Genomic DNA, 72,089 nt, shown 5'->3' with positions numbered 1-72,089 from the left:
TATTTAAAATTCATTTCAAATACTGTATCTATAAAGAATATTTATGGAAAAGTAAAATACTCAAATTATTTAGTTTTTCTCTTATAACCGGAAGTTGTCGTTTCTGTTTCCGGTGGGAACAGCATCTTTCGAATCTGTGAAAAAGATGTAATAAAGTGATGCAATTTTAGATTAAAAAAAGAAAAGTTGAAATTTTCTATTTTTTTGATCACTTCCTGTGACGATCGGAAGTGACGGCTGACGCTCTTATCCCAAATGGTTTTGCCTACAAATTAAGGTCTGTTGCTCATATAAGTTAAGTGTCTTAATCTCTTACCGTTTCCGAGATCTTGCTCAGACAACTTCTCATTTTGAGGACAGAAAAACACGCGACCGGAAGTGAATTTTACAAAGATATTTGACGTTACTCTAGACATTTGCAGTCTGAATAACATATTTAAAATTCATTTCAAATACTTTATCTACAAAAGACATTAATGGGAAAGAAAAATACTCAAATTATGTAGTTTTTCTCTTATAACCGGAAGTTGACGTTTTTGTTTCCGGTGGGACAAACATATTTCGAAACTACAAAACAGATGCAATAATTTGATGTAAGTATTGATTTAAAAAAGGAGAGTTGAAATTTTACGATTTCTTTGATCACTTCCGTATGCGACCGGAAGTGCATACGACGAACGGAAAGGAGCGACCAGGCTAGTACCTATCACGATCTATAATCCCTGAAAGTTTCACATTGATATCTTTTACCGTTCCTGAGATTATCCGCGGACAAAATGCCTTTTTAAATTCAGAAAATGGTCCGTAACTTGGCACCGGAAGTGAATTTCGAAATTTTTTCTCAGATAGATCAAGTTCATGTTACGACACATCTTTCCTGAAAATTTCATGTAAATCCATCGAATAGTTTTCGAGAAATCGCGTGCACAAAATTAGAAAGTCAAAAAAATAATAAAAATAATGATAAGAAGAAGAAGAAGAAGAAGAAACAGTAGAATCACTATAGGTCTTCCGTTGAAAACGGAAGACCTAATAATAAGAAACAGTAGAATCACTATAGGTCTTCCGTTGAAAACGGAAGACCTAATAAGAAACAGTAGAATCACTATAAGGTCTTCCGTGAAGACGGAAGACCTTAATTAATACCATATTTCAAAATTTTTCCACCAGGCGAGTATCTTTAAATATTATCTCCAGGCAGGTATTTCGGAATATCTCCAGCAGACAAGTATCTCTAAATATCTTCAGCAGACAAGTATTTCTGAATATCTCAACCAGGCAAGTGTTTCTAAATTTCTCCTGGAGCTAAATAATGATAAGTATCTCCAATTAGCATGAATTAGCGATACACACGACTGACCCGTGTATTGTATTTATTAATGATTTATTCATGGTATTCATGAATTAGCGCCAAAGCCGCTAAAACATGAAGACTGCTTTTTTAAGTACACATATTGTAATGCGAATTATCTAGAATGCATACATGCAAACATAGCAGCTTTCACTATTCTAATAATCAAAGATATTAAAGAAGGCTCTTGAACACTTTTTAATTGGTCAAAAACCACCTTGTACATGTATCAGATATGATCAGAATATATATCATATCTTAGTGGGAGGTATTGCAGATTTGCAGGTAATCTACAGAGAACTTGAATATAAGAAAGTAGCTCAAATGAGTGCTGTCTTATTACAAGTATCTGTGTCATGATTTTTCAGGTATCCAGATAAATGCTTCACACATCGATAAACACTTGAAACCTTTAGAAATGTAATTCATTCGATGATATTGTAAATAACTTTGATTCAGAAATGCTTATCATACTTGTATGTTTACTCAATTCTATTAAAATCAGATCCTTTGATCTGCACACATGGATGGCTACACAAAGATCTGAGGAAACCGCATTAAAGGTCCTTTCAAATAAGTATAATTATACTTAAAAGTAAATGAAGTTTATATAATGTATTATCAAATAGACGTATATATCAAATACATTATAAATATATTTATAACCTTTTCCAAACAGAAGAGAAGTTATGCTGGAACAGAATCCTAATTTCCTGGAGGAGATTGACAGTGAAAAGGAAGAAAAGAAGAAAGAAAAGGAGAGAAAGAAAGAAGAGAAAAGGAAAAAGAAGGAAGAAGAGAAACTGAAAAAAAAAACAGGAAGCAAAAGCAGCATCAAATAGACGGGGGATTAAAGGATTCTTTAGGAGGAAGTAAACTGTGTACTATGGAGCATTACTAATCTGGAAGCTTTTCTTCAGCTTGAGTAAATCAACTGGATCAATTAAGAGTCTTTATTTGGAATACCTAAGTCGCCAAAACTGAAACATAAATTTTATATTTAATAATTAAAGAGTAAAATCGGTTCTCATCAATTTTTGATGGGGGGTTGGGGGAGGGGTGAAACATCTAGATTATAGACTTCTGAAGTTTGATTGTAATTATGTCATTAATGTGCTTAAGGTCATCTAGGGTATTTCTTACCAAGTTTGTAGAATCCTTTGTCTCGAGAGGGCATCAAAAAATGGCTGTTGATGCTTTATTATTGAGAAATTATTGACCAATGATCATTTATAAAAGGGTAAGATATTTCATAGTGTTTTCAAAAGAATATATCTTGAATATGAAAAGAAAAAGAGAATATTGTTATGTAAAGTCTTCTAAGGATTTTGTTTCGATTGTCATTTTCTACATGTTCAGAGTTTCATACTGTTAGAGAAAGAGAGGAAAAGAAACTGGGGGCTGGCTCTGTGTGTTAGCCCCTTTTATATGTATTGTAAAGAAGATTTTGTCTCACCTGCATATAATCATCTTGTTCATACCGGTTATTGGTTGACTTTAATTAATTCTGCTTCTTCCTATATAAAGCACCCTCCATTTTGCTATTTGTGCTTTGTTTAAGCAGACATTTGTTTTAATTATCTATATATTTTGTTCCTGTTAACATTCTATTTTGTACTAGATATGAATTTCTTATTCTATGTAATTTTGTGATTTATTTTATTTTTCGTTATCTATCTAATTCAAGCAATATGAGCCGCATTTTTGGAAATTATATTTTGCAGTTAAAATGTGCTTTTGTGATAAATCTGCAAGTATTAACTTAAACCTTTATGATCAATTAGATGAAAATAAAGTATTAAATTATTTCAGAAGAAAGATTTCTGAACAATGGAATATATAGTACTACATGTATATAAGAAATCAATATTGTACAGGACGATAATAATATAATTTTGCTTCAAGTAAAGCTTATAAATAGTTCTTCCATCACAAATATGAACAAAGGAAAATTATAAACATTCTTTTTTCTGTCATTGCATTTATTAACTAGCTCTAACAAATCATAAGTTTTGGACAAGCTTAAAGTTTTATATGTAAAATCAATAGCGTCAAAATGTACGACTTTTCAACACTTTATACAAACATTCCCCACGATAAGTTGAAGTTCATGCATTTTTGCATCATAGACAGCTGCTTTTCAATAAAAATGGAACTCGTAAATTTACTTACCTTGTCATTTGTCATTAGCAAAATTATTTTGTTAAAAAACATTCTGATTGTACAACAAAAGTAGATATTAAAAAGATGCTTGGGATTCTGATTGACAATATCTATGTAGTTTTTGGAGATCAGGTCTTCCAACAATCTGTTGGAATTCCGATGGGTACCAATTGTGCCCCTTATTAGCAGACCTTTTTTTGTATTCATAAGAAGCAGACTTTATTCAAAAACTTCTACATGAGAAGAAGAAAACACATGCTATGGCCTTCAACTCGACATTTATCGATATATCGACGACGTATTATCATTTAACAATTGTTACTTTCATTCATATGTCGACTCGAAATATCCCAGCTTGAAATAAAAGATACCATAGATTCTGACACTTCTGTTTCATATTTAGATATTTACTTGAAAAAGACGTTACTGGCAACCTAACATTAAAGCTTTATGATAAACGTGTTTTCAACCGTCAACTTCCCTTACTTATGTAGTAATATACCCTTATCACCTGCATATGGGGTTTATGTCTCTCAGTTGATTCGATACACAATAGCGTGCTCTACGTATGAAAATTTTTAAAACGAGGCAAGCTATTGACAAACAAGTTGATTAAACAAGGATATCAAAAGGCTCGTTTGAAGTCATCTATACGCAAGTTTTACGGTCGATGCAATGACCTTGTCAGCAAATACAACCTATCATTGACTCAAATGCTGAGTGACGTTTTTTATACTAATTGTTAGGCCATTACATTGTATTTATACACTGAACTTTCTACGGATTCTTCCGGGTTTTTTTTTTCGATCATGACAAGGAGACACGGCGGATGTGACCGGTCAGCAGGGGATGCTCACTCCCCCATGGCACCTGATCCCACCTCTAAATTTTAAGGTCCGTGTTTGCTCAGCTCCAATTTTGTATCGTTTCATTGGACTTTTGAGATTGAATACTGTTCGTATCTTCATATTTCATATTTGGATGTTTTGTAACTATTGACTATAGACGATAAGGGACCAACTATAACAACTGTATGACAAACGAGATGACTTTATAAAATGTATAGCTTTTTAAGAAAAGTGTATTTATAAGGTAGAATGGATCCTTGCTCCATGTTTTTGTTAAACAAAAATTATTTCTTTTAACATTCTTTAAAGATACAGTTCAGAACAAAATGGAGAGAAGACTTACTTATATAGATAATTAATGTTTTCTTTGATATGTACAGTCATGTTATTTCATATACGAATTATTTTGACATTTATAATATTGTTGAAAATTGTGGTCATTTAAATAAAGTATAAATTTATATTAAGGATGACGTTTACTTTGGGTTTTAATAGTTGACAGAAAGGGATTGCTTTAAAATACAAAATCTGGAATTAAGAACTATTTGCGTGATGGCAATAGAAAATGATTATAGTGAATCATTATCAAAACAATATATGTTATGGTTCCACCCGACAAGGCTTGTAACAATATCGCCTTTGTTTGCAAGGCTCTTCATTTTAACTTTATTTTAGAAGAACTTTTAATTTTAATTCTATACTTTTCGAAATCCAACTTTGATTCACAGGTCACTTACCAAAGATGAAATTCTTCAAAATCACATTTCAGTATTTTTTACAGTCAACCATGGTGAGTTCAATCTACCCTATCTTTATTGGGTTCCTAAACTTCATAAAAATCTTTACAAACAGAGATACATTGCTGGGTCCAGAAAATGCTCTACTAGGCCCCTATCCTTACGCCTTACATTGAAAAACAGACGTACTGTTCTACAGCAATAAACATATGATATATATTTATAAGTACTGTACTTCTGCATATTCAATAACTGATGTAAATCAGATGCAGATTTTCGAAATCTCTAAAGAACTTTTAAAAAACGCGGCTAGGATAAGGCTGTCCGTAGAATACCAAACTGTTCCCACTGTAGTAACTTCTCTGAACTACCTAGATATGACGTCATAATAGCATATGACGTCAAGTCACTGCATACTTGAGCTGACATGACGGGGAAAGTGTCATAACTTTTACATTCCTTTCACATGACATGTAAAGTTTTTTTTAGCGTTACTGTTTGATTCAAATATCTGGATTGTTCTTTAAGCTTAAGTGTGCTGTTATGACGTTGAACATTTGCAATTTTATATCGTTATTCTTTTAACTTGTCCGATATACATATATTCAAACAATAACAAAAAATTGACTGTGGAACACTCCCCCTTACACGTCCTTGGACAGAGTTAGAATTTATAAATCGTCTATATATTTGACTGGCTTAAGTGATTAATAAGGATAAATTGAAGATATTCGCTGTGAATCTACTATAGAAGTATGTCCTCTAACTGAATTTTGCTGGGGGATTGTATTTAATTTATCCTATTTTGTATAAATTGCGATAAAGAAGGGAAAATGCCCCCCTTGTATGTGGGTAAGTTGAATTTCTCGTGGAATATTTTCTCAAGAAATATTCAGACCTGCCCCCAGCACTTTATATGTACCAAAGATCACGATGAATTGACTTATGCGACAAATTTTTCTCAATAATGTTGTTTTGCACTTGTGCCGATGCGATTTTTATGCAACATTTAGGAATTTATAAGTGTCCGTCACGTGACCAACAAAGTCATGTGACATCACAAAAATGCATTATTACAATATTTGATTACACTCTCATCACAAGTTGACTGCAAATTCATACATAAATTACAAATTGAAATTAAAATCTAGCTCAAAATAAACTGTATATTTTAATGCATATTAAGCCTTCGGACAACCTTAACATAGCTGCGAATTTAAAATCGCCAATTTTTTTCAAGATCAGTAACATCAAAACGTATAACTTTTCTACACTTTATACAGCAATTCCTCAGATGAATTAAAAACTAGGCCTTTGTTTATTGTAAGTCAATGAGTCAAATAGTCTTTTTCAAGAAGTTTATTTACAGAAAGTGATAGGTCGTCCAGATGATCGTATAGTGGCTCTTAGTGTCTCTCTCTTAGAGCGTCTCTCCGAAGAGGCCCGCTCAGATGAGTGCGGCCCAGATGAAAGCGCTTGGTAACGTTTGAATCTTATTTTTATAATGTACAATGCATAATACTCATTTACATATGGAATAAATAAGTTAAATTTTAGTACACAAGATATAGAATAAATTGTGACAAAATCCTGGAGTTTTATAAAATAAATTTTAATTGAAATATAAACTTTAATAAGCTTCAGTTCAACGTCCTAGTATTGTGCAAAAGTTAGTGTAATGTTAAGATAATTTTTAGCAATGTTCCGTTACTGTTCCTGCATTGTCGTCCCAAGATAGATAAAGATCCTGGTAGCTTACATTGTCCTTAATCCCATCACCAGGTTTGTTTATTATTACTCTAATGAGTACATTTTATATGTAATTAGTTTAACTTTATTTTCATGATTAAAATAATTGTCTCAAACCCTATAGGTTTACAATATCATGGAAACTGATTTTTGAATAAAAATGGAAGTCGGAAATTTGATTGGTAATCAATAGAATTACTTTGTTAAAGATTACTCTGATTCTACACTCAAGTACTCTGAAGTTAATATTAAAAGGATGCTGGAATTCCTCATTGACAACATTTATGTGGTCTTCGGAGACTAGGACTTCCAACATACTGTTGGAATTTCGATGGACACTAACTGTGCTCCTTTATTAGCGGACCTGTTTTTATATTCCTTTGAAGCAGAATTTATTCAAAAACTTCTACATGAGAAGAAGAAAACACTTGCTGTGGCTTTCAACTAGAATCAGTTAGATGTATCGACGATGTATTATCAATTAACAATACCTTCTTTCATTCATACGTCGATTCAATATATCCCAGTGAGATTGAAATAAAAGACAACCGTATCTCTTTCATATTTGGATGTTTTACTGACTATAGACGATAAGGGCTAAGTAACAACTTAATTTTATGACAAACGAGATGAAATCAACCATTCCATCGTCAACTTACCTTATTTATGTACATGTAGTAATATTTCGCTATCACCTGCATATGGTACAAAAATCTACGAATTATTCAATCATCAAGAGCATGGTTCGAGTACGATCAGTTAACTGGGGCAGGCTACTGACAGATAAGTTGATGTTACGGGGATTTCAACAACCTCGTTTAAAGTCAGCATTTTGTATTTTTTTTGTCGTTATAAAGACCTTTGTTGGGTCATATTTGGGCTGACTCGTTTCATATCAATCGTTTTTTATATTCAGTTTGACTACGGAATGTTCCGACTATCTAATTAATACATAGGATTCAAGGTGCATGTGACTTGCGATAGTATTTTCTTACTCATCCTAAGCACCTGATCTCACCTCTGAAATTTCTAGCGGTCGATCGTGTTATGCCCTATTCACAATTTTGTATCGTTGATAGATTTTTTTGAGATCGATCATTGTTATCTTCATTCTTTTCATTAAATTTTGGTTGTGTTGTGTTTGGTATTAGATATTGGCTATGTTGTATTTTGTATTAAATACTGTAGATTCCCTATTTTCGCGAGTACTTATTATCGCGAAAGGACTCTTTAACGCCAAAGCGCGATAACAATAATTCGCGAGTGGATGGTTGATCAGGTGATTTTACATTGATTTCAGCAGCATAAAAATAAAAGCGAGTAATTTTATTTCGCGATTGGTGCTTCTCGCGTAATTACGCGATAATTAATTCCTCGCGTGTATTTAGGAATCTACAGTATTTGTTTTGTTCTGTTTTTACTAGATGTTGGTAGTGTTGTGTTTTAAATTAGATATTGCCTGTGTTGTGATTTGTATAGGATAATGGATGTGTTGTGTTTTGTATTAATATTGCCTGTGTTGTGGTTTGTATTAAATGTTGGCTGTGTTGTGTTTTGTATTAGATATTGATTCTTTTGTTTTTGTATTAGATATTGGCTGTGCTGTGAATTGTATAAGATATTGGCTGTGTTGTGTTTTGTATTAGATATTGCCTGTGTTGTGGCTTGTATTTAATATTGGTTATTGTGTTTTTATTAGATATTGAATATTTTGTGGCTAATATTAAATATTGGCTGTGTTGTGTTTTGTTTAAATATTGTCTGTGTTGTGGCTTGTATTTAATATTGGTTATTGTGTTTTTATTAGATAATGACGATGTTGTGTTTTTATTAGATATTGAATATTTTGTGGCTAATATTAAATATTGGCTGTGTTGTGTTTTGTTTAAATATTGTCTGTGTTGTGGCTTGTATTTAATATTTGTTGTTGTGTTTTTATTAGATAATGACGATGTTGTGGTTTGTGTTAGAAATTGGCTGTGTTGTGGTTTGTATTAGATATTGGCTGTGTTGTGTTTTGTATTAGATATTGACTCTGATGTGGTTTGTATTTGATATTGGCTGTGTTGTGATTTGTATAAGATATTGGATGTGTTGTGTTTTGTATTACATATTGCCTGTGTTGTGTTTTGTATTATATCTTGCCTTTGTTGTGGATTGTATAAGACATTGGTTGTGTTGTGTTTTGTATTAGATATTGGCTGTGTTATGGTTTGTATTGGATATTGGCTATGTTGTATTTTGTATTATATATTGACTCTGCTGAGTTTTGTATTAGAGATCGGCTGTATTGTGGTATGTATTAGATATTGCCTGTGTTGTAATTTGTATTAGATATTAGCAGTGTTGTGTTGTGTATTAGAAATTGCCTGTGTTGTTTTTTGTATTAGATATTGCCTGTGTTGTAATTTGTATTAGATATTGCCTGCGTTGTGGTGTGTATTAAATATTGCCTGTGTTGTAATTTGTATTAGATATTGGCTGCGTTTTGTTTTGTATTAGATGTTGTTTGTGTTGTGTGATATTGGCTTTGTTGTGTTTTGCACAATAAAGAATCTTTATGTAAGTTTTCTCATAAATAAAATACAGATAATGGTTTTATATGAATTCCCGGTATGCATTTTTTCTTTTAAACACTCGCGACGTCATGTTAGACGTGAGTATTGCTCTGATATACGGTTCAGAGAAAAGTAAATATTTGATAAAAACAAACAAATAAAAGATATGTGTTTAGATATTTTACAGACTTGTATTTTATTTATTTGTACTTTATGAAAAATATTTGTTTAAAAATTTAAAAAGATTCGGTAAGAAAAGACTGATAACATTGTGTATTCCTTTAATTACAGAGTTCATTGTTTGATAATTTTTCATCATAAGGATATAATTTTTGATATCATACTTTCATGTAAATTAGTTGAATCTGATTCGTCGAGAAACATTTGTTATAAATCACTGTTACCCGCTGAATAATGAAGCCAAGCCCTTATATATTACAGTGCATCAATTCTGCGCAGTCAATATTTTTTTGGAATAACACCCGTCATCAAGAAATGTTGACTGTTGCTACGCTGGAGGGCGTGGCTTCATTATTCAGCGGCTGCGCCTCGGTTGACATTGGTTTTCTTGGGGTGAAAATTTTAAATGTTACACTCAAGTACATGCAGTATTTATATATTGTTTTATTCATGACCTAGATGAATTTATGAAAGAAAGCCTGAAGGGTGGATACAGAAAATTGAACGGCAAGAGGGGGAGGGGGGCATCTGCAGTAATTCAATCCAATAAAAATTTTCTGACAAGTTAAAGAATGAAATTTGATCAGGTTTTCTGACAAATTAAATAGGTGGCAATATATGTGTACCTATAATACTGAACATATATGTATTCATTGTCCTACATCGGTAAATATTGACACAATAATAAGTGCCGAGACAACCCCTTTCCCCTTTTACATGGGTAATGTATGTTTCTCACGATATTGTACATATTAGACCATCTGTCAAAATTGGTTGTCTGCCCTCTCTAACGGGTTAAAAATGACCCGACTCAAAACTCTTTTTAACTGCCAGGACGCGTTTTTATTGCATTTCAGAAAATAGATTTTGAAATTCAGAATTGATATTAAAATTTTCTGGGGAAAAAAATTCTCACAGGTCTACCTACCGACCCAATTTTTTCGTCCTGAGTCGGGAGAGGGCATACAAACATTATTTTAAAGTTGGTCGTATTCCCTGCCGTATATTGGCGTAAATCGTCACAATATTTGCACCGCCTATTTGTACTGTACCGACTTATAAGCGGGTCAATATTCGTATGTCTTGCAGTGAACATGTAGTCTAAAAAAAATGAGAATGAGGATATAATTTTCGTATTGTCATCATATCCTTATACGATCATTATAAGTTCAGAATATATTATGAAGTTTGAAGTTTTTTTTTGTATGTCATATTGATTCATCATGTACCCCCCCCCCCCCTCCTTTTTCGCTAAATTTCGTTTGAAGAAAAAAATTCAAAATCTTAGGCCTACATATTCTTCCATTCATTTGGTTCTCAAAATTTGTGGAAGTATGACCGCTTAGTTTTGGTCTAATAAGATATGTCGTTTATCGGGAAAGAGGGCCGGAATGTTGGCAGTGAAATGAGCGGCGCTGCGGGCCGGAAGTAGTAGTGCTGTATTCTTAGGACTCTTCCCGAAATCACAGAGATCTATTATAAATCCAAAGTAACGAGAAAATCAGTTTCCCTGTTTTTTAAAGCTTTTAACGATGGACAACAATTTTAAACTTCAAGAAATACATTCGAGGACACAGACCGAAGTGGCCAGTAATTCTCGGGCCTCCGGACACATACAATTTAGATACTGATATATAACAGAGTTCTTTGACAACAATTAGCGAATTGAGTGATAAAATGACATATGTTTAGTAAATTACAAAGTCTGTGAAAATCTTTGATAAGATTGACGTGAAAGAAGTTTAAATTAAATAATTACAGTATAATTTGTCCAAACCGAACACCAACGGTTTCATAAAATTTGGCCGGATTAGACAGAATCCGGAGTGCAGGAAAAATGCAGGAATATATTTGAAATTTATATCTGTTGTTTTATTAACAAGTACAAAGCATTTGTTGGGAAAATACAATTAAATGACAAAATCATTTCATATAAGTGTAGTCTCAAATTTTTTAAAAGTAAACCGCATGACTTACTGTCAATTTTTTGTTTTCTTTCACGAAGTTGGAGATTTTCAACATGAAATGTTAAAGGAGTCAAAATCTACAGACATGTATATATCAAGTGCGGGTTTTGCTACTCGGAACTTATTTTAATAACCATAAACATAATTATTTACGATTTGATACTTATTGAATTGACATTTTAATTTTTATGTAAACATTTACGTTGTCCCTTCAATGCTATGGCGCCATTTTGAAATGAGATGTTTGAGTTTCGATCCCGATTTATATTTGGTTTGTAAATCCTGTACCTATATTGTCATTGATTTATGTTATACTGTGTGATATGGAGTTGAAAGCAAGTTAAACATGTAAGCATTTTTAAAAATATACTTGTAATTTAACTTAACATTTCTTCAAGTGGGTTGAGTCACCGTCGCATTTCAGTTCGTCTAAAGACACTTATGTGAACACACGTTAGCACATCTACCACGAAAGGTGTTAATTGCATTGAAGTGACTCAGGTAATTATGCGTGGCCGGATTAGAGGAAATAATTACTGTTACTTATGAGTAGTTGGAACCAATGCGACCGTTCGGAATACAGAATAGACAGTATCCGGACTACACAGATTTTTTTTATAATACATTTGTTGAAGAAGTGCATGGGACTAAAATGTATAGCCAAAATGGACAAAATTCCTGAGTACTCAGAGTCCGGATAAGACAAATTTTACTGTACTTGAATATTTTTATATAGAGCTTTAAAAATGTGGGAAGCAATTTACACTAAATAAAGATTTGTAATTAAAATTGGTAAAAGAATATATGTTTTAAATAATGTTCAAACTAAGATTTATTTCAAAAGTTGATTTTGCACTGTGATAGAAGTATTTATCTCAGATTTAAAAAGAAATCAATTTTTTTTTTCGCTGACACTAACAACTTGTTGTTTCAAGCTCGTAAAATTTTGACATGTTGTACTATTATCTGTGAAACGCCCCTTGACTCGAGGTCTGATAAATTTGTACGCATTGGATATTCTTGTATCTATCTACTGAGTAACCTCTGGTTGTATCGCCGACATTGCTGAGCACTGCCATTTTAGCTCAATTTTCTTTTGTCGAAAAGGGATTAACCCCCTATCGAAGTATATTGTCTTTTTTTCTTTGCTTTGTTTGTTTATTTTTTTTTTTTTTTGGTTTATTTTTAACTTTTCATTTTAAGCCCTTCCCCCTTTCTGAAAAACGTTTATAAAGTACATGCCTAAAGAAATGGCCAAATATGATTCATTTAAAAAAACCCAGTCACTCTTCCCATTTATCAATTCAAAGATTAAACTGAGCTTATTGCAAACCTTCCTACACAAAAATGTATTTATTTTCGCAACCTTTAATTCAGACAAACACTGCATCTTTGGAAGAAATTAAAATAATAATCAGATGCAATGTTACAGGGAAATAAATATGTATTCAATTTTTCAGATTTAATTTCCCCGTATTATGTTTTGTGGTTTTATAAATAATGAAGCATTATTTACTTTGAATTAAATGCAGGCATGTTGTATTTGGGGGAGGGGGGTTCGATACATAATTTTTCACTGGTAATTGATTGATATAGAATGAAGATGTCCACAGCTAATTGCACCCACCTCTAACAACACCCCCCTCCCCCATTTTTTGTAGCAAACTCAAATCTTCCCATATAATGCATAAAAGAATTGGTCAATTTTTTTTCTTTTGCAGCATTTACTTTTTTCTCATTTTTTCCGCCTGGTCCAAGACTTTAACCAAATGATACTAGATTTTATTCTAAAATTTTAAGAAATATATATCGTAGCAAACACATTAGTCTCGTTCAACGAGAAGCCAGGCTGTCTCCGCAAACAGTAAAAACCGGTTCTTTGCTTGAATGAGACAACAAACACATTGACCCGCAAATGACCGAAGGCAGATCGTCATTTATCGCATTTATACACACAGAATAAATGTTTTGAAAAAAAAAATCAGATGTTAGCTTTACAAAGAATCAACCTTTTCAAACTTCATCATTTGCTACATCTAGAGCTGAACAAAATTTTAATCGCATATATAAACCTATATGCTGGGAACGGTTAAAGAATTTTTTTTTTTCATTTTTTTGTTAATTATTTCAGTTCGACTACGATGTGTTTCTGTTAAAAAGGATGTGTACATGCAGACTTATATATCGATTATGTGCATGTACAATCGCTTTCAAAAACTAGCACCTAATTATATCAGCAAACTTTAATATTCAATATTGGAAATGTCCATTTATATGGAATTTAGCTCTGAAAATTCATATTTTCTTTTTTCCCTGATATTTTATTGGCTCTAAATGATACAAACAGCAATGAAAATAAGTTGATGGCGCTCAGGTAAAAATGTTGGAAAAATATATAACATACGCAACTTGCATTTTATGACGTTATCTTTTACCGGCGTTTTTTTCATTATCGTTGTGTTTTGTATTAGATATTGACTCTCGTTTGGTTTTGTGTTTGTTTGTTTGTTTATTGTTTAACGTCCCTCTCGAGAATTTTTCACTTGCATGGAAATGCCACCACTTGCCAGTGGACAGCTACAAAGAGCTAGGCTCACTTTATGCGTAAAATGGCCCTGTAGATATACCAATTTATTGACTAACACCTTATGTTCCATTTTAAACATCAAGATAAAGTAGAGACTTAGTGCTTTCATTTTCTATTAAAATTTTTCTCCTTAAAGTCCAGGTCTTGGAAAACAAGCTTTATGAAATTGCAATGTTCTTGAATTTTAAGGAGAACAGGTATATTTCAGTACTTTCAGAGAAGAAAAATAATATGAGCGCATCCTCTGATCTAAAAAATAAAACATGTTTTGTAATTCTCAGAAACGGTTCTATCAGTAAATAATTGCATATTTTAGATCAGAGATCGCGCTCTATATTAAATATCGAAAAATAGCTTTAAAAATTGGCTGTTTTTGTAGAATTGTTCAGGATATGAGAAAAATGACGCATTTCATGACGTCATAATGCGTTGACGAGCCAGAAAATTACGTCATTTTTGGTAGATTCGCAATCACCAAATGTCTAAATGAAATTTAATGCATTGTCAACTAAAACTAAGCAGTTTCAGTTTTTCAGAAATTCAAAGGGCCAAAAAAGGCCCTAAGTGAACCTTGTTCTTTTGACCTATACTCGGCACTCAGAGCCATTGAGCAGTGAGGGATCTTTTGTGTTTGATATTGGCTGTGTTGTGTTTTGTATTAGATATTTGCAGTGCTGTGTTTTGTATTAGATATTGCCCGTGTTGCGTTTTGCATTTGAAATTGCCTATGTTGTGGTTTGTATTAGAAATTGCCTGTGTTGTGGATTGTATACGATAATGGCTGTGTTGTGTTTTTATACCCGCACTTTCTAAAGAAAGTTCGGGTATATTGTTGTCCGTCCGTCTGTCACACATTCTCCTTAATCTAACTACTCCTATATTTTAAGCAGAATTCAATTAATCTTTTGGAATATGATAGGTGGTGTCCTATAGATTTGAAATAAGATTTTGGAATTTTCAATTTAAAACTCGGGCAAAATGGGAGCCAAGAAATGACTTTTTTTTTCTACAAAAGCATGGTTCCCAGAACTCCTTCTACATTTTACGCAGTAGCCTAATCATCTTTTGGAAGATGATTGGTGGTGTCCTGTAGATGTGCAATAAGGTTTCGGAATTTTAATTTTCACCGTGGGTATCAAATGAGGGTCAAAAAGGATGTTTTTCAACCAACCCTTGGTTCCCAGAACTCCTCTTACATTTTATGCAGTAGCCTAATCATCTTTTGGAAGATGATTGGTGTATCCTGTAAATGTGCAATAAGGTTTTGGAATTTTCATTTTCACCCTGGGGGTCAAATGGGGGTCAAAAAATGACGTGTTTTACACAAAGACACCCTGGTTCCCAGAACTACTCTTACATTTTATGCAGTAGCCCAATTATCTTCTGGAAAATGATATGGTCTGGTTGTCTTTTTTCTTAATTTGACCTTAAAGGGTCAAGGTAAAAAAATGATGCAGTAAATATTGTGTCAAAGTCTTCTATCCAAGTTCCAAATTTGAATCCGTAACGTCAAGGGCTTCTCAGATTAAGCCCTGAATTTTATTGTCATGAAAAATATTGACCTTGACTTTATAAATGGGTCAAGATAAAATAAAATTGTTGGCATGCACCCTTTCTCCATAACACCTCTCTATGTTTCAAGATTGAAGTTTTAATGTCAAAAAGTTCTTAAGTTATGGTTTGGTGGTGTGTTTTTTTTTCAATTTGACCTTGAATGGAGAAAGGAGTCAGGGTCAAAATTATGATGCAGTGCATCTTGTGTAAATGTCTTCTTTCTATGTTACAAGTTTGAATTCCTAATGTCAAAGGGTTTTCAGGTTATACATGTAGCCTAGACTATATTTTGATGTAAAAATTGACCTTGACCTTATCAAAAGGTCAAGGTTAAAAAAGTTTGGTTGCCTCAACCCCACATTCCATACCACTTCTCCATGTTCCAAGTTTGAAATCTTAATGTCAAAGGGTTTTCAAGTTACGGCTCGGACAAAATTTGTTCGAAGAAGAAAATGGACAAAAACAGTATGTAGACTAGTAGAGTCTACTCGTTGCATAAAAACTGTAGGAGGAGTAGAATTTTGAAAGAACAAATTTGTTTCTACATTATGTATTTAAACTTTCACTTAAGATTCTACTATTCTCGCCCAGTGGTTCTTGAGAAGATTTTTTTTCTTATACAGTAAAGCATGCGTATGGCAAAACACGCTTAATATTATGAATTGACGCTTACAGCAAAGCGATTTTCAAATATATTGTAAACTTAATGGATATAAGCAATTACACTTATAACAAAGCAAAATCGTCCATCCCAGGCACTAAGTTATAAGCGTGTTTTACTGTACATTCCCATGTTTACAAAACTTTGATTCCCTATCGTGACCCCACCCTACCCCTGAAGTTCATGATTTGGACAAAGTTGAATCTACAATAAATAATGAACATAGTTTTAAACTTTTTTGGCCCAGTGGTTCTTGAGAAGAAGATTTTTCAAATTTTCACTCATTCTTATTTCCTCTTAAAAGAAGGTTTGACCCTTCATTTTAACAATTGTTTTACACAAGAAAGAATATTTTACATAAGAAATAAAACTCAACATGTCAGGTTCACAGTGAGTACATTTCAAACATAATTGATCGAGTTCTTTTCTACTGATCTTGAGCAAATTAATAGTTCCATGTGAAATTTGTAACAAACTAGATAAAAGACTTCTAGCTGAGTCCATTTGTAATCATAGATATAGATGAAAGACAGGATAGTAAGTAAACTTTTTTTTTTACATTTCTGGGAGGGATATCATTCTTGTTGCAGTATGAATTAGTGTAAAATCCTAAAAAGTCATCAATTAAAAAAAAAATTGTATTATAATTCCATTTTAATTTTGAATCAAGTAAATGTTTTAGAGAAAGAGAGAGAGAGAGAGTGTGAGAGAGATTACCCCAGGTATATAGCCCCATGCAAAACTTTATATATTTGTAATAGCAAATTCTCAGGAGAAATAATATTTGAAAAGCACATTTCTTTCATGCATTGTTTTCAGAAAACTCAAAACTGAAAATTTATATCCATGTCAACATAGTGCACCTTTTATCTGTATTGATAAAAATGTACATTTAAAAAAAGTATGATTAAATAGTTAAATCAAAATGTTTTTAATAGCAAAACTAAGCTATACCAATATAGCTAATTCAACTATAGAGCTTAATAAATTTTGCGAGATTATGCAAGATCTGTTTTAATTCTTAATTATTCTTAAAATATTTATATCATCATTCCTGATTCAAGGGAGAGCTAGGCATATGACCAATTGATCTATTGATTTGATAAAGACACATGTATGTTGTGAGAAGATCAGTAAATAATGATGACGAGTGGGAAACGCCTTTTAACGGCTTGGTTAATATTCACAATTTTTTGGAGTTTTTAACATTTAAGACCTTGCAGACACAACTCCTTCCCCTTTTCCCCCTTCCCAGCCCCCGGCTTGTTTATGTATACAAATTATTGATAGCTCGTTTTGGCATAAAACAAATTGTGAATAATACAAAAATGTACATGTACACAAAGTAGAATGGCAGGTTCCTGAATGATTTTCATTTTCTGATTCTAGGAGGGTGGGCTGACCCTAGGGGGTCCTGAATAAATGCAGATTATCACTGACAAACTTTTGACGCAGGTCATATTGTGATCATTTCAGTTTCAGGATGAGGATGACTTCAAGGGGCCATAACCTTTTTACCATTAAATGCATAATGACTCAAGGGACAATATTATACATGGTTAAGGGGAGACGTTTGATATCATTTTCAGGATATATGATCATTTAAAGTTTTAGGGGTTGGGAATGACTTCCGGGTGGTCATGACCCCATATATCCTATTTAGTGTGTCATAATACAAAGATGACTTAGGGGCTTTTGCTTTAATGAAAGCTATTTTATTGTTTCCGGTTCCAAAGAGTAGGAATAGCCCCCAGGGACTTGCCTCATTGTATAATTTGTATAATTGTTGCATTCCAATGATCTTTGACCCTTTTCCAACTACAGGCCCCTAACCATTTTCTGATTATTTAACCCCGGTTTAGTCGCCCGTGTAGCGCAATGGTTGGTAAGGGCGTCTGCTTTAGAGTTGCGAAGTAAGGAGTTGATCATTACGTCGCGGGTCCGAATCCACTGCGGGACGTGCAGACCGGTCCTTTGGATGAGACTGTATAAATCGAGATCGCAGTAGGTGTTGGCATGAAAAAGATCCCTCACTGCTCAATGGCCCCGAGTGCCGGGCATAGGTTAAAATTTGCAGCCTTCCACCGGCAAGTGGTGGTGTCTCCATATGAGTGAAAAATTCTCATATGACGTTAAACAACAAACAAACAAACCCCTTTCCATACTAAACTTTTAAAATAATATATTCATAATGTACTTACCACCTGTTAAAGGTACTGTTAACTTCATACAATAATAGATCCTATTTGAAACACTCACTAAATATTAATATTCCCATTGATAATAATGATGTACATACGCCATGTACAATCCAATAACGACAACGGTAGAAGAAGTGCTCGCAGTGTGACGTAATTCCATGTATGGGTCTAGAAATTTTGCAAACAGGTGTATATTTGTAAAATTTATATATATTTTTTTATTTTTACATTTATTTATTTTTTTTATTTTTACATACATTGTAAGTTTGTTTTATCTATTCCAAGTATGACAGGAAAACAGATAAATCGTGGATGGAGGTTGACTTTTGACAAAGTTGATCGGGTCAAGGTTTGTAAAGGGGTTCTCCTAAATACTGATAAAAGTTGTCATTTTGGCATCTATTTTTTTAAGTTCATCAAAAAAGGTATGCACTAAAATAATATTTGTTGTTTTGACAATAATATAACAAGACCCAAATATGGGCAAAAAATTAATCCCCCCTCCTTTTTTTTTTACACAAATCTTTCAAAAATTCTCTCTTTAACATAGTCAACATTATTAAACTATGTAATATCCGACTGGTAATGAAATATTTACATAAGAGGACCATTCGTGCTGCAAGTTCACCTGAACATTTTATGCTTGATTTATATTTGTGCTTCGTCCCTGGGGCCCGTTTCATCAAAGGTCGTACACCCAGTCGTGGCGCTACGTCGGCGTAAAGTCGGGACTAGCACAAAGATTTGCGTTTCACTAAACAGCGTATCTTTACACCGGACTAAAGTTAGGCCAAAATTTTACGTCTACTCATCGTTAGGCGTAAGTTCGGGCGAAAACATAAAATAAAGCGACTTTACTGATTTGAAAAGCTTCCTTAAGAAGAATTATGGTTCTAAGAAGTCTTTTTAATACAAACGGTGCATAATTTAATTTCACAAACTACAATGTATGAAGATTTGGGGGAGCGGAAACGGGGTGGTTGGGGGGGGGGGGGGCTACACGCACTCGGGGAGATAGCTGACATGCAGTATTCAAATAAATTATTTAGATAAATTTCTTCATAAAAGATTGCCTTATTAGGGATTCATTTTTACACCATCTCTCTAAGTTTTGACAGTCCTGCATTTATATAGATTTGATTGTTGTATTTTGAGTACGAGGTATTGTAAATCGACTAAACGATATACATTTTATGTCATTCACTGAAAAGAAACCTATTAAAAATGTCTATTTAAAAAAAATCAAAGCATATTTTTTTTTTCACAAAAGACAGTTACATGTGTCTTCTTTAGATTTGGTTATTATCTATATTTAAAAAACTAATTTTTTAACTCATCGTAAAACCAAGTAGGCTTTTAAAAAATTTATCTTGCTCGAAAACTCCATTTCTTATTTACTCCACGTCCACATCGTGGGTGAAGATGGGGGTCAGGGAGGGGGTTCAGTTCCGTTTGTCGCAATTTGCGGAGTTATTTATGTACAAATCTAGAGTGAAGTAATTAGTAAAAAATAAAATGACCTTTGACTCCTGTTAAAGAGTTAACTTTGTAGGTTGGTAGGAAGAACCATATTTATGAAGTTTAAGAATTGAAGGGAATGAACCACCCCACCCCCGCCCCGAAATAAGATTTTCAGGTTTGGAAAATAAATAATGATTTTTAGCTTGTCATCAAGTTTCTCTGATGGAATTTTCATTTACTGGAGACCCTGTCCCCTTTAATCCCTTGAGAAAAAATCACGTCCAGAAAAGGGGAAAAGGGAAAATTTTTGACTTTCAAGTATATTTACATGTACGTAATCAACTGAAATCTTTTTCGTCTTTTGAACGTAAACAATTTTTTTCTGGATGCAGGTGCGGGTTTGTGATTTTTTTTTCAAAGGAGAGAGGGGAGGGGGGCAGAATCATCAGTAAACAAAAATTCCATCTGAGAAACATATTGACAATCTAAAGATCGTAATTTTCTTTCACAAGCCTGAAAATCTTATGTGGAGGGGGTCTTTCCCTTCAATTCCTAATATGGCTCTTCCTACCAACGTAAAACTTAATTCTTTAACAGGGGTCCAGGGTCATTTTCATTTTTTACTTACTTTAGATTTGTACATAAATAACTCCGCAAATTACTGCGAAGAGGACTGGACCCCCTCCCTGACCCCCCTCTAGATCCACACATGTGGACGTGGAGTAAATAAGAGATGGAGTTTCCGAACACGATAATTTTTTTTAAAAAGCCTACTTGGTTTTATGATGAGATAAAAAATTGTTTCTTTTTTTTATATAGCTATTAACCATGCAAAACTAAAGAAGATAACTGTGCTTTTGTGAAACAAAAATACTCCCCCCCCCCCCCAAAAAAAAATGCTTTGAAAAATAGCTTTTATTTTCAAAATAGACATTTTTAATTTTTTTTCAGCGAATGACACAAAATGTATACCGTGTAATCGATTTACAATACCCCATCATACTCAAAATAAAACAATCAAATGAGTACAAATGCAGGATTGTCAAAACTTCATAGATGGTGTTAAATTGAATTCCTAATAAGGCAATATGTTATGAAGAAATTTATTAAAGTAAGTAATGTAAAAACTGCATGTACACTACCTTCCCGAGTGGGTGTAGCCCCCTTCCCCAATTTCCGTTCCCCCAATTCTTCATAGTTTGTGAAATAAAATAATGCATCGTTTGTATTAAAAAGACCTCTTAGAACCGTAATTCTTCTCAAGGAGTGCCTAAATCGTTTTCAAATCAGTAAAGTCGCTTTATTTTATGTTTACATCCGAAAGTACGCCTACCCATGAGTAGACGTAAAATTTTAGCCTAACTTAGTCCAGTGTAAGGATAAGCTATTTAATGAAACGCAAATCTTTGTGTTAGTCCCGACTTTACGCCGGCGTAGCGCTACGACTGGGCGTACGACCTTTGATGAAACGGGCCCCTGGTTACCAGAATTTGAAGGAGAGCGCATTTAGAGGCAAACACCTTAGTGCGGGTATTACTGTCTTATGACAGCATAAAGTTGGGATTTGTTTTGGCTCTAACTGAATCCCTGTCATGAGTCTTACATATGTATTTTTTTTTTTTGCAAAGTGGCTTTTTAACTTCTCGAAGGAAAACAGTTTATTAAAGTTTACAATTTTATTCTGAAGAAAGCGCAACTCTTATAAATAACAATTAAATAACAAATTTACCAAAACGTCATGGAAAGCAAAAACACAATTTACAATATTTTAAATTAAAAAAAATTTTCTCGTTTCATGATTGAGTTGCGTTAACTTTAAAAACAAAATCAAATTAATTGAAGAGTACACAAATATGATTATTATATAAATAATTGAATATACGTACCTTGAAGAAAAACAAGTTATTAAAATTTAAGAATTTATACAGAAGAAACTGCAACTGAGGTTTTCAGAGCGCACAGTTGAGGATGCCAGAGCGCGTTCAGACATTATATTCCCCAGAATGGGTTTCTATGAAAATACCATAACTTGTCGTCTTTCTTGGTACCCATGTGACTTGAGCGCATGTGGTCAGCATGTGATCAGAGTTTTTCAACTCTAATAAAAATTAATTTTTGCAGAATTTTGAATTTCTCACTTTGAAATTTCAATTTGTCTTGCAATCTCAGATTTGCCCAAAGACAGCTAGCTTAACCAAATTCAACATTGTTATCTATGAACAACACTGATCATGTACATGAAATATTTGATCAGTCGATATTGAATTGCTTTTTTGCTCAAGTGCCTGGTTCGAATACAGGATTTATAAACAAGAATTACATAGTTTATTGAAAATCTTTTATTGTTTATTACAAAGTAATAGAAATCTGACTTTGAAATAAATAGGAAAGTCAAACAATTCAAATCAATATTAGATATTATGAAAGTACTATAAAAAAGAAAATTAATTTTAAAAATCTATATCAAATTCAATTTTCAGATATAGAATCAAGTATTAATAGAACAACAGGTCTATGGGCCACAACGCTCGCCTGAGTAACTATGGCCCCTATTAATCTTCAACAGCTAGAAAATGTTTTCCCTATGTAAAACTTTGATCATATAATGTTGCTCCAACCCACCCCCGGGGGTCATGATTTGAACGAATGTGATTCTACACAACACGGGATACCTACTGCTAAATCTAAACAAACCAAGACTTAGCCATTTTTAGGAGAGAATTTTAAAATTTGTTCCTTGTATTTTATTATTTTCTTTATTTACTCTATATAGTGAAGTCTTTGCAAAAGTTTCATCGTATATGGTCCAGTGTTTTTTGGGAAGACGATTTTAAAAAGAAACCATTGAATTTGCATTTATTCTCAATCATCTATTTATATAAGATTTTGGCCCTTCGTTTGAACAAACTTAAATCCTCTTTACCCAAGGATGTTTTGTGGGAAATTTGGTTGATTAATTGTATGTTGTTTCACGTCCCATTCGAGAATTTTTCACTCATATAGAGATGTCACCATATACCATTGAAGGGCTTCAAATTTTGACCTTTACTCGGCACTCAGAGCTATTGAGCAGTGATGGATCTTTATCGTGCCAACGCCTGCCGTGACACGGGGACTCGGTTATCAAGGTCTCATCCGAAGGACCCGCAACTTTCACTTCAAAGTGCCAAGCGCTTGGCGAAGGAACAGTTGCTACCTATTTTTTATCGACTTAGGTCAGCTGCAGCCGAGATTCGAACTCACGATCTTTTGATCACAGAGTGAGCGCTGTACTGATTGAGCTATGAGAATTGGTTGTAATTGTCCCTATGGTTCTCGAAAAAAGGTTGAAAAGTGTGAAAAGGTTACACTCAAATTGACAGGTAACCAGACAGACAACGGACAAATGTGATCAGAAAAGCTTATTTGAGTTTTCAACTCAGGCGAGCTAAAAAAGAAACAACAAAACACCAATCTTTTTACTTAAAGTAATATGTTAAACACCACATCACTTCTACAAATTGCATGAAATAAATTTAACATTATAAGAATTACATAGACAGAGATTTATTCATCGGATTTGAGATAAAAACAAATGCTAGTACATCTAGAGAATTTCAAGAAAAGTAGGAGAGACTTAGGTATGTTCTGTTTCTAGGTACGTTTGTGTCGACCGACGCAGGTTTAACTTCAGTATTATATGATTGCACTGGTATTCATTGGCAAAAGGGATGTCATATACATCTAATAAAATTTGGAACTTTGACTTAATCGTTTCCCTTAGAAAATGTCATTATATTTTTCAAATTTCAAATCCAGCCAGAGGGCTGATATTGGTCGAGGTGATATGGAAATAGGTATGTTGTATTGTGTTTATTACATACTAAGGAATAACATACAGCAGATATCTACTTGAGCAAACACAAATACATCATTACCAACTAGCTTAATGGATCAAATAAAAGTATTCAAAAATTAAAAAAAGCAAAAATTATTACCAGGAATATGACTATTAGAAGAGTTCGCGGTCACATGCAGTGAATTAGAGGAAAATTATAGAGTACTTTGAGGAATGACATATGTGTGATTAAATTATTATCTTCTCCTGATAAGTATAGATTTTAAAAAAAATATACAATGGCTTTTACTTTGCGTTCATAGAATTCATGGAGCAACCAAGTTTTATGACGTAAGATGACATGAAAACATGATTCCAAACCTGTCCTTTAAAAAATTAAGAATCTTTCACTTCTACAGACTTGTCTTTTTTCTCTTATAAAAATGTTTTTTAGCAAGACATGATACTTTTTTCTATTATGTCTTATGTGGTGTGCTCGGATATCATTTTTATGCTAAAGTTGTTTTCATTGCAGTTTAGTATTCAGCTGAAATAGAAGCAATAGAATTCCATAGTGGGAATGCCCATTTGATATGCGTAGTATCGCAGGAGTTGATCATAAAAATGGCAATCTATTGTTAAGTCGAATGCTAACTGAGCTTTTTCATACAAATTGTACCCTAATAATTTTCACACTAAATTGTCTACGGATTTTTCCGTTTGCCCGGTAATCACAAGGAGCACAGAGTGGGTGTGACCAGTCAACCGGGGATGCTTTCTCCTCCAAGGCACCTGATCCCACCTTTGATGTTTCTAGCGGCCCGTGTTTGTTCGGCTCCAAATTTGCATTGTTCAAATGGACTTTTGAGCTTGATTACTGTTCGTTATCTTCATATTTCATTCATTCCTTAAAAAGCTGGCACCAATTAACCAATTTAGTTCCAGGTACATGTAGGCAATCAACAGCAGCATCTTATACCATTCAAGTCTCTTTTGGGTATGGACGATCGACTGTATTTTTATGCATTGATCATCTACGCGGTATAATTAGCAATAAACAGTTAATTGATCTCCAATTTAATTCAAAATTTTACGAAAATACGTTTGATAAATATTAAATCGATAGATGAAAATATTATAAATCTTTACCCGCTAGAACAGTGCAATTTATAGATTCAACAAATTGTCTATATAATGAAAAAGTGCAGAAACGTGACTTGCTCCGTGTGGCTACTTTTTCTTTTACTTATATAGCTGTAGAAACAACGAAAAATATGAAAATTTCGTCATTAAAATAGGCAAATAATAATAATAATACATGTAATAATAATAATAATAATAATAATAATAATAATAGGTAGATGAGATCTCGTTGCGAGCAACGAGTGGGTCTTCCGTCCGATTTTTGATAGGGTGAGATAAGAATCTGAATTAGACTTCCCTAATTAGATTTCATTCTTTAAATAAATTGCTAAAAAGAGCAATCTAGCTTCAGTAATGTGAAACAATATGTTGATCATTAGAGAGGTGTGGATTAAATACTTTCGGTCAGACCCTTTTCCTTGATATCATCTTAAGCTCTCATAATTTTGAACACTTTTTGTTCAACAACTACTCGGGAATTCTTTATTGTTTCCGAGATATATGCACAACAAATAATAGGGGCCGGTCCTTCAACTCCTTAATGGGGACGTTAAGCAAAAATTGAAAGGTTACATATTGTTCAGAACATTATTGTGAACATCTTTTGTTCAATATTTCTCATCAAAAATATTTCCCACTTTTGAGTTATAATGCCTGAAAGATTGAACATTCTGGCCCCTAATGAACCCTTATAACGAAAAATATGATGCCAACAGCATGAGTGTGAAGATGATCTATTTTGCCTCAGTAATATATCACAAAATATTGATCGTTTAAGAGTAAATGATGAAAGATTTCGACCCCTATTGGCCCTTATTTTGAGGGGTCAGCACCTTTTTCTTGATATCACCTTAAAGCTCTTATGATTCTGAACACTTTTTGTACAACAGTTATTCAGAATTTTTTTTGTTTACGAGATATATGCAAAAGAAATATAAAGAGTCCGGCCCTTTAACTCCTTAATGGGACTTTTAGGGCAAATTGAAAGGCTAAATATTGTTCAGAACGTTATTGTGAATATTTTCTATTCAATATTGTTTATCAAAATATTTCCCACTTTCGAGATATAAAGAGTCAAAGTTTTAGCATTTTGGCCCCTTATGACCCCTAATTATGTAACAGATGATGTGAATTACATAATATCAGCTGTAGTTTGCTCAAATAAACATTTTTGCTTCAGTAATATTTTACAAATATTGATTGCTAAAGAGTTATTGATGAAAGCTTTTCGGCCCTTATCACCTTAAAGCTCTTATGATTTTGAACACTTTTTGTTCAACAACTATTCAGAAATTCTTGTTCGTTTCCGAGATATATGCAAAAGAAATAATTAAAGGCTGGCCTTTCAACTCCTTTATGGGGACGTTTAGCAAATATTGAAAGGTTAAATATTAATCAGAACATTATTTTAAAATCATTTGTTCAACATTGCTTATCAAAATATTTCCCACTTTCGAGATATAAAGTGTCAAAGATTTAGTATTCTGGTCCCTTATGGCCCCTAATTATGTAACACATGACGTAAATATAATAATATATAGTTGTAGATTGTTAACATAAATATTTTTGCTTCAGTAATGTATAACAAAATATTGATCGTTAAAGAGTTATGGATTTAAGTCTAAAGTCTTTTGGCCCCTTTTGACCCCTAATGTGATAAGTCAGCCCTTTTTTCTTGATATCATATAAAAGATCATGTAATTCTACACAATTTCTGTTCAATATGTTTTAAGAAAATATTCACAGATTTGAAGATATGATAAAAAATGTCTCCAAAATTCACTCCTCATTCATGTCCTAAATTTCAACCCCTACCGAGCTTCCGTACTAGGCACTTCCAGAAAATTTGAAAACCCATGTGCATAACTACAACATGTCGTCTATCATCACTGAAAAGTTCAGTACTCTACCTTTTGTCATTTATGAGTTTTTGTGCCGACAACATGGTCACTAAAAATCAATGAAAGGGCGATAACTTCCGACCAGAAGTAAATTTCCAAAAATTAAAGAAAAGGTTTAGATCACGATACATGAAAGTCTCTAGTAAATCCGTCCTAGCTTCTCTGAGAAATCGTCTGCACAAAATTTGGACAGAAAAAAATAATAATAATAGTGAAAAAGAGAAAAAGAAACAATAAAATGATAGAAAGGTCTTCCGTTGGAGACGGAAGACCTAATAATAATAATAATAATCAGAGTACAATTTAACGTTAATTTCTCAATTTAAAGATATTAATTTCTTTATTATACTGTCAAAATATTAAAAAATTGTACTAAGGCCGTTCAAAAATCACGACAAAAGCACACAAAAGTCACGCATTTCATAAAAGAATCTTTACTTTAGTGGCCAATAACACATAAGCGTTGCTCCGTCAAATCATACGTTATTTAATTAAAAAATATTTTACTATGTAAAGTCTGTTACTGAATTAGGCATGGCTGTATAAGTCCTTTCCAAGAGGGCCAAGGGGTCAAGAAGGTCAAGAGGTCACGGATGTTAAAAATTGACTATAATGTGTATTATGATTGTCAATAATGAAGTAGTTCTTAATCAGTTATTACTATATTAATTCTAATGTAACTAAATAAGAAAGAATTGAAAAAATGTTAAAATATACACAGGAGTACAACTGTAGCATATATCCATTATATATATATATATATATATATATATATATATATATATATATATATATATATATATATATATATATATATATATATATATATATATATATATATATATATATATATATATATATATATATATATATATATATATCCAATGTTTATCCCTTTATCCCGTGGATATGACTCATTGGATATTTTTTTTCATATCCCACAGTTACGTGCAGTTGTGACGTCACAATGGTTTTTGCGTTAAAGTGATGAACTAAAATATAGTGGAGTACGTGTTATATAAAACAGTGTAAAACATTAGTTGTGAAGTATTAAACACGGGATAAAAAGAATCTCCCATGATTTGTAGTTGGATATGACTTTTATCCAACTCGTTGTGTGTTTTTATCCCCTCGCCAAGGCTCGGGGATAAAAACCACACAACTCGTTGGATAAAAATCATATCCAACTACAAATTATGGGAGATCATATATAGGCAATACACACCATTTAAAGTGTAGAATACGATACTTCGATGTTCATTTATTTAGGATCTGATAATCTTTTGATTACTTATGTTCTTGATTTACTGGAGGCTAACGTCTGAGGCATTTTTTTTTTGGAACGTGACAAAAGTTGTAGTAGAATAACACATACATTTACGCGTTAACAGTATATTTATCAATTGTGAAGTGCTTCTTACACGTCAGAGCAAAGATTTGCCATTGGATTTAACCCCTCTCCCGTTCATTGCAACACATTTTTGCAATGTAAGCTATATCTACGCTAATTGAGACCCTGAAACAAGAACAATAATGCAACATATTTCACAGAACGACACAACAAAAATAATATAATGGTGGTCAATGCATAATGTGCGGATCTAAGATAAAAGGTTGGGCAGCCCTGTTGCACATTTTAGGGAAATGGAATTAGACTCGCGTTGAGTGCATTTAGCACAGGGATGATAGGGGTAACAGCTCTTCTATATTTCCCACACCTCCCGACAAGCATTCCAATACAATCTAATATATGATCCTCCCTAACCTGGAAGACAAATGATCCAGAATCTCCACCCATAGAGAAGTTTTCACCTTCGATAATTAGTTGCTTTTGGTAGTATTTATGTTGAAGGTTTTTCGTACTTTTGCTGAATCTGCAATCTCTGAGTCTTCCTCTGAATAAATCAAGATGAAGATATCCCATTGTCAATCCAGTAGTCGTGCCACATTTCAGATATTTTTTGAGCAGATGAGATTCCCGATCTTCGTCCTCCCTAAGGTCCAGAGGAGTTCCACTTATGTACCGAGGAAACGTAGCTCTTGAAAACCCTTTTATAAAGAGAGATTGGACATTAGAACCTTTTTATTTATCAGAAAATATTAATTCAGGTATAGTGCGTCCGATTTAAATGATAAGGACTAGTAAAGGCGCAAATTTAAGGCGATTTTAATTATCCAGTACTTTATTTCATTGCACGTCTTTTATGTTATACTGCTATGAAATCTTATATTAGTACGTTATAGTATCGTATAGCATAGTATAGTATGGAATAGATAGTAGAGCATAGTATAATATATAGAGGATATTCAATGTTTTGTAGATGAATATGGAATTTATTTCACGAGTGGGACAGGATTTTTTGATATTTTCACGAGTGCGAAGCACGAGTGAAAATATCGAAAAATCCTGTCTCACGAGTGAAATAAATTCCATATTCATCTACAAAACATTGAATTTTCTGTTTATTACATTTTCTTTGATTTTTACTCTGCCTCTGTCTTTTCATAACACAGTGTCATAGGCTTGACGTCATAGTTGAGCGGTTGAGACGTCATAGCTTAGCAGTTGTGTGATTGAAAACATTACATAGCATGGATTTTAGCAACATATTTGGGAGGAAATTTGCAGTTTTAGGTCTATCAAGATGCTTAGTTACTATCTCTATCTTATGACAGGTCAGACTTTATTTTTTACTTACTTTGATATCCTTTCACACTGTGAGAGAATATCATTTTGATATCCTTTCACACTGTGAGAGAATATCACTTTTATTCAATAAATAAATCACAGTATTTCATTGTTGAAAATGTAATAAAAAATAATATAGTGTATTTAGTATAGTGTATAAAGTATGGTATAGTATTGTTAGTAGAGGTATAGTAAACTGTATAGAGCATATAGGCCTATAATGTCTTGTACTTGGATTTGGCATTTATTTCACGAGTGGAACAGGATTTCTTGCTATATTCACGAGTGCGAAGAACGAATAAAAATATTTAAAAAAATCCAGTCTCGCGAGTGAGATAAATTCCATATCCGACTACAAAATACTGTATTCTCTGTTTATTACAATTCTTTGATTTTCCCTTTTGTCTCTGTCATTTTGTAATAAAGATAATAATAAATAATAAATCAAATTTTCATGCAAACATTAATTTTTCAGCTGAAATTGTGTTAAAATTACATCAGTCAATGATAATACCAATTATCAAAAAAGGATCTGAAGTATGGATAACTGACTTTAAATTTGGTTTAATGTCTTTAGACCAATTTTCCTTTTGAAAAAGCACAGCACTAAATATTTAAAGACATACTAGGGTACATAGAAATGCATGAAATCTTGCCGTTTTATGTCAACTGGGTCGTTTTCCTTTGTACTATTTATGGTATGAATATATGTTTAAATATTTTAAGAGACTCAAGGAAATGGAATGCAAATATGATTATAATAATTATTTAGTGATTTAAAGAAGACAACAATCTTGTATCTAGAATATCTTGGCAAAGAAAACTGTCTTCATAACTACAAAAATTAAATATCAATTCTTTGGATATTTCTCACACAACCTTGAAAAACAAATTACAAGAGCATTACCAAAACAAGATACATGAACAACTGAAAAATATAAGCAAATCAGACTCTGGAAAGTTAGCTTTTTATAGCAAAGTTGTGAATCAAAATGAATATAAATTGCAAAGTTATTTAAAGCTGCCTTTGAAAAAAACTTATAGATCTGTATTAACAAAATTAAGGATCAGTGCCCATCCACTTATATTGAAACGGGTAGATACTGTTAACCCCCTACTCCTAGAGAAAAACGTCTATGCTATTCATATAAATGTTTATTGAAGACGAAAAACATTTTCTTCTATACTGTTCAAATTATGACCAATATAGATGCAAGTATACTGATATTTTAAATATAAACACATATACTAGTGATAATCCCATTAGAAAAATTGTCAATCCTACAAATATTACAACTGCTAGAACGGTATGTTGTTTTTTTAAAAAAAGTGCTTTGACACCAGAAAAGAAAGTCAGCAATGAATACTTAGAAATGTGTGATTATACTCTACATTATTTTGTTAAACTCACATATGTCACTTTGTATATGCATGTACAGGTGACTCTCAATGGCTCGAACTCCGATCTCTCGAAGTGAATCTCCGGTCCCGTTTTTTTTACTCTATATAACTAAGCAAATTTACTTCTGCTCTCTCGAACTTCCGATCTCTCGAAGTTCTCTATCTATCGAACCAAGATCTGGGTCCCATTACACATATTTCATAGTTTTTTTTTTACTCTCTATCTCTCGAAGTTTTGATTGAAGTGTGAAATTAATGTAACTTTGACTTATCTGGATAACAGTGAACGTCTGGCGCTGGCATGGAGGTGTTAATTGCGTGTTTATATAGATGACACTACACTTTTGTGTCGTCCGAGTGTTGATATAATTTAATTTATTGGTTATATTTGGTAAATTATAAGCGAATTGCTTCACAACTTATTTTTGACTCCACAGCAAGACGATAATTTTTAGAAAATAATTTAAGAGACGTGTCAATAATTTTCTATAGATTATGAAGTTTTATTATAGTCTACATAATCCCAGTATAACATTGCACAAGAAATCCTATCTCAAGAATTGAATACCGATTTAATACGAGAAATCTGGTGAAGAACCCGATCAAGCCCGGGGGACAGCAACACCGACGATTGCTATTCAGGTTTCATGTAATCATGAAATGAGAACAAATAAATATTGAAACTTAAAGAGATCGTTTTATTTATTCAAAATACGATCATTGTTTTTGAAATCAAGTGAATTACCTGTTAAATACGAATGAAAACGTGCAATGACATTAACGGCATATACTTCCGGTATTTATAATAGTAGAACAACGATTGTCGGGACTGAAAATTCCGGACTTTATTCACTTTCTATCTCTCAAACTCCTCGATCTCTCGAACTTTTCTTGCGGTCCCTAGAAGTTCGAGAGATCGAGACTCACCTGTATTAATCGTGTAATTTGTTTTATGTTATTATTGTTCATGACTGTATGCCGACGCAGCTAGGTTAAGGACTCCCATATCTACGTCATCCTATGCAGAGGTTTGGGAGAGCTATTATGACGTCACGTTAAAACAATACAAATGAATCTCGATGAATAAATACTATAATGTTCTTTTTAAAACACACGAAATACTTTCGTTTCTCATAAATGTTAAAAAAATAAATGGATGTGCAACTTATCTTGGCATAATAGCACTTAGCGTATGCAGAATGAAAGCCAGCTTGATCTCGCTGTACTTACTGAGATGACGTCATTTCTTAGTTTGACACGCAGTTTCTCTGAATTTGAGGCGTGGATCAAACTTTTATCGTGGCTTGTAAAAATAAAAATAAATACGAAACTTGCGTAGTCAGACAAAAACAGAGACACATACTGAAATATATTAATCCACATTTTATTGTCAAACTAAATTGATAATGTGTAGACTTTATATATAGTCGTAAGGAGCACATTTGTACAGTAACGTGCTAGAATGAGGGGTCCAGCCCCTCGAAAATATCAAAAGTTCAACGATATCCGTTTCACTATAAATTCTGAATTTTTAAACACGTGTAGCCATTATTCCTACTGTTCTGAAAAGTGCTGGGAGCTGGTTGTACATTGTTTATTTATTCCGTAATCTAACATTATTCCAATGCGTATTACATTTTTGTCTGGAGTTTATAGAAAGACGGCTAAATTTTAAACAATTCTCAAGCATGAGGAAGTTGCTCCCAGCACTTTTCAGGTTAAGGAATTTGTCTCAAAGAAAACAAAATAAATTTTATAGCGGAAGAATGTCCGTATATCGTTGAACTTTTACGATCTTTGTAGTAGTACATATATGGTCCAATTTTAAACCTGTCACGTGACAAACAGCTGATGTAAGCGATGTCACTTTGGCCGAACTCAGAAGAGACCCGATATATACAAATGCAATCACCACAATTCACATTTATCAAAACTACTGCTGTTAAAAAAATATTAAAATTGTATTCATTTTCCCTGAATATATAAAGGCGTATATTTCATGGGCGTCCTTAACCTAGATGCGGACATGGTCAATAAAGTGAATTGGATTGAATTGTAGTACAGTGTCATAGGCTGTGACGTCATAGTTGAGCGGTTGCGACGTCATACTTAGGGAATGTGAGAATGAAAACATGTAAATTTGCATTTTCACAACATATTTGAAGAATTTTTTGCACTTTATGTGTCTGTCAGGATGGTTTATTTACTCAGCCTTATAATAGGACAGGGAGAATTTTTTTACAGCATTTTTCTTTAATGGAAGGAAAACTTTGAGTTTTATCGCACTTCTGATATTCTGTCACACTGTTACAGAATATCATTTTGAGATCCTTTCACACTGTGGCAGAATATCACTTTTATTCAATAAATAAATTTTACAATTTCACAGTTGAAAATGTCTCCCATGCTAAGTAACTTGAAATAATCTTTATCTACCGAGTTGAGTGTTGGCTATCCCCGTCCTCCAATGAGAGAAAAGAAAACAGGCAAAGAATTGGATAAAAAGTCATCTCAAGTCACAAAACGTGGTAGATTTTTTTTTCAACAAATTCTATCTAAATTTTCCTTCCCCGTCTGCTATCTTATTTACGCTGGTTGTTTTTCAAGTAGGATTTGTCTTTTCAGTGATTAACAGGTTGGGCACAGTTCCTTTTTCGAGGAAGTATTACTATAAAACGGGATTATTCCTCTTTTCAGTAATGAAAAAACATTACTGTATACGGGAATCTTTGTCATATTTTTAAAATAATACCCCAGATCCGTTTATTAAATAAAAAGTGCATGAAAAATACGATGTGATGTGTTTAAACTTTATTAAACCAACCTCGCTGACAAAAGAATTCGGTCCTTTAGTGCTGCAGACAGGAGTAAGATGAGATTTAATAGTACGACATCATGAGTATTCTTCAAACGGATGTGAATATTTCCCTTATAAGTTATATAATTATTTGTTCAAAAAGGGAAACTTTCATAGCTTGGTTTCGTGGAGGTGACATCTACATATATAGGAATTTAAACTCACGTGCAGCAGTAATCCACGACTTTTACTTTAATTTTCCTTGTTGATAAATGATACGAAAAGTATGGAATCTTATAAGGGCATTCATGCTAAAGCCATCTTTGAAAGACTATCTTTTAAAATCTAATATTTTAAATAATTATTTTCATCTGTAAAAGAAGCAGTGGTATAAAAAATTATTTTTACGATGTCTTTGAAAGAAATGATATAAAATTGAATTAGAACGAATACTTTCATGAACGAGTTAGCAAGTGCTGAACGTATTCAATCTCACAGTTTGAACACAGATAAGCTTCTGTAAGAAATTTTTATCGTAGAAATATTTCTTTTTTCTCTTTTTCAGCATTTTGCAGTGATAAATATAATAGTTTTGAGCATACATACACTTAATAGACTATAAATATTTAGAGGATCTAAAAATATTATTGCACTTAATCTTTTATTCTAAGTAAACAGGAGAATAGAGGATAAACGAGTGAAAATTTCCGTATACAGTTACGTTTTAAGACGGTGGCTATTTATAGCCACAGGCTATTGCTGCTGCTTTTGGGCTATAAATAACAACAGCGTAAAATCACGGGGACCCTTGCGGCGATTTCTGCAGAGCCAAATTAATGAAAATAGGGTTGATTCGATATTTGAAAATAAAATGCACATAGTTAACAAATACTTTCAAGTTATTTTAAAGACATTTTGTTGATGGGGACTAAGCTTAATTCCTGATATTTCCCGTTATCAATATTTCTCGCTTCATGAATATTCATTAAATAACGCCGACCTACATCTAATTCGTACACAGACCGACTCGTATATTCGTATGCAAACTACAGAAGTCACACGGCTTTTTTAAACGTTGTGTTAATGTAAAATTTAAATAATATTTATTGATAGTCAGAATATTTCAGGGAAAAAATATTTGAGAATAATGGTTTCACATTTTAACATTGAAATCAAATAATTATAATTGCTAAACACACGCACGGTGGTTTCTTAGTTACATGTATGCGACAAACGGTAATTACGAGACGTTCCCAATTTGACACTCCCTAATTATGAGATACTCCATTCTAGGAAAGTATCGATCTCCAAAATTTTCCAATACCAAAAGTACTATATTTTTCGAGGACTGCACATTCCTTGTTCCGGAATTGCATGTTTTATAAATGTTTTATTTGAGACTTTTGTGGAATTTTTATGGAATAAAACTTTTAAAGCTAACTGTTATTTTACGACGTCTTTTGATTGTTTGAATTTCTAATATCTCTTGACGATAATATATTATATATATCTTATATATATATATATATATATATATATATATATATATATATATATATATATATATATATATATATATATATATATATATACACGAGGGTTGTTCGAAAAGTTCGTGGACAATGTCAATCTTCGTTATACTATCTTCAAAAAATTTAAAATGAGCATAATATAATATGTAAAAATATTTATTTTGCTGATATGAGAAGTTTCATTCCATGTGATTTAATATAAGTCATGGTATTTAATTTTAAAATCTCTATGTTTGGTACCCACGGAGCAAACTCAACAACATTGTAACGTCAAAACATAGCGTCAAGAACTTCTCAAAAATATTCTCCCTATACATTTCACACAGTATGGCCCAATACCAGTGCACTTACTAAAAACGTTTCCTTATCACATGAAATTTAGTTTGCTAACATTTGTTCCAGTAGCATAATTTTGTTTGTAATTGTTATATTTTGTTTACTGCGTAACTGTGTTTTCACAAGATTAGCAGCTGTGAAGTGCCTAACTCTTACCATGATCTTACTAAGTTTTAAAAGTTTTTGAACAGATTTTTTTTTTTTTACAGATAATCCGTTTCCTCACAGATCGTCCTCGTCTGATACAGAGTCTCTATCATTCGAATACCGCCTGTCCCATGTAAACACACATGCATGGCCCTCTTTTGACATATTTCCTACTTCTTCAAGCATTTTCAGATTTTTTCTGGAGTTTTTCAGAGTAAAACACAAAACTGTATCGTTAACTGCTGCTCTAAATAAGTTTGAAATAAATCTCGATATTTTAAATTTTTTTATTCACGTCAGTCGAATTATTTCTTGAAATATTTCTACCAATTTTGGATATAATATGACGTTAAGTAAAAAAGTTATGACATTAGTCCACGAACTTTCCGAACAACCCTCGTATATATATATATATATATATATATATATATATATATATATATATATATATATATATATATATATATATATATATATATATATATATATATATATATATATATATTCAGATAGAAAAAAAAAGATCACGACATCTTATCGATAATCACCTAATAAAAGAGTTGTTGGAGGCAGATACGATGCCATAAAATTTGCAAAGTTTATTACGATTCTATCTAAAAAAAAAAAAAAAAAAAAGAAATAATAATAATAATAATAAGCCTTTGCCTAATTATTTCTGATACAAAAACTACTGAACGAATGCTAATTTATCAAAGTTATAATTAAAAAGGCTGTGACGGAAAAAAGTTACCCATATATTTTATTAGTATTGGAAAATTCTATCGTGCCTCGAATAAAATTTACCCTTTAATAAGTGTCAAAAAAGGTACTCAAATACATGTGCATGAAATATTAGGATTTTCTTGCGAATTCAGTGAGCTTAATTTAGGTCAGTCTTCTCCTGCGTGTGTTCACAAATTAAATTTAGTATTGCGCGATGACTAGCAGCAATAAGCAGGGTCAGTGCATATTAAGATTACGTATGAGAAATAGCATCGTCGCAAACCACGGCCGAAATATACGATCTTCTTCATTTTGAAGAGAACTATATGCGGACTCCGAACCGCGTGGCTTGAGACTTTGAGAAATAGAGGCTGACAAATATTTTGTTTTTCTGTTCTTCTTTTTAGCTCACCTGAGCCAAAGGCTCAAGTGAGCTTTTCTGATAAAAATTTGTCCGTTGTCTGTCGTCGTTGTTGTCGTTGTTGTCGTCGTTGTTGTTGTAAACTTTTCACATTTCATCTTCTTCTCAAGAACCACTGGGCCAAATTCAACCAAACTTGCCACAAAGTATCCTTGGGTGAAGGCAATTCAGGTTTGTTCAAATGAAGGGCCACGCCCTCTTTCAAGGGGAGATAATTAGGAATTAGTGAAAAAATAATGGCATCATTTAAAAATCTTCTTCTCAAGAACCACTGGGCCATGAAAGATGAAACTTATGTGGAAACATCCCAGGTAGTGTAGATTCAAGTTTGTTCAAATCATGACCCCTGGGGGTAGGGTGGGGCCACAATGGGGGATCAAAGTTTTACATAGAAATATATAGGAAAATATCTTTAAAAATCTTCTTAAGAACAGCAAAGCCATGATTGGTCATATTTTTCTGGAAGCATCCTCAGGTAGTGTAGATTCAAGTTTGTTCAAATCATGACCCCCGGGGGTAGGGTGAGGCCACAATGGGGGGTCAAATTTTTACATAGAAATATATAGGAAAATATCTTTAAAAATCTTCTTCTTAAGAACAGCAAAGCCATGATTGGTCATATTTATATGGAAGCATCCTCAGGTAGTGTAGATTCAAGTTTGTTCAAATCATGACCCCTGGGGGTAGGGTGGGGCCACAATGGGGAGGGGGTCAAAGTTTTTCATAAGAGTATATAGAAAAAAACTTTAAAAATCTTCTTCTTAAGAACAGCAAAGCCATGATTGGTCATATTTATATGGAAGCATCCTCAGGTAGTGTAGATTCAAGTTTGTTCAAATCATGACCCTCGGAGGTAGGGTGGGGCCACAATGGGGAGGGGGTCAAAGTTTTTCATAAGAGTATATAGAAAAAAACTTTAAAAATCTTTTTCTCAAGATAAGCAAAGACATGATTGGTCATATTTAAATGGAAGCATCCCTAGGTAGTGTAGATTCAAGTTTGTTCAAATCATGACCCTCGGAGGTAGGGTGGGGCCACAATGGGTGATCAAAGTTTACAGAGGAATATATAGGAAAAAATCTTTCTCTCAGGAACAGAAAAGCCATGATTAGTCAAATTGATATGGAAGCATCATTGGGTAGTAGAAAATGAAATTTGTTGAAATGAGCGCCCCCAGGGGTAGGGTGGGGCCACAATGGGGGATCAAATTTTTACAAATGAATATATGGGAAAAAATCTTCTACTCAAGAACAGCAAAGTCATTTGTTATATTGATATGAAAGCATTGTTAGGTAGTTTAAAATCCCCATCCCCTCCCCCCTCTCCCCCGTTAACTTTTCAATACTGAACCGATTTTTGCTTTTTTTCCTAGCCAATGTGCTCAGGTGAGCGATGTGGCCCATGGGCCTCTTGTTTTCTTTTCGAACAGTATATATATCAAACAAAGAAATAAGACTTCTGTACAATTCCTGATGTCTTTCAAGCTTTTAGAAATAAATTAATTGCAACCAGGGAATTTGGCAAAAATGGGAATCCAAGGATAAAGTCTATATTTCATTATCGTTCAGCATATGATTTATGTCACACAATCTACAGTACATGGCCAAAAATGATTCATCATTTCCCTTTTTACCATATACTTTATGAAAAGTAAGTTTTTGTTAAAAAATATTGTGTTTCAATTCTACTCAAAATTTCAAAAATTTTTCATATTTTTTTTTTGGGGGGGGGGGGGGATGCAAAATTTGATTATTTATCTCTGAGTTAAGATTTGAAATTATAAAGTCAAAACTTCAAAACACTACGATTTCATCACACAGTTTTGTAAAACATGCATCTTAGAATAAAAATGTTCGGTCAATACATGAGTATATTAGGAACCTTGATTTCCTTATGATTTAACAGTAAGGGTAAACTGGTTTTGACACGTTTTAAGCATTAATTTATGGGGAAAAATACTAAAACATCCTAAAATCCATTATTTGAATAAATAATGTCAATCTGTCCACCATCCATAAATATGTTTTCATTTTTAAATTTGCAATTATGACTGTACACCACAATAGTACATAAAGGAAAAAAAAAAACCTGAAATGATCGAAGTTTCGTTTCTGGCATTTCAGTATAGTTTTTTTTTATATTCAGTCCTTATTTTATGATAAACCTAATGTAGAAAAGTTCATGCAATAAATCAACAACTTCAATTAATACATGTCCTCATTATACTACGGAAATATAAATTTACTTATTAAATTTACTTATTTAAAAACATGTATCGTGAAAAATTCTAATAAACTTTCATAATTTCCATCATATCAATTTACAGATTCTTATACTAGTAATATTTTATCTCATTCAATGCCAGTCGCCGTGAGGCGCAGTGGTTAACGTTTGCTCTAGAGTCACGAACATGAAGGAGTCGATTCTTAATTAGGGGGTTCGAATCCCACTGCGGGACGTGGAGACAGTTAAACCGAGGTCAGAAAAAGATCCCCTACTACTCAATGGCATGGAGTGCTGAATATAGATCTAAATTTGCAGCTCACCAACGACAATAGTGATGTCTCAATATGAGTGAAAAATTCTCGAGAGGGACGTTAAACAAGCAAAATCATTCATGCCACGGTCTATCAGTACTTACAGTATTTTGATTTATTACTGAAAAGAAGAAAAATCCCGTTTTATAGTAATACTTCCTCGAAAAAGGAATGTGCCCAACCTGTTTAAGAAATGATGTAATTATACTTTAAACTCCCATTTCTATAAGTATATGGAGGGTAATCGTGTTCAAAAATCCAGACTTGTAAGTTTGTAAATCCAAACTTGCAATAGCATGGCCAGGAACACGTTAAGTTCTTAGACAGTACCGTTGTCAGAAACCTTTAAAGTTAAGCACTAAAACTGGTTCGTTGTCATGAACATACAGGTGAGGTTATGATAAAATCCGTCCGGTGTCATGCAAAAGATACAAGAATTTATACTTGATGCCTAAATTTTAACGTTTTTGACAAATTCCAAGACTAAATTTCTATTTTGGGAAACAGATACAACATTCAGTATTCCATACAAATATTTATGTATTTGATATCTACAATACATTTTGAGGAGTTTGGTTGGCGATCACATGCCCATGTGTGAAGCCATGATTATGAGCTGGAAATTATATATTTTTTATATTTAATTCATCGAAATGGTACCTTTATTTTAAAATATGAAGAGAAACTTCATTTTCAATGTATTAGGCAACTGACAGCCTTTTGTAGCTAACATGTTTTAAGAAATCACAATTTATAAGCAAAAAGTCCGTTGTCAGTACATGTTAAGTTTATCTGGTCCGGTGTCATTTTTCTTAACATGTAAGTTAATCAATAAAATGCAACAGAAATGATCAAATATATGCTTAATTTAAAAGAATACAAAGCATATTACAAATATATTTGAATCTCGGGGTCGTCTTAAAGCAGCTTACACCAACGTGCTAACTATTCTGCGATGTTTTTATTTTCAATTCATTTTCTCTTAGGAACCTGCATCCTAGTTAGTATGCAAACATACACAATTCCTTGTATATCATCAGTATAACAAAATTACAATATTATGCTTAGGGCACATTTAAGCCGATGGTCAGGCGACCAAATTATTTCGTATCGTCAGGTGAAAAAAACATGATCGGCCGACACTCGGGAGACGCAGAGTAATCATATTAATTCCTAGGAACACAGAGACCTTTAAAAGTAAAAATACTTATAAGTTGACCAACCGTCACCCGATCATCGTTCGTTAGGCCGCAGTTTGATTTTCATCTGCGGCCGACAGTTGTACGAAAACCCAATTCCTAAATGTCGACCGACTGACGACCGACTTTAAAAACTGTATGCCGATGGTCGGCTGATGATCGAAGGTTGGTGGACGGACTATTCAATGAGTGCTTCAATTGAATCGGCCACAGACAAAAAAAAATAATAACTTGACCCGACTGACGTGCACAAAATTGGTCGGCCGAAGAAAAAAAAGAGATAAAAATCGGGCAAGACAACGGCCGATAATATGAAACTTCTATGGAAGCATCCTCAGGTAATGTAGATTCAAGTTTGTTCAAATCATGACCCCCGTGGGTAGGATGGGGCCACAGTGGGCTATCAAAATTTTACATAGGATAACATAGGAAAAATCTTTTAAAATCTTCTCAGGAACAGCAAAGCCATGATTGGTCATATTTATATGGAAGCATCCTCAGGTTGTGTAGATTCAAGTTTATTCAAATCAAAGTTTAACATAGGAATACATAGGGGAAATCATTAAAAAATGTTATTCTCATGAACAACAAAAACTTGATAGGTCATAATAAAATAAAAGCATCCTCAGGTAATGTTGAGTCAAATTTGTTCAAATCATGACCAACAGAGGGGGCAAACAGGGGATCATAGTTAAACAAAGGATTATAAAGGATATATCAATAAAAATTTCTTCTTTAGAAAACAAAGCCATTATTAGTCATATTAGTTCAAAAGCATCTTTAGGTGGTGTAGATTCAAGTTTGTTCAAATCATACCCCCCCCCCCTTTCCACTTTAATATTTAAACTTTTGAATACCTAGTGATTTCTGCTATTTTAGAACCAAAGTGCTTAGGTGAGCGATGTGGCCCATAGGCCTCTTGTTTTTGGTGGATTTGTAAATGTAATTGGTTTGTAAATCACACTGACGTATGCTATTTCATGCAGCGTGATTGTGACGGTACATTTTGTCGTCCTGTTCATATTGTCGCCGGCGACAATGTGTACAAGCACTCACTGAGCATATTGTCGTCCATCAGTACATGTCGCATGACAATACATGTCAATGTTTCCATATAGATATGACTAATCATTGCTTTGCTGTTGTTGAGAAGAAAAAGTTTAAAGAATTTTCCTATGTATTCCTGTGTAAAACTTTGATCGTCCTTTGTGACCCCAACCTCGGCCCGCAGGTCATGATTAAAAGAAACTTGAATCTACACTACCTGAGGATGCTTCCATATAAACATCGCTAATCACGGGCCTACTGCTGTTCTCAATATTTGATCCAAAAATTTCAGAACGAGGAAAGGGGGGTGCGGTTCAGATTTTTTTTTTGACAAACAAAAAAATTGTTTGTATGTGAAGGAGTGTTACTGTATAAGTTAAGTATATTATTTTATCATGAAATTTTACCTGTGGTCAAAATTGAGAGTATATACAGGTTAAAAAAAAAAACAGAATTTACAAAAGCAAAGAAAAATGAAAAAAAAAACCGGAGGGTACAGGGTGGGATTGGGGAGGGGGTGGGATGCGTCGGTGCTAGATCCGCCTTTGGTTCTTGAGAAGATTTTTAAAGAGTATACCGTATATTCTAACGGAAAACTTTTATCACCAATTGTGGCCCCACCCTACCTATGGGGGTTATGATTTGAACAAAATTGATTTTGTTTTTGTTTGTTTGTTGTTTTAATATCCCTCTAGAGATTTTTTCACTCATAAGGAGACATCAACACTTGCCGGTGGAGGGCCAAAAATTTAGACCTATTCTCGGAACTCAGGGCCATTGAAAAGTGTGAGATCTTTTTCGTGCCAGAATCTAAAAAATTAAAAGTATACTTCATGTATGTACTTTCACATAAGTATCATCTCTTCTGATCCAGAAGTTCTTGAGAAGAAAATTTTGAAAGAATTATTCTTATTAAATATTCCATTAAAACTCCCTTTATCCATGTTTGCTTTCTTGTAAGTTTGGTTGAAAATGAAATTGGCCAGTAGTTCCTGAGAAGAAGCTGAAAATGTGAAAAGTTTACAGACAGACAGACGGACGACACAAGAAATGTGATCAGAAAAGCCCACTGGAGCTATCAGCACAGGTGAGCTAAAAATGTGTCAACCCCTACACCAATATATCGGCACTTGTATGAGAATTAAGCAAGAAGATGAATTCCAGATAACAATTCTACTGGACAAATCACTTTCAATCTCATATTCATGTCTATGTAACAAAATAAATAATAGACTGATTTTTCAGATATCTCAAGAATTACGGTATTTTGACATATCAAAGTCATGTAAACCAATGCTGGACACAATTTTGTGAGCAACACCATTTCTCCCTACAGTATTGCGAGTAATGCTAAATAAGTAAAACTTGTTTACTTATTTATCAACCAAACACTTTGTCCTTTTGTCTGTCTAGCTCTCTCTCTCCCTCTCTCTCTATGTCTCTCTCTTTCTCTCTCTCTCTCTCTCTCTCTCTCTTCACGACCTTAGTAAATATTCAACACACCACATCGGCGAAAAATGTGCCAATAGTCACAGTACATATTGTCGCCGACGACAAAACGTGCCGATACTTGACTGTACATTTTGTCTTCCATTACGCAGGAGGAAGAAAAAGGTTCGTCTCGGTACAAATTGTCGCCGGCGACAATGTGTATCGATGGACGACATGTGCAGTCAGGGTAGGTACATTTTGTCGCCGACGACAATATGTACAAAACGACAATATGTACCGTCACACCTCTCTTTTTGATTGCATGCTTAACGATACCTAAAACAACATAAGATTGTCCTTCGTAGTGTATACAATCCAGTAGCGACAAGTAGAGGAGAGGGTGTGCATAGGCCTTGCCTGTTGCCCAATCCTTATTGAATTACTCAATAAAATATGTTTAAATTAAAATTAGTAGCGACAACGGACCGATGACAACGGACTGAATTTTCGTATCTTGTCATGACAACGGACAAAAATTGAAATAAATAAAAATTTTCAGTTTTAATTTGTTCTCAATTTTTCTGTAAAGGCTTACAACATGTCTTGATACTGTCTGCACCAATTGGTGTGTATATTATATTCTATTTACAAAAATATATAACATCTCGGAAGGAAAATGAATAAAATCCACATGTGTTTTCAACAGGGTTTAATATCGCCAACGCAAACTCCTCTTTTACTACTTGTTTTTAACGGCTGAAATTCATACAGCACCAAATAGGGTGTCAGCCCTGTTTCCCATTGCAATTTCAGACATTGTTATAGATAATTTAACTTGAAAAATGAAAAACTTCTCACAACCTGTCTTCTCAAGTCATGACACCGGACGGATTTTATCATAACCTCACCTGTATGTTCATGACAACGAACCAGTTTTAGTGCTTAACTTTAAAGGTTTCTGACAACGGTACTGTCTAGGAACTTAACGTGTTCCTGGCTGTGAATAGTATCAGTTTCATATTCTACATATGCAAGTAGGTAATTCCGACATCCTAGCATGTAGTTCCGAAAATACAACTGTGTTGACTGAGTTTATACTAAGAATGTGTGTATTTCTGATGTTGTAAACTTTGTTTTCCGGAATATATATTGCCGCGCTCTGAATAAAACACGAAGTCAATTCACAAATCAAAAAATGTAAAGTCTACACGTTCATAATGAGAAACTATGGAGGGGTATCAGTGCCACAATTCTTTTTATTCTATTTTTATAGTAACTTCATCTTTTTCCTATTGAAATGAATTATCTAGTTTTATTAGTTGTTTTAATTCTAACTTCCAATTTTACATTAATATTTTTATTTTAATTTCTTATTTGAATTTTAACCTCTTGTCATGGGAAGAAATTCTGTGTATTTTCTCCGGTATTGCTTTAGACTGAATTCAATCAAGGCGCAATTAACGCTAATCTTTATTTTACCCATGAGAGTGATGCAAGACAAATGATGGCAGCACTGTTGAGGGAAGGATCCAACATTTTTTTCAGATTTCAAATTAAAGCTTTAAAAGAACAAAATAAGGTCTTTCATTGGAGGGGAGGTGGGGGCGTGATTTCAATTTCCTACGTGCTCAATAAAAATAACGAGTTTAAAATGAAATATATAATTATAGAAAATAAACGAGTAAATAATAAACAAATTAAAATAAAAAAGAAATTAAAAGACATGTTTGAGTTTGTAACCTTTATTTTGATGTTAGAAAGTATAAGTGTATCACAGGTTACTAATTTTATCCCTTTTCATTGACCACGCAAGTAGTGCCATATAAAAACACAGGTTTTTTCATAAATATATCTTCGGATGTATACGGGGTGGAATGGGCTGATTTTAGGGCATAAATGGGAAGGAGAGTGTCTGGGGGAAAAGAATTAAAATTTCAAATATTGAGAAATATTGCCTTTGAATGCGTAGTAGGAAGGGTGTAAATAGGCCATGTTTACCTTCTTCTCAAGGGGTAAGTTAAATAAACAGGGTATGGGGTAACTAGCGATGTCTTAAAGGGACTTGTACACTATAGATTTTTCTTTAGATTTTAAGGCTATAATAAAAAAAAGAAATCGCTAAATTTCAAGATAAATTAAAGTAATTCTAAATAAAATTTAAATAAATTCAACATGCAAAAAAGTAGGAGAACGCGTGGTAGCAAAATAATATTGAGCATATTAAAGGAGATAAATGCTATAATTATCAATGACATCCGAAAAAAATATTTGTAAAAGTATTTTTTTATGGAGCCACCTCTCCAAGATTCTGCCATAAATTGTCTCGAACCACTCTTAGGGGATTAGCGTTAATAGCACTTGCATTGAGTTCAGCTCAAAGCTAAATCGGACGAGATTTCTTTGGATGGTTAAGAAGAATTTACTTGGCTTTGGATTGTGTCTTATATAGTCAAATATCTTGATTTCAAAACTGCGTTCGCATGGATAATGCTTACAAGTGAAATGGCAAGCTTTTAAATAAGGAGCTCTCCGTTTTTCACGAATTTCACTCAATCCGAAACATAGGGAAAAATATACATATTTTCAAAAATCAATTCAAGAAAAAAACCTGAAAAGGGGGGGGGGGGGCTTTTCGATCTTGCTTTCCAGTTTTATTTTCTTAATTTTAATTGACGACGTGATATGAATCATTGCCCGCTTATACACGGCAGATCTAGAGGGGCTTTGGTTTTTGAGGTCTCATCCGAAAAATCATTGACTTTCAATGCCGAGGAAATAGTCACTACCTTCATGTATGTTAAACGTCTTACGGTCTCCTTATGCAGCTGTTACGTTTGGTACGGCACTAGGATCTTCGGACGATCGAACTCTGACCTCCCCATGGCGTATGAAACTAGCGCCCAACCACTAGGCTACTGTGATCAGTGTCCCAGTAAATTACGATCCTATTTAATTGCAATAATATCATATTAAAGGACAAACAATTCAGATAATTAACTGTCAAAACTCGTGTCCTTCTTCGCAAGAGGGTAAGGCGATATTTACGATGTTTCTTTAACTTTTCAGTAAGTTTTTTTTTTTCAACGCAACAATTTTCCAGAGTTTGCAAAGAGATACTGCAAAAAAGTGTGTGTAAAGGGGGGGGGGGGTGTAGCCTATAAATGAATTTTTCATATATTAAAACAATTGCCAAAGACCATTCTTCACTCAAAAGAAGCTGGCAGCCCAACCTTTCCCCTAGTACTTTGGCCCTGAGATTTGCTGAAGTGAAGAATTTTTCCTCAGTTCTACTTTCAAAAAAATAATTTGATGACAATATCAATTTCAAGATACCTGATATTTGTGTTCCATAAGCGGGTTATCAAAAATGTCGGTCATATTAATCATATTGTAAACAAAAAGCTCATGGGCCATAAAACTTCCACGAGCTCACTTTTGATCTCTGAGTCAGTCTCACTTTTACCAAAGGGAATTAATAGTAGAAAAGTGAGACTGAGATCAAAAGTGAGCTCATCTAAGGTTTAGGTACCCGGAGCCAGGATTGTAGGTAGCCAATGGGGTGAGGGTGCCAGTGTATACTGTACAATAGAAAATAAAGCGATTTTTAGCAATTTTTGATTGTGTCCATTATATTGCCGGTAAATGTGTAAGAAAGGAAATCAAGGCTAATTTATCCTAGTGCCCCTTCAACATTTATGTTTGATTTTTTTAAGCTCACCTAAGCCGAAGGCTTAAGTGAGCTTTTCTAATCAAAATTTGTCCTTTGTCTGCCGTTGTTGTAACCTTTTCATATTTTCATCTTCCTCTCAAGAACCACTTGACCAATTTTAACCAAACTGCTTGCCACGTGGTATTTTTGGGTAAAGAGCATTCAAATTTGTTCAAATGAAGAACAAAGCCCTTTTCCAAGGCAAGATGATTACAAATTCGTGAAAAATTAATGACATCATTTAAAAATCTTCGTTTCAAGAATCACTGTGCTAGAAAATATGAATCTTATGTGAAATCATCCTGAGGTAGTGTAAATTCAAGTTTGTTTAGATCACGACCCCCGTAGACAGGTTGGGGTCACAATGGACGATTAAAATTTAACAGGAATACGAAAGGAAAATCTTAAAAAAATCTTCTTCTCAAGAACAGAAAAGCCATGATTTGTCCTATTTATATGGAAGCATCCTCAGGTAGCGTAAAATCAAGTTTGTTCAAATCATGACCCCCGGGGGTAGGGTGGGGCCAAAATGGATGATCAAAGTTTTACATAGGAATACAAAGGGAATATCTTTAAAAGTCTTCTTCTCAAGAACAGCAAAGACATGATTTGTCATATTTATATCAAAGCATCCTCAGGTAGTGTCAAGTTTGTTCAAATCATGACCCACGAGAATAGGTTGGGGGCCACACTGTTATATTTAAGGGGATCGACTGGGGTTTTCCATTGCGCAATACTTCGCGCATCATAGTAAAATGAAGCGTATTTATTTTTGAGGCAACTCTTTCCACATAATGAATAAAATTCAACAAAATTCAAAAATCTAATTACAATTTTATATAGATTTTATATAATTTATATAGGTAGATTGACGTAGTAATAGTGTGTTTGTGACGTTATGATAAACTGAAGTTCTTGAAGAACAAATGTTACCAAAGAAAAAGTATACAATATAAGCTCTTGAAATTTAAAACATGAAAAGTTGAGAATCTCACAATAATTTTTTTTAATTTTTTTTGTTAATATCCCTTGTATCTGTCATAATTTGTAGTTCTCCATAAAAACAGGAAAATTTCGTTAATTTTGACATTTTGAGATACACCCTCTGGAAACCAGATGGTAGAATTTGTGTTTCTTACATATGATGTACATTATTATATTACACATCACATACTATAATTTGAGCAAAAAGCCTTTGTAGTATTCGTATTATTTGCTTTGAAGTGCGAAAAATTGGCACTTTCCAAAATTATTCTTTAGTAAATGTACCTGTATTTTGAGAGTCTCTAGAAAATACCTAGACGGTAGATTTCCCTAAACCTGGCATGTACACTGAAGTCAATGTAAGTTATATATAGTATAAAATTTAAGAGTTTCTCTATTGTAGTTTTCACGCAATAAAACCCCAGTCGGCTCGGTTCAACTTTTCAATACTGAACTAATTTCTACTTTTTCCTAGCCAAAGTATTCAGGTGAGCGATGTGGCCCATGATCTCTGTTTATTTTATTTTTTTTTTTTTGTTGGGGGCGTGTCAAGAAGTTTTCGTTTGGTGCCCCCAATGAAATTGCTTCCTACGGGCCCAAAAACGAAAGAAAAAACATGCGAGATTGACATGATATGTTTTTTTAAATAAAAAAAATAATGTTCTAGGAGGAAAACATGTATTTCTACGTTTAGTAAACTGTTCGCGCACTATTTATGTGTACACGAACATAAAAGGTCGTAGCACCCCTTTCCGTCTTATTTTCATCCGCATTGCTTAATTGAAATCTTAGTTATGTTTAAGCTTTTTTTCTTACACCAAATCTACCCCAATACTACGCTTAACATTAACCTTGTATGTGACATACCAATTTATATATAAATTTAGATTCAAGTTCATTAAAAATTTACAGATCAAGATCGATATTTCTTCACATTAACATTGCCATAATATTGTCGACAACAACATAGCACGCAATCTACATAATGTAATATATTGTATAACAATGTAGACCTGAATCGAAATTGATATGACATCGTCATTATCTTGTACTGAACTAAACTGAATTTATTATCTCTTCACAATTTTACAATTGTATACAGAAATATAAATGTAAACCATGGTGACCAAAAAAAAACCCGCATGTTTAATAGCATGCACGAGTATGAGGATAGACAAATAGCACAATTATAGATACATGTATATATTCACTAGTTCGGGGAGCACATTTTGGTTATGTTTCTTATATATATGTGAGGGTGTGTGTGTGTGTGTGTAAGTGTGTGTGTGACTGGCAAAATGGGCCAGATGAGGAAAATTCACATTTTCACTTTTTCTTCTTATTTGATTTGTATAAAAGTCTAGAACAAAGATCCAAATTATATTCTAATAATTCCAGCCCTAAATGAAACTATGTCAATTTGAATGTGTCAACAATTATTGGCTTATTTTTTTTTTACCTGCAAGAATTTAGCAAACGCATTTTTTTTTTTACATTTCTAAACAAAATACTGTTATTCGTTTGTTTTATATATATATATATATATATATATATATATATATATATATATATATATATATATATATATATATATATATATATATATATATATATTCATAAGAACTTTGTAAATGAAGCATATAAAAAACATACTGCTTTGATTTCTTAGTTTAGTATATTTCAAAAGTATGTTGCCATGGTAACTCTAACAGAATCATGCTAATTAAAGATTTCTAATGATTTTTTTTAAGAGAACACTATCATACTGGTGATAATTTCATAAATAAGAAATGGATGACATATAAACATATAATATACATTTGTACAATTTTTCATATTTTCTAAAGAAATATACAAGGTATATTTTGATAGAACAATAACATACAATTTAAAAAAAAATGTATGTAAAATACACGTAATAAAAGTTATACAATGTATGCTCGAGCACAAAGTTATGTTGAAAGTTCACTGAATGGTATCCTGTTATATCAAACAGGCAATGATTTTTGTGACTGGTCTTCAGATATTAGTGATGTACATGTAGTAAGGATTACTTCTGTCTTGCATTAGCAGGCTTGCCCTATTCTTTATCTGTAAGAGTAATAACCTCAGGTTAGGGTTGCACAGGCCTTGGACAAACGGCATCTTTTGCAGCATCTGATGAGCAGAATCCACCAATACCTGGTGAATGCTGTGTCCATGCTTACTTGACTTATGAACAGCTTCTGCTATCTGGAGAAAAATAAAAAAAGTGTTTCCTTTCAATCAATATTTAAAAAACAATTTTACAACACTGAAAGGATGACTTTGACAACATGAAAATACCAATTCATTATCTGCATCTATAAATTTACCTCTGCTAAAATTCAGATATTTGAGTTTCTTCACTTTTGCTTCAATGCTCCAAAGTGCCAGTTAGGTTCAAACTGTATCTGTTTATGCAGACCTAAATTGAACAATAATATATTTGAATAGTAGAGTTAAATTTTTCATTGTTTGCAGAAAAAGTAATCATCACTGTTAAGTGATAATAATGTACTTTAAAGGAATGATATGAAAAGTTTGTCATACAGAATATCATCTCACTATAAAAGCTATAACAATGTTCTAAGCACAAGATCTTTAAGTTTTAAAGAAAATACTAGTAAGTTCTACTAAAACAGTTTCTCTACAAAGAAGGTAAATACATGTATATTTGAACTTTTGTATCTTGAACATCGATCTAAAACCCTCGGATATCTCGGAGTTTTTTATCAGTCCCATAGAGTTCGAGATAATCAGGTCTGACCAGGGGTTTAAATTTTCCTGGAAAACCCACTAGCCGAGGGGCTACTGATCAGTAAAAAATTACTAGCTCAAACTAACTAGCCAAACAACTTTTTCATGCAATATGAAAACATAACAAGTAAAAGTTTTAAAGACTGTGATGACAGAAACAAATAAACTACAATGTAGTTCTCAGTCTAATGAAACCACTCTACATAGAAAAGTGAAAGTAAACTGTTGATATTTTTTTCCATTCCGCTAGTCCGATGGACTATCATTACATTTAAATTAGCTAGCCCGAGTCTTAAAATGACTAGCCCCGGGCATCGGGCTACCATTTTTTTCAACCCCTGGTTTGACTATTTATTTTTTTTGAAACAAGTACATGTTCAAACAGTTTTTGTTTTAAAAAATCAAACGGTACCTGTCATATCTCTCCATAATCCATACCACAGTGCGGTATTGTTTCTCTTCTGCAGTTGTCTAAGTGAAATCCCCTTCTTCACCATAGTCATAGCACTTGAAATAGTAATGCTCCATTTAAACTATTATACCGTTTGTTCCCTTGCAATTTGTCTCTCCTTCTTCCACCAATTAAAATATCTTCTTTCCTGTTAAAATAATCCAAGTACATGAAATGATTTGAAAATATTTCAGTGACAAAAATTAAGTCAGCAATGTAACTTTTGTCTCGATCCTGTTGTCAAGACTTTTACTAAATAATATTTTGTCAGTGTTCAAATCTATATCAGTATTTAAGCAATTACCAATAGTTATTTATTTTGCAGCATTCTAAACTTAACATTTTTATCGATTATTGGCACCACTCAATGTTTAGATCCTCTTCACAGACAATATTGAAAAAAAAAAACTGACCTGAACATGCTGAACTTTCAGAGCACATGCCAAAAAACACAGCATTTCCTAGGTGTCCCAAAGTAAGCAGGTCCTACATGCTGGGCATGATTAGTATGTGTTGCTGGGCATAAATCCCAAGAATAATGGAACTTCCACAGACATACTGATTATGCCTAAAATTTTTTTAGAAATATTACTGCCCCAGTATATAATAAATTAAGTGTCACAATATTCATAGACACTGTCCAGATATTAATGAAACACTGTCCAGGTATTAAAGAATTTACAATGTATTTGTGTTATGTCTGATAAAAAAAAAAGACTTGACACATTGTTTAATTTATTACACGTTACTGCTTTGATCTAAATTCTGTAGAGCCATGCAAGTGTGAAAAATATGACAAAAAGCATGTTTATAATCATGATAATTTTTGATTTTTTACTCCAAAGTAAATAATTGGAGATTTCTTTAAATTTCAAGCTTAGTATCTTAATTGAACATCTCTTTTAAGTATATTTACTGCTGTGAAAATTCATAAAATAAGTATTATTTGAAATCTATAAAAGTACCTTGTCTTTTCATTTTCTTGTTTAATAAAGAATACAAGTATTTCTCTTTGCTTTCTGTACACTGCAGTCTATATCGACCCCTCTGTTCTTCAGCTAGCTGAATGTGTGCATTGTATAACTTGAGTACACCGATTTTCCTTTCCTCTAATAAACTTTCACTTTTTGAAAGTAGATTTGCAAACTCTTGACTCTTCTGACACAGATCTGTGAGATTATTTTGTGGGGACAGAGGTTAGTTAACCTTCCAAGAAGAGGTAGAGCATTGTCTGTAGCATGTCATTTTTTGGCATTCTCTGTGTAGCATAAACTAAGTGATGAAGGTTTACCAACTCTACCATGAACATGTGGAATCGAACCATCATCTAAATATTTGCTATCCCTAACATTTCTTCTCAATACAATGTAAAAACTAAAATGTTTTCCTACATAAATGCCTTGACATAGAATTCCTGAAATGGTCTTTCTTTAATCTTGTGGTTTTTGCCTCTGTATGTAAGCCTGATCTTTTATGAGCAAATCGTTGAGATTTAATTACATCTTATTATCTAGTTCTTCTCGAAACAACGTATTTTCGATATTCTAACATTTCATCATCAGTCAACTGTGACATTAAACGGTTTATCATTGAATTTGTACAACCACAAGTTTCGTTTCTAAATTAAGCCTATTTAATGTATATAAATTTTATTACGTCACAACACTTCCGGAATCATATGAGATGCGTACTTCGAGCCCGATACGTCAGTGTACTTCCATTTGTTTTCGAGAGTGGACGTGGTCGACTCTCGGTGTCAGTTTCTAGTAACTAAGATAACTACGTGGTAGTTATCATATATATATAACTACGTGGTAGTTATAATATAATTAATTTAAATATTCGTTACGAGGTAACGAAGAAAAATTCTCCAGTTTGCTGGTGAATTTTGTGACTTTGGGTTTGAGACTATAAGTGTGAAAAAATGGCGGGTGTCACGTCGGAACGGGACCGCGCCGAAAAAGAAAAAACTAAGACGAATGAATCGTCGAAACGTTCCTCTAAGAAGTCAGTTGAGAAAAAGGTTACTAATGAAGAAAGTGGAAGCTCTGTTTTGTTGGAAAATAATGAGGAACGAGTTGTTACTGGAGGTAACATTGCGACTTCATCTGTCGTTACACCTGGAATGACAGAGGTAATGAATTTATTGAAGTCTATTAAAGAAAATCAAGATAACCAAGACCGGAAGATTGAGAAAATGAATAACAGAGTTAACGATATCTATTATGGTGATATTAATGAGTTGGAAGAAGAAGAGTTGTTGATGACTCCAATAAACCAGTTGTCTGATGTTGAGGGTGATATGGATTCAGGTGAACCCCCTTGTAAAAAACGTATGGAGGACAGTGAAACGTCAAGATTTAAACAACTGGGCGTAAAGTATAAAGTTAAGGAAGATTGTGATGAAAATGTAGACGAGGAGTTGGCCTCGATGATAAATGAACTGTTCAGAGAGGGGCTAAATGATGATTACTTTAATGAACTGTTGAAAAGTATTAAAAGGCCAGAAAATTGTACAGCTTTGATTAAAACAAGAGTTAACCAAGCTTTGTGGAGTATTTTAAATCCAGAGACACGAAGTTGTGAAGCCAAATTTCAGATAATTCAATCGGCAGTGATTAAAGCCTCGGTAAGCTTAACAAAATTAGCAAATAAACTGAATGAAATGGATTCCGAGGTCATTGAAGGATTACAGAGCTTGATAACTTTGTCTACAGATGCTTTAGCCCTTCTGGGACACACGAACAAGCTGATTAATGTTAAGCGCAAGGATTTTCATAGACCTGATTTAGGTAGGGAGTACTACCATCTTAGTTCACCATCTCTACCCTTCTCAAAATTTCTATATGGAGATGATGTTGCCAAATCTGTGAAAGAAATTCAAGATGTGAATAGAATAAGTAGTAAAGTACATGGAAAATTTCACAGAGGAAATTTCCGAGCAGGGGCATTCTTTAGGGCGCGGGGACGTCCCTATGGTCGAGGAGCATTAGGAAGACCACGGAACCGAAGATCTACTAGTACTTGGGGTTGATGGTCAAACAGCTCTACCTCTACAGACAGCTCAAAAAACTCGAAAGGGGAGCGCAGCTCCAACAAATAGATAAAGAGGTAAGTGCTAAATCTAAAGCAGACATTAAAAATTTTTGTGCAGGAAGATTAAAATTTTTTTCCTCTGAATGGCAAAAGATTACAGAAGATAAGGTCATCTTAGATATTGTTGAAAATTGCCATATTGAATTTGATGAAGAAAATTAGGTTTACCATCTCAGAATAGTATACCTCATTCTGTTTTTGCAAAGTCTGAAATAGAAAAGATTAACAAGCAATTAAATGAATTTTGTGAACAAGGTATCATTAAGGAATGTGATTTTGTAGAAGGACAGTTCTTATCTCCAATTTTTACCATACCTAAGAAAGATGGAGATTTGAGAGTGATATTGAATTTAAAAGAATTGAATAAGTACATTCCTTACCATCATTTCAAGATGGATTCTTTTGAAAGTGCTATAAAATTAGTAAAGAAAAATTGTTTCATGGCATCATTAGATCTTAAACATGCTTATTATTCAGTATCAATTGCAGAGGAACAAAGAAAATATTTCCGGTTTATTTGGCTTGGAAAATTTTTTGAATTTTCCTGCTTACCAATGGGCATTGCCTGTGCTCCCAGATTGTTTACAAAGTTAATGAAACCTGTGTATTCTACTCTTAGAATTATGGGTCATTTGAATGTTGGGTATATTGATGATTCTCTTCTGATTAGTGATACATTGAAAGAATGTTCAAAAAATGTATTAGATTCAAGATGTTTGATGGAAAGACTAGGTTTGGTCATAAATGAAAAGAAGTCTGTATGTATACCATCTCAATGTATTACTTTTCTAGGAAATATTATTGACTCAGTCAAAATGATTGTCACTTTAAGTCCAAGTAGAGCAGACACTATTGTTGAGGAATGTAGGAAAGTGTGGAAAAAAGGAAGTTGTTCAATTCGTCTGCTAGCTAGAGTAATTGGTCTTATTGTGGCAAGTTTTTCTGCAGTAGAGTATGGTCCATTATTTTATAGAAATTTAGAGTTGGACAAAATAGAGGCGTTGAGGAAAAATAATGGAGATTTTGATGTCAATTTAAATTTGTCAGAAAAAGCTAAGAATGAGTTGTTTTGGTGGATAGAGAATGTTCACAGTCAGAAGAGAATCATAGATCATGAAAATCCAGACATTGTTATTACGACAGATGCTTCCACTATAGGGTGGGGAGCAGCCTGTGGTAAAAGTAGTACAGGAGGAAGATGGAATGAAGATGAAAGTAAAAATCATATTAATTATTTAGAACTTCTTGCAATATATCTGGGACTTAAATCTTTTTGTAAAGATGCTTCTGATATACATGTAAAGATAATGACAGATAATACATGTGCAAAGGCATATTTAAATAACATGGGTGGCATAAAGTCAGAAAAATTGAATAGGTTATCGCATGAAATTTGGTTTTGGTGTATGAATAGGAAAGTCTGGATTTCTGCTGATCATGTACCTGGTGAAAATAATATAGTAGATAAATTTTCTCGAGAATTTAATGACTCTTTGGAGTGGAAGCTAGACGTTGGAATTTTTGACAGAATTTCTGTTATTTTTGGACTCCCAGAGTTAGATCTGTTTGCATCTAGGCTGAACAAACAGTTGAAGCTATATTGTTCATGGAAACCTGATCCTGATGAAAAATTTATTAATGCATTTTCATTTCAATGGACAGGTTATTATTATGCTTTTCCTCCTTTCAGTCTAATCAGCAGAACATTACAGAAGGTGAGGACAGACCAAGCAAGGTGTTTGATTGTGGTTCCACTGTGGCCAACTCAGTGCTGGTATCCATTGCTAATGGATTTGTTGATAAGAACTCCAGTGATTCTTCCGAAGGGGATTCTGTCTTTACCTCACTCGAGGGAGAAACATCCACTACACAAGAAACTAACTCTAGTAATCTTTACATTTGTTGAGTATAGATGGAATTGAAAAAAGTTGCAATGTATATAAGTTGTGTTATAAAGGTCTTCTTAAACAAGATAGACCTGGGTGTCATACAAACTGTGTAGAATTGAAGGCTTATCCACCAGATCGAAGATTATGTGTGATTACTGTGTTAAAAGAATATTTGAAGAGAACAAGTATTATTAGAAAAGACTGTACTTTTTTGTTTATTAATTATGTGAAGCCTCATAACAGAATTGGTAAGGATACTATTTCAAGATGGCTTAAAACTGTTATGACCAGAGCAGGTATTGACACTAAAAAGTTTTCAAGTCATAGTGTTAGAAGTGCTGCAGTGTCCAAAGCTAAATATGCTTCTGTACCTGTTGATGACATTTTGAAAGTTGCAGGGTGAAGTAATGCTGGAACTTTTGGAAAATTTTATGATAAGAGAATTGTACAATCGCAGTTTCATTCTGCAGTGTTGAGTTGAGGTGTTTTGTTGCATTAAATTTTGCAAAAATAAAAAATTTTGTACTTCATCAGCGGGCTTGTGCATTTTTGCTTTAAAGTCTCATATGATTCCGGAAGTGTTGTGACGTAATAAAATTCCCCAATTAAACGAGAATTACCTTGGTAAAAGTCGAAGTTTGATTGGAATTTTATGAGTCACATAAACACTGAAGGGATCAGATGCCCGCCACAATGTTGTCTTGATGTAGTACCCATCCTTGAGGAAGGGATGTTTTAATGAATATCTATGGTAATTTTTATTAAATGATGTAATCTGTTTGGAAATGCACAATCCCTTCCTTTCAAGACTGACGTATCGGGCTCGAAGTACGCATCTCATCTGATCCCTTCAGTGTTTATGTGACTCATAAAATTCCAATCAAACTTCGACTTTTACCAAGGTAAGTCTCGTTTATTTGGGGAATTTATCTTTAATTAACTGTAAACCTCCTATTCATAAACGGAGTTTTACTGTTTAGTTGTACTTTCACTTTCAACATCAGTCAACTAAATTTAGCTCATTTACAAACTCTTAAACATGATAATCGCTCAATTCAGATGGAACAGGGACTTTTCTGACAGTTTGGATCATGATTTTTTCCCCAGCATTACTTTAAACTAGCTAATATCCGACAAGATTAACTCAAGTTTTGCATGCTCTCCATTCGACCTCTGTTCATTGTTGACGACACATGTCGTATGCGTATGTCGAGCCCGATTGGTTACCTACCTCATAAATGACAAATGTGACAAAATAATCGTTGATGATGTGTAATTGGGAATAATATACGAATTACACCATAAAGAAACGTATTTCGATTACTAAATTACCACAGATGAAAGGAGAAAGATCAGATATATTTTTTTTAAAAAAATGAAAAAAAATTGCGCGTTTTTAGAAAACACTTAGACTTTATGACTTTTTTTTTCCTCCGTTACGTTTTTACTGCATCTGACCCCTTTTTCCCAATCGCGGTCATATCTATGTATATATATATATATATATATATATATATATATATATATATATATATATATATATATATATATATATATATATAGAAGAGAGAATATGCCCCTATTGTAACTTAAAAGAGGTAGAAGATGAAATACATGTACATTTTCTTTTGGGTTGTACATGCCATAGTCTATCAAGAATCAATTTACTCTCCACAATATCTCTGAGATCTCATCTTTTAAATAGTTTGTCTAAAAGTAACCAATTTTTTTATGGTTAATGAACTGTGAAGATGTTGATGTGCTGTGCAATTTATGTGAATTTATAAGTCATGTGTAATTAGACAAATTCAAAGTCACATGTTGATCTTGACTTTATTTACATGTACTTTGATTTAATACTTATACTACAGTATGTTATGTTGTTAATATGCGCATGTTGTTGTATACTCTGCATTGAGCAGAAGTGGATTAATTAAAATAATAATACAATCCTTCAGCACTGGCTCTTGCTGTCCATTGCAGTTTAATATATTTTACACATGCCATTCAACATAGAATTTTTTTTTTTTTTTTAATTTTTTAATTATTATTACTATCATTATTATTGCTGTTATTATTATTAATTTTTTTTTTAGTTAATTTTTTTTAATACTACTATTTTCCATAGATTATGTATTTGTTTATTCTACATGAGGCAGAAGTGGATTTCTGTATATCCTTTAGCACCGTCTCTTGCTGCCTCTTGTTGATGTATCAGACATTTTTTATGTGTTCAGTTATATGTATAATATTAGTAATAGTAATGCACATTATTGCACATTAAGTTGTATCAATTAAGAGTACAGATATATCTTAAATCAAGACAACCTATGTCTACATATGACACTCAAAACACCACCAATGTACTAACTGGAAGAATTGCTCTTCATTATATGTTGTATTCTGTCTGTTATCTTATCTGTAATTATACATGTTATATGTTTATGCCCACTGGGCCCTGATTTGGTAATAAATCCTATTCTATTCTATTCTATTCTATTCTATATATATATATATATATATATATATATAGAGAGAGAGAGAGAGAGAGAGAGAGAGAGAGAGAGAGAGAGAGAGAGAAAGATAGATAGATACAAAGATAGATAGATAGATACATGTAGATAGATAGATAGATAGAGAGAGAGAGAGAGAGAGAGAGAGAGAGAGAGAGAGAGAGATGGATAAAATGAAATAGTAATTATAAAGTTGAGTCATTATAAGATGATTTATTTATAGGATGATTGATTTGAAAGCAACCTAAGGCCTTTTTTGCGTTTCACTAATTGTGGTAATCAAATACTGTATGTGTACTTAAAAAAAGCGGGCTTCATATTATAGCGGCCTTGGCGCGTACAACTATCAATGCGCTAATTCATGAATACCGTTAAAAACCATGTATAAATACAATATATGACGCAGACGTGTGTAGCGCTAATTCAAAATTATGCCAAACACTCAATATCCAGTGATTGCGCTAAATTTTGAATACGCAAACTTATGTACACATACAGTATATTCTTTTTAATGAAAAGATAGATGAAAATAATAAACTGATGGTCAGCTTACCACAGTTTTTCAATCTCGCGGTGAACAGGTCCGCAAAAAACAATTGTTCCGGACACCTCTCTGTCAATCTGACAAATGTTGCATCGACTGTGATATTTTCTTCATTAACATTGGAGAATGAGGAAACAGATCGTACAGTTTTACCACATTCTTGCGATCCTTCTCGTTCATGGGAAGGTTGTACCACGGTTATTGGCGTTTTTGGAAGTTCAGGTGTTTCCATTTCATCTGGGCCGTAAAAATTATGAGCACAGGTTATGAACCCAAATTCGTCATTGGATTTAACAAATCCACCAAGAGTTCCTTCTATTTGTTCACCTGCAATATTACCTTGTATTGAAACATTTGCCTTGATTAATACAGCAGTACTGTTCAAAAATCAATGTCATTATAAAATGTGATTCCTATTAAGCCAGTAGGTGCATATACTTTGTTTCTTGATATATTTGTCACCTATAATGATTACATGGAACAATAACGAAGCTCATAATTTTTCCAGCTTATCAAAGCCAATTAACTAACTCGTTTAAAAACGAGTTGTCGCAAAAAATGGCATTTTACAGTATTATATATTTGTTTGAAAACATAGAATGTTTTTAAAATAAAGAAAAATATGTTTTTCTATGTACATGTATAATTTAAATGTTTGTTTTGCTTAATCCCGGTCTAAGACAGTTAAATTTTCAGTTATTTTTAATCGAAAACACAAAATATAACATTATTTTATAATTGTTGCTGTTTGAAAATTCGTATAGGCCCCAAACTACTGCCCCATGAATCCCTAACTCAAACCATACTGTCCGATAGGTCAGGTTTTATTTTACAGGGTAAAAGCTTACATCGATTATGGGCTATACATATGCAAATTTACATGGATAATTTATACAATACCTAGAAAACTAACATACCCAATGATACAGCGTAATTCAGCTTATTTTGGTCAAACATTGACCCCTTAACCAAAGATACGATAAATACATTATATATATTTGAACTCCTAATAAATGTAAAAAGAAGTAAAACCCCTTGTGATGTAAGATGGATTGTGAATAAAGTTTGATCTAGTGTTCAGTGAGTTTGATTCCTCACGTATGATTAGACACATTATAGCATTTTTAAAATTATTGAAGCGTTAAATGCAACCGTATCTATTATTAAATTCAAAATGTTCAAACTAACCCATTTCTTTTCTTAAAAAAATCTGCAAATAAAATGATATTTCGAAAAGTAATATGAAACTAATCATTAAACTCGAATGAATAACCAAAGCAATTCTCATTACATGGCCGTAGGAACCGGGGGGGGGGGGGGCACGGGGGGTGGGGGGGGGGCGTGCCCCCCAATAATTTTGCCGATATATAGAATACTATAGAAAACATAGCTACTATATGCTTGTGCCCCCTCAAGAATAACGTCTGATGACTTTTTTTTTTTGCTTGTCAAGAAATTTTGGTAGTTGATAGTGCCCCCCCCCCCAACTGAAAATGTATTGTTGTGCCCCCTCAAAGTGAAATTGCTTCCTACGGGCCTGCATTAATTATTTTTTAATACGATATGCCAAATTTTGTAAACTGGAAAAGATCAGGAACAAGAGGCTCGGCATCATATGGCCCAGCTGTTCATCAGAAAATTTATTCACTATACATTTCTTTGTAAAACAATTATTGCCTACTTTGGCCCCACCCAAACCCCAGGGGTATGATTCAACAAAACTGAATCTACTCTATTTTTGGATGCTTCGCTATCATTATTTCTAATGACGCCTTTGCAGATCTTGAGGAAAAGATTTGTAAAGACTGATTCACATATTTGGTATGTAAAATGTTGATCGTTCACGATGGCACCACCCAACCCCTGGAGGTCATGATTTGAATAAACTTGAATCTACACTACCTGAGGATGCTTCCATATCAATATGATAACATGCATTTGCTCTAATTGAAACGAAGAATTTTAAAACATTTTTCCTATGTGTTTTCTATGTAAAACTTTGATTGCCCATCATGCCTCCACCCTACCCAGGAGGGGGGGGGGGGGGTCATGGTTTGAATATTCTTAAATCTACACTACCTGAGAATGCTTTCATATTAATATGACTAATCATGCTTTTGCAGGTCTTGAGAAGAATTTTTTAAAAGTTTTTTCTATATAATTCTCTGTAAAACATTGACCAAACTTTATGGTAACATGGATTTCAAAAACACATTTGGAAAAACTAGTTTTGGTCTTTGTCAGGATGATTTATTTGCTCTATCGTATTACAGACCAAGGGAAACTTTTTATAGTATTCTTTGCGAAGGGAAGGAAAATAGAAAGCCTATTTGCACTTCTAATATTCCGTAACTAACACAATGGCAAAATATCACTTTGATATTCTTTTACACTTTGACAATATACATTGTACCACTCTTATTCAAATAATAAATTACAGTGTTTCACTTTTGAAACAGGGACATATATACGTCCCTGTTGAAACGATTAACTGAGATGCCGTGTTGGAATGAATGTGCTGGATGTAGCATCCACAACGTAGTTGTGGGACACATTCAATACTGACCTACATCTTTCAAAAATATGTTTAAGGTAGATACTCATCAGGTCGCACCGAGCGTTTGTACGAAGGCCGTTCAAAAATTACGCAGACTCTGCTGTTACTTACTCTTACCGGCGTCAAATAGTAATAAAATTTCACAGAAACATATTTCTTAAAGATTCCAGTAAGTATTTGATAAAATATTTTGCATTTTAATTAATTTCTCCTAAAATTATTGCTGTTTTGATATCACTGATGGAATTGTACAGAGCACGACAAAAATTTTGAAAAACAAACCTGCCGAATCCAAAATTTTACTCATTTATTTTCTAAAATTTGCCATATTATTATACAATTTTCTTAAAGATATCTTTTTATTGTTCTATCATGTGTTTACATTTCTGAAATTATATTTTAAGTACTAACAGATATAGCGATTTTTCTCCGCTGCGATTCCTATGAAAACAACTGCAAAAATGACGTCTCGTGAATTGACGGAGCATCGCATTTTTATCAAATTATGTGTAATGCTCGAGAAAACGCCAACATAGACCTAAAATATGCTGTATGAAGCATGTAATAAATCATAATCCAGACTACTGTCTACAAATATAGCCTAGTAGAATTTTAGACGGTAAAAGGCGATCCGGAGGGTACGGGAAGAAGATAACCGAAAATTGTATCTAGACTGTTAAGAACGTGATTACTGTCTACGAATATAGCCTAGTAGAATTTTAGATGGTAAAAGGCGATCCGGGAGGGTAGGGAAGAAGATAACCGACGAAAATTTTATGTAGACTGTTAAGAACGTGATTGAGAGTGACCAACGTTACACAGTATTTTAAAAATATCGGCAGTTTTGGCTTTTAAAACAAAAGGAATATACTACACTAGTTTAATAGATTTAAGCTAGACCAGCAATGGTATATATACGTTTATGGTGAGTGGATAAGGTAATCCAAGCCGTATAGTATCAAACTCTGAGGGAAAATGTTAAGAAAATGAAAGCTGGCATTCTTTGTAATGTTCGTCACGTCGAAGATTTTACTGCACCGTGACTTCATGATATATATGTCCTGTTAAATCACTTAAAATTGATATCAACATACATTTTGATATGGAATTTTGAGGACCATATAAGTAAAGATTCTTTTATGTCATTTGTGACTTTTTGCCTGATTATGTCGTCATATACTTTTTCTGTGCAGCAAGTCCGCGTAATTTTTGAACGGCTCTCGTAATGTTAAAAAAAATATATATTAAAATAAATGTAAAATAACAACAAGGCTGTGCCCGCCTTATAGATAAACTCATCTACATAGATGTTACTGTATCTAGAGATAACTTTTCATGCGTCGTGGGTATTTAAATATCCTTCTCAAAGAGTATTTAAAATCTCTACCTTATTTTTTGATTATTGCCATGTTAAAATTAACATTATTTACAATTGTACATAATGTACATTGTACATTGATAACAGCGAACAACATTTTGATCTTGACATACTTCCTGATATCCATTCAAAAAAATCGATTAAACACATCATATGTGCATATAATTAAAGAACAAGTGGTAGAATTGAAGGGGTTAACATTGTCTTACCTTCCTTTCCTATGCTTGCGCCCATTCGTAAAGGATTCAGCAAATCTTTAGAAACAGCACAAACATCTCCATTGAAATTACACTCCAGATGAAAGAAACCCTCTCTAACATCTGTTTTGATTTCATGAATTGTAGTGGGAAACTTAGCTTCATTGATAGGCACTACACCTTTGCAAGAACAGTACAGAACGATACAAGGTTCCTTAGATATTTTCCCTTTTTTTATTCGATACGTTGAAGCCATTATCATCTCTAAGTTCGAATGCTTTTTGAGCAAATCTTTTGAATTTTCCTCCAGGTATTTTTCGATTTTTTTAAATTTATCAATCTGCTTTATTTGGAGATTTTGTTGCTCTTCCATTCCTAACGAAACTTCATCTGTATCTTCTTTCCAGTCTTTCCAAATAACCGCAATGTCTTTGTCACCGTTTCTAAATGTTCTCTCTTTTAAATCTTTCATTTTATCAATAACAGCAACAATGACTTCATCACCATGTTTAATATTTTCAATAGGAATATCTGCCTTTCCATAATAGAAATGAACAAGGTGTGATTCTTTGTATTTATCGCAAAACCATTTTTCAAATTTGCACAGTATATTGTCTTTATCATCCAGTTTTTCTGGAAAAAAGTTGAATAAAAAAAAATAGAGTTTTTAAAAATCATTTATTCTTACCGTACAGGAAAATTTAATTTTATGATATGCTATTTACAACTTTAAAAACAGTGCTTCACGTTTAGCAACGTTGGCGAAGACAACGACGCGCTAATTCATGAATGAAATATGAATATAATAAACAATTATCAATCTCAAACGTCCATTGAAACAGTACAAATTTTGAATAGAGCAAACACAGGCCTCGAAAAAGAACAGATGTAGCACCATGGTGAGTAAACATCCCCTTCCGCACGGCCACATCCGCCGTGCGCTCTTTATCATGATCAGAGAAATCCGTAGACAATTCAGTGTGATGAAAATTTGGACATCTATACCTGTAGCCCTAATTCATGCTTATGCCAACCAAGGTATACCAAGTCATAGCAAATTTTTCAAATATGTTTATTTATGTAAGCCTATAGTATCTATATATTTGAAAAGGAAAACAAAATAATAACTAGGTGCATGTGTTGCACTTAATACACTGACAGTCCTATCTCACACAAACAAAGAAATAAACATAAGACAAGATTGTTAGTAGCTTGGGTTTGCGACTAATAATTCAAATCAAAACAAAGTTGTAAACAATTCATAAGAGGTGCTCACCGTCGTTTGGTACATCTTAAACATCCGGAGAATTTCTTCAACAATGACTGAAATTTAAGTTTTCCTAGAATACTTTGATTTTTGCGTTATTCCTCTACATGTGCCGATATAATTGGGATTGATATTTTAAGCTCACTCAGCTGAATCTCAATTGAGCATTTTTGTTTATACTTTGTCCTCCGTCCTTCTGTAAACTTTTTTTTTTTTTTTTTTTTTTTTTTTTTTACATTTTCAGCTTCTTCTCAAGAACTACTGAACCGATTTCAACAAAACTTAAAACAAAGCATCCCCGAATAAAAGTGATTTTATCTGTAGATTTAAATTAGTTCAAAATGAAGGGTCAAGAGCTCTTCCAGGTGACGATATTTTAGAATTAGTGAATGAATTATTGACATCCATTAAAAATCTTCTACTAAATAAAACTGTGCCAGAAAAGTTGAAACTGATGTGAAAGCTTTATTAATAAGTGTGGATTCAAGTTTGTTCAGATCATGACATCCGTGGGAAGGGGAATGTTTTACATAGGAATATATAGAAAAAATTTCAATATCTTCCTCTCAAAAACTAATAAACTAAAAGAGTTGATACTTAGGCGAAAGCTTCATTATTTACATGTACATGTAAGGTACATTCAAAATTGTTCAAATCATGACCCCAAGGTGTGGGTTGAGATCACATCGGGAAATCAAATTTGAACATAGAAATATATTTGTTGTTTTGTTTGTTTGTTTGTTGTTTAACGTCCCTCTCGAGAATTTTTTACTCATATGGAGATGTCACCACTTGCCGGTGGAGGGCTGCAAATTTATACCTATACTCTGCACTCCGGGCCATTAAGCAGTTAGGGATCTTTTTCGTGCCAACCCATTTTGTGACATTGGAACTCGGTTAACATGTCTCATCCAAAGGACTGGTCAACGTCCCGCAGTGGATTGGAACCCGCGACGTAAGGATCAGTTCTTTACTTCGCGACTCTAGAGCAGAAACTCTAACCATTGCGCCACGCTGACGACCACAAAATATTTACAGAAAATCTTTGAAAATGTTCTCAAGAACAGCAGACCCATGACAGGTTTTGTATATATGAAAAAATTCAAATGTAGTGTAGATTCAAGTTTCTTCATGAACCTGGGGCTAGGGTGGGGCCACAATTGGCAATCAAAGTCTTACATAAGAATATATAAGAAAGGTCTTTAAAAATCTTCATAAGAACAGCAAAGCAATAACAGCAATAAGTCATATTTATATGGAAGCATTCTCATATATTGTCATGCGACATGTACCGATGGACGACAATATGTGCAGTGAATGTAGATAAATATTGTCGCCGGTGACAATTTGAACAGTGTACAGTCACGATTGCTCTGCATTAAATTGCATACGAGACACCTCAGTATGATTTTCAAACCAATTATAATCACAAAACTATCATAAAACCTTCAAAAGCATCTTTAAACAACAATATTGTAGGGCGACAATATTTGCAGTGAGTGTAGGCACATAATGTTGCCAGCGACAATATGTACATATATAACTTTTCAGGCGGCGACAATATGTATCGATAGACATCAATATGTGCAGTGAGTGAAGGTTCATATTGTCGCCCAAGACAACATGTGCAGTACAAAGCGACAATACCGTAACAGGTGGTCTGAAAAAAAAGCACATTTAAGGACAGGAGATACATTTTTTTTCTTAAAAAAAAAAAACAGGAAAAACAACTTTAGTCAAGTTTTATAAAAGTAAAATTAATAGGTTTAACCACCTGGATTTTAAATTTTCATTCAAAATTTCACGATAATGTCCTATACACATGTAAATGTACTGGTAAAACGTTTGTATAGATTTATTATTGTGATTACAGAAAGGTAGAATTTTGAACATCAAAGAAAGTTTACAATATCTTAATATTTTTAGAAAATTTATGTATTTCTTTTCTTCCTGTGTTATTTCTTTATCTCTAATAAATTAATGTATTAAATGAATATTTATCACTGAAAGATAGTTGAGTAAAAATGTATTTCTTTGAATCATGGGGAAGTTTAGTCATTTTACTGTATATAACTAACTCTTTAAAATAAATGTATACTACCACACCTGCTTCAATCCTAGTTTTTTTCGTCCCTCTCGGCTCCAAAAAACGTGTTTTCGTTTACCTAAGCCCAGGTAATATCCCCCCATCCCTCGAGGTCCGGAAAATTGTGTTTTGTGTTCACCAATTGTTGCCATTTTTTCTGATAAAAAAAAGTTTCTAATTTGCAGTATAATCTAGTGAAAGGTTGCTTTCAAATAAGGAAATGGGGAAGTTTAGTCACTTTACTGTATATAACTAACTCTTTAAAATAAATGTATACTACCACACCTGCTTCAATCCTAGTTTTTTTCGTCCCTCTCGGCTCCAAAAAACGTGTTTTTCGTTTACCTAAGCCCAGGTAATATCCCCCCATCATTCGAGGTCCGGAAAAATGTGTTTTGTGTTCACCAATTGTTGCCATTTTTTCTGATAAAAAAAAAAGTTTCTAATTTGCAGTATAATCTAGTGAAAGGTTGCTTTCAAATAAGGAAATGGGGAAGTTTAGTCACTTTACTGTATATAACTAACTCTTTAAAATAAATGTATACTACCACACCTGCTTCAATCCTAGTTTTTTTCGTCCCTCTCGGCTCCAAAAAACGTGTTTTTCGTTTACCTAAGCCCAGGTAATGTCCCCCCATCACTCGAGGTCCGGAAAAATGTGTTTTGTGTTCACCAATTGTTGCCATTTTTTCTGATAAAAAAAAAAAAGAAGAAGTTTCTAATTTGTAGTGTAATCTAGTGAAAGTTTGCTTTCACATATTACATGCATATGAATATTCTATAACTTGTACCTTTAAAAACATTTATTATTATTATTATTATCATTATTTTTTTGAGTTATACAGCTGTTATAATATTTGTGATGTACGTCTACACGTAGAGCTTTTACTTTTGGCAGTTTCTATTTTGCTTATTGTAAAGTAATTAAAAAAAAACAAATCAATTGTTTATTACACAGTTTGTCAAAATGACATAAATATAAGCAAATTTGTTTGTTTCTTCATATGTGAAGAATCAATTCATTCGCAGGAATATACATGTGTATACATGTACATTTTTTCTATTATCCCAAGAATTCTGATTTTTTGGAACTGATATGCAAATCCCAAAATACCACAAAATCATGTTTTAAATGTAAACACTGGATTTAATATAGTATACATATTTTAATGCAGTTGTAATAGAAAGAGTTTTAAAAAATCAACAAATGCTTGGGTTTCATTGAAGTTAAAAAAAAAAAATCAAGCATGCAAGATGCACATTTCCCCCTTAAGGATGAAGTTTAATCAGAGGACAAAAAAAAAAAAAATCCACTGACAAAAATGAAAACCCACCTATTTACGTTGTAGAGCTACGATTGTAGCGATGTTATTCACGTTCAAATAACTAGGCCAATAGCCTATTTTTTATGATAGTAGCCCCTGAGCATTTATCAGGAAATACCTAAATTTTTCATGTTGCATTCAATATTTTCTTAATCAATAAAATATAACATGTGAGAAATATCCTCAGTCAGGTTTCCAATTTTAACACATCTTTAATTTATTACCAGGAAAATATTGAATGATAAGATCTCTAAATTATTTCTGACTTCGGTTCACTTGCTCTTTTTCACTGGTATAAAAATTTTATCAGGTCAAGGATAAAAATCTCTAGATATGTTTTCTGGAATGTGTTTCGCTTGTATTTTTGATGTTCTTTCTTGCATGCCATTTAATTATTTGAAACAATACATAAGCTATACGACACCTTATATTTTCGAATGGTGGGAGCAGACACAAAAATCTTAACTTTCAGAATATAATTGCAAAAAAAGGAAGAAGTGGAAAATATGAAAAAATAAAAGTTAGTCCAAATTTCCTCTGCAACCCAAAAATTTACCAATGATGTTACATATTTTCTTCAAGTGGTTAGAAATTAAAGATCTAGGTTCACTTTATGCATAAAATGGCCCTGTAGATATACCAATGTATTGACTAACACCTTTGTTCCATTTCAAACATCAAGATAAAGTAGAGATTTAGTGCTTTCATTTCCTGTTAAATGTTTTCTCCTTAAAGTCCAGGTCTTGGAAAACAAGCTTTATGGAATTGCAATGTTCTTGAATTTTATGGAAAACAGGTATATTTAAGTACTTTCGGAGAAGAAAAATAATATGAGCGCAACCTCTGATCTAAAAAATAAAACATGTTTTGTAATCCTAAGAAACGGTTCTATCAATAAATAATTGCATATTTTAGATCAGAGATTGCGCTCTATATTAAATATCGAAAAATAGCTTTAAAAATTGGCTGTTTTTGTAGAACTGTTCAGGATATAAGGAAAATAACACATTGCATGAATAATGAATAATAATGCATTGACTAGCCAGAAAATTACGTCATTTTTGGTAGAATCGCAATCGCCAAAGGTCTAAATGAAATGTAATGCATGCGCAACTAAAACTAAGCAGTTTCAGTTTTTCAGAAATTCACAGGGCCAAAAAAGCCCTAAATGAACCTAATTCTTTAACATTCATATTTTTATTACAATATTATTTTTGCTCATTTGAAGCAATTTTTGTTTAAAGATATTGTACTTTTTAACGATCCGTTTGTGTCAACTAAAATCCTGAGTAAGAGTCATCCTCAAAAGGTAAAAATGCAATACGGAAATAACGAAAAGTATTCAACCTCAAAATTCCATTCAAACAATAAAAAAAGCAGAGCAAACACAGACCTCTTAAACATCAGAGGTGGGATCAGGTGCCAAGAAGGAGTGAGCGTCCCCTGCCGACCGGTCACACCCGTCATGATAGGAAAAAAAAGAAAATCCGTAGACAATTCAGTGTGTAAATAATGGCCTAACAATTAGTTTGAAAAACGTCAGTAACCATTTGACTTAATGATAGATTGTATTTGATGATAAAGTCACTGCATCGACCATAGAACATGCGAATGAATGACTTTAAACGAAACTGTTGATATTCTCGTTTCATTAACTTGTTTGTCAATAGCTTGCTTCGTTTCAGAAATTGCCTGTACGTAGAACATGCTCTTGCGTATCGAATCAACTGAGAGACATCAACCCCATATGCAGGGATTAAGGCTATATTGCCTCAGTAAGAGGAGTTGACGATTGTAAAGATGAAGTCATCATGTTTACCATAAAGCGTAGTTGTTAAGTTACCTTAAAGATGTTTTCTAGTAAAACATCTAAATATAAAAAAAGAGATGTGTCAGACTCTGTGGTATTTTTTTATTTTAAGCTCACTGTGAAAGTGAAAAGTCCAACAAAACCTTTGCGGAAGCGAATTTCTATTTGTAAAATTCTGTAAAACATCTCTTGGCCATGAGAAGCGCTGCTACAATCCTACTCTACTATCATAAAAATAATTATTTCACACTTTCGCACAAAACCTTTCCATTTTTTTTATTTTCATTCAAAGTATTTTCATCACTTCACCATAACTGCATGATTCTAACAGCACTTCTCATGTACCAAAGTACACAAAATATCGGTATCAACAAAAATTATGTTTAGAAGTATGTGGTGTAGAAGTATGGTTACATTTGCATTTTTGTTAAGAAGAACGGCTCAGAAAAAGATTGAACGGGATTTTAAAACTCTGCATGTTTTCACAAAAACGTTTTATTTTCACTCGACGAATATTTCATTAACAGTTATGACTTCATGGACCAGGTATTTACCATAATTGTGACAATACTTCGTTATATGTCAAAATTTAATCATATGATGTTTTCTCTGTTTCCATTTAAATTGATTCCAAAATATCTATTATTTCCATGCTCACATTTGCAAACAATTTTTAAAATAAAAAATAGAATTCTAGATTTCTAAAACCCATAATCATATAGGTATATATATATATATATATATATATATATATATATATATATATATATATATATATATATATATATATATATATATATATATATATATATATATATATATATATATATATATATATATATATATATTCAGGGTTGTATTAAAAACACCAGACACATGTTAATCAACCTGAAATAAAAAAAAATAGCTCTAGGCAAAAAGAATAAATTTCTTTGTTTCAGCATATGTGTTTAGATATTGTCTAAATACCTGCCAAATATTTCATTGATATATCAATTAAGGAAAAAAAGATATGCCCAAAAATGATGCTAAAAATGTCAGGAGTGCAACACCTTTTTGTGACATGTTGAAAATTCAATACATTAGAGGATCTGTGAAATAAATATTATGGTTTATGTTGGAAATATAGACTTTCCTGATAATATTCAAAGTATTGACCTTTAATTGTAGACTGTTGTAACTTTTGTTTGATGAAATTGTGGCTATGGATGATGTTGAAAAAAAAAGACGTTGTACCATGTCAACAGAAAAAGCAAAGTGTTACCAAATAAAACGTCTGTAAAATCTGTAAGACAATTAAGTCAAAAAAAAAATTCTCAGAGTGTAAAACAATAACTGATATACCATTTAAAATATAAAAAAAAATGTTATATAAATTACAAGCAGCAATAAGGAGAGTCAAGTATCAATGCAGACCCAATCATGTCAGGAGTGCAACATTTGATGTTTTGCTCCCCAGCACGGAAATAAACTTTTTTTAATGTATGATACTCTAATTTCTATTTTGAAAGGTAAAGACACAAAGAACATTTTTACCAAATAGATTTATAAATTTCAGGGTCTGTCTGCGTTTTAGATCTATATTTCTATGGTCAGGAGGTCGACACATTTTTTTTTGTAAGATTCAAGTTATATGATGAAAGGGCTTGTTTTCATACTAATACACATTCTTTAATTGATAAAACTGTACATCACTTAATTTTTGCGACACCTTATTTTCGAGAGATAGTCAATGTCTCTCTATTAGGAGACAAATGAAGTGTGTTTATTGCTCTTTATAATCATAAGGATTTCTATTATACGCGAAAATGAAATATTCGCGAGCACACTGTCTCTAGTAATTCCGCGTAAAAATTTACATTCGGTGTAATTTTCTTTATAAAATCCAATAGAAATCTACGACCTTCAAAACTCTATAACACACGCGAAACACTGTCACCGCGCGGTCGAATACACAGTAGGAACTTTATTCATTTTCAATATCTAGGAGCACCAAAATGTATATTGTTCTGACTCAATTTAATATAAAAAAAACAACTAGCCTTTTAAATTCACGTAAAATACTGTTCACAACAATCTGTGTTTAAAATTCATTTGTGATTTTTTTCCTCGCGATGTTTATTTGCGTTATCTAACTTTCCAACGTCACAAACGGCTCTTACGTCTATTAAGCACACCAGTTCTGAAGGGCGCTATATTCATAATAAAGATTAACGCAATAAACAATCATGGAGAGAGAAAATTAGAGATTGTAAATGTAAACATTGAATTCTTATTTTTCGATATCGTCGGTCTAATAACACACCTGGCCGTGCCGACAAATTTTCATACCGCGATAAAGCGCGGTATTCAATCTGCCGGCATTGC

The 72,089-nt window shown here is 33.0% G+C and overlaps 2 protein-coding genes and 1 long non-coding RNA gene across 3 annotated transcripts; 1 reads left to right on the top strand and 2 right to left on the bottom strand.

Annotated features, from left to right (window-relative positions):
• Positions 1-28,514: 28,514 nt before the first annotated feature.
• Positions 28,515-67,273, bottom strand: LOC133189251 (uncharacterized). The gene is made up of 4 exons (XM_061324654.1): positions 67,201-67,273; positions 63,247-63,867; positions 59,112-59,429; positions 28,515-28,927 (listed from the first exon to the last, which is right to left on the bottom strand). Exons 1-4 carry the CDS (start codon positions 67,271-67,273, stop codon positions 28,515-28,517), a joined length of 1,425 nt encoding a protein of 474 aa, XP_061180638.1.
• LOC133189343 (uncharacterized) lies at positions 51,037-52,167 on the bottom strand. The gene is made up of 3 exons (XR_009721440.1): positions 52,026-52,167; positions 51,474-51,628; positions 51,037-51,208 (listed from the first exon to the last, which is right to left on the bottom strand). It is a non-coding gene; the product is annotated as an uncharacterized LOC133189343 (long non-coding RNA).
• LOC133189342 (uncharacterized) lies at positions 53,258-54,094 on the top strand. The gene has a single exon (XM_061324729.1). It carries the CDS (start codon positions 53,258-53,260, stop codon positions 54,092-54,094), a length of 837 nt encoding a protein of 278 aa, XP_061180713.1.
• Positions 67,274-72,089: the final 4,816 nt, after the last annotated feature.

This window comes from Saccostrea echinata, unplaced genomic scaffold (genome assembly GCF_033153115.1).
Source record: "Saccostrea echinata isolate AGI-Se365-2 ecotype Australia unplaced genomic scaffold, CSIRO_AGI_Sech_v1 ptg000017l, whole genome shotgun sequence".
Classification (NCBI taxonomy): Eukaryota; Metazoa; Mollusca; class Bivalvia; order Ostreida; family Ostreidae; genus Saccostrea; species Saccostrea echinata.
The sequence above is the reverse complement of the archived record's forward strand: the minus strand, read 5'-3'. Positions and strand labels throughout refer to the sequence as shown.

Bases quoted from the DNA above. Each gene is read 5' to 3' on its own strand.
- LOC133189251 (XM_061324654.1), bottom strand. From the start codon at position 67,273: ATGGCAACAATTGGTGAACACAAAACACATTTTTCCGGACCTCGAGTG. The intron at 63,868-67,200 runs GTAAACGAAAAA...ACTTTTTTCCAG, and splicing joins GGGACATTACCTGGGCTTAG to AAAAACTGGATGATAAAGAC. The intron at 28,928-59,111 runs GTAAGCTGACCA...TCTTTATAAAAG, and splicing joins CGCGAGATTGAAAAACTGTG to GGTTTTCAAGAGCTACGTTT.
- LOC133189342 (XM_061324729.1), top strand. From the start codon at position 53,258: ATGAATAACAGAGTTAACGATATCTATTATGGTGATATTAATGAGTTG.